The sequence below is a fragment of the Gossypium arboreum genome, chromosome 10 (genome assembly GCF_025698485.1).
Source record: "Gossypium arboreum isolate Shixiya-1 chromosome 10, ASM2569848v2, whole genome shotgun sequence".
NCBI lineage: Eukaryota > Viridiplantae > Streptophyta > Magnoliopsida > Malvales > Malvaceae > Gossypium > Gossypium arboreum.
The window spans coordinates 27,841,165-27,913,253 of NC_069079.1; the positions used below are offsets into that span (position 1 = coordinate 27,841,165).

Consider the following 72,089-nt stretch of genomic DNA (forward strand, 5'->3'; position numbering starts at 1 on the left):
GACACACAATCGTGTGTCTCATGGTGTTTAATTTGAAATCAAGTCAGTATGCTCCACATGGCCTAGCACACAGGCGTGTGACTTAGCCGTGTGGCATAAGTCAGTATACCCTATAGTTTTGGCATGGCCTAGCACATACCTGGCACACGGGCGATAGTGTTCGCATTGAAAATTTGGCGTCATTACTTATTCAGTGAGAAATGTCATATCTATACCGATCATAAAAGTTTGAAATATCTGATGACTCAGAAAGACTTGAATTTGCTGCAGCGGAGATGGTTAGACTTGTTAAAAGACTATGAATTAGTAATTGACTATTATATGGGGAAAGTGAACGTAGTTGTTGATGCTTTGAGCCAAAAGTCCTTGTTTGCTTTACGTGCTTTGAACACATATTTGGCTTTGTCTGATGATGGTTGTTAGTAGTCGAGTTGAAAGCGAGACCGTCGTTTATACAATAGATTAGTGAAGCTCAAAAACTTGATAATGAATTGCAAGCAAAACGAACTCAGTGTGAATCGACTTCTGATTTAGAGTTTTGAATAGGGCCTGATGACTGTTTGATGTTTCGTAATAGAATATGTGTACCAAGAGATTCTAAACTCATTCAGAATATTCTAAATGAAGCACACAGTAGTTGTTTATCAGTACATCCGGGAAGTACAAAAATATATAATGATTTGAAATAATTTTATTGGTGGCATGGCATGAAACGAGATATCTCAAATTTTGTTTCGAAATGTTTGATTTGTCAGCAAGTCAAAGCTGAGCATCAAGTACCATTAGGTTTATTACAGCCTATCATGATTCTTGAGTGGAAATAGGACAGAGTAACTATGGATTTTGTTTCGGGTTTGCCCCTATCTCATAGAAATAAATATTCAATTTGGGTTGTCGTTGACAGATTAACGAAATCCGCTCATTTCATTCCTGTACGTACAGATTTTTCACTTGATAAATTGGCTGAGTTGTATATTTTAGAGATTGTTTGATTACATGGAGTGCCACTATCTATTGTTTCGGATAGTGATCCGAGGTTTACATCGTGATTTTGGAAGAAGCTGCAAGAGGCATTGGGCACAAAGTTACATTTTAGTACCATATTTCACCCGTAGACGGATGGTCAATCTGAGTAAGTTATTCAGATACTTGAGGATATGTTGCATTGTTGTATTCTCAAATTTGGGGGTAGCTGGGAGAAATATTTACATCTAATTGAATTTACTTACAATAATAGCTTTCAATCAAGTATAAAGGTGGCACAATACGAAGCTTTATACGGTCGTAAATGTCGAATGTCGTTGTATTGGAGTGAGCTCAGCGAAAGTAAGATTCATGGGGTTGATTTGATCAGAGAAATTGAAGAAAAAGTGAAGGTAATTCACGATAGTCTGAAAGCATCTTCGGATCGATAGAAATCATATGTAGACTTGAAACGAAAAGATATTAAGTTTCAGATCAAGGATAAAGTATTCTTGAAAGTGTCGCCGTGGAAAAAGATATTACGGTTTTGTTGAAAAGGGAAATTGAGTCCACGATTCATCGGACCGTATGAGATTATTAAGCGAATCAGGCCAGTTTCTTATCGATTATCTTTACTGTCTGAGTTAGAGAAATTACATAAAATATTTCATGTGTCGATGCTTAGACGATATCGATCCGACCCTTCACATGTTATTTCCCCAACCAAAGTTGAAATTCAGCCAGATTTTATCGTACAGTGAAGAACCGATTTGAATTTTATCTCGTGAGATCAAAGAGCTAGGAAATAAGAAAATTGCATTAGTCAAAGTATTAAGGCATCGACATGGGGTTGAAGAAGCTATGTGGGAACCTATGGATGCTATGAGAAATCAATACCTGAACCTATTCACTGGTAAGATTTTCGGGGATGAAAATCCTTAAGGGGGGAGAGTTGTAACAGCCTAGTTTTAGCTAAATCGGAATAGTGGTTTTGAAACCACAAATATGAGGTTTTAAAATTATTTTAAAATTATTTTTGGTGTTTACAGCATGATGTATGAATGTGTAAAAATTTCGTGAGCTAATTTTATCGTTTAATAGCTCAATTAGAGAAAAATGACTTAATCGTGTAAAATGCAAAAGTTGCATTCTACTTGTTAAAGATGCCAATTGGCCTTGGCTTTTAATTATGATGGCCTTAAATGGTAATTATACCATTTTATTTATGAGTGGACAAAGATGGACATTAATATGATGATTTTAATGTTTTAATACTAAGGTTAATATGGTAATTTGGTTATTCAACTAAAATAAATAAAAAAATTATAGTTATCTTTATTTCTTCATCTATAGCCGAATGTTAAGAGAAAAAAAAGCTTCCATGTCCATCTAGGGTTCGGCATATTCTTGGTTTAATTAAGGTATGGTTTTAGCTCGGTTGTTGATGATTTTTACGTTTTTTAAGATCATTGCTTTGTATTCTAGCTAGCCCATGCCTTAATTTGGAATTTTTTAATGAATGCTTGAGATTTTGAATGTTTTATGATGAAAAATGAATATTTGTTGATAGTTATACAAGTTTTGTTAAGTGATTTTGAGTAAAAATGCCTATTAGGGGTTTAATTGTGAAAAATGTAAATTGAGGGGTTGAAATATGAAATAAATGAAAGTATTGGGCTACTAGGGACCTATATAAAATTCGGCTAGGCTTAGGTTTAATGAAATTTCATGAATTTTGTGTATTTGTGAAATAAGGACTAAATTGTAAAAAGGTGGAACTTTAGGGGCTAAAGTGTAAAAATGCCCAAATATGTGTTTTGGACTGAATTGAATGATTTGATGAATAAATGATTTAATTTTGAATGTATATAGATCAAGAACGAAAGATATCAGATTTAGATCGGGGAAAATCAAAGGTTATCGAATAGTCGATCTAGCCCGTTTATCCCGAATACAAGGTAAGTTCATATGCAAATAAATGTCTTTAAATTGAATTACATATGTTTAATTGTCATTGAAATGCTATGAATGTTGAATGATCGAATACAAGTAAGAGTCGACAGGGTTACAATATCTGAAAGTCTCGTACGAACCTTAGGAATAGTATAGGATACGAATGTCATGACATTAGGATTAACGAGATGTGATTATGTGTAAGACCATGTCTGGGACATTGGCATCATTACGTGATTACATGTAAGACCATTTCTGGGACATTGGCATCGTTATTTGATTTCGTGTAAGACCATAGCTGGGCTATCGGTATCGATATGTGATAACATGTACGACCATATTTGGGATATGGCATTGTACAGGCTATATGTGATTTCCGAGTATCCTTATTCCAAAAGGTTTAACGGCCAAAGTCAAGTAGAGGAAAAATGTGTGAATGAGTTAAGTGACTCAGATACGTATGAGATTCATACAAGTATTGAAAAGGGAAATATTTGATGAATTCACTTATGATATTGAATATGTATACATTGAGAAAGGTTTATGAGCTTATATGTGCTTACTCATAGTTTGCCTATGGATGGAAATGATATTGATTCATGTGGTAATTTTATTTTTATATGACTTACTAAGCTTTTAAAGCTTACTTTGTGTGTTCGTTCCCTGTTTTATAGATAATCGAAGCTAGCTCAGACTCGGGATCATCAGGAACACTGTCACACTATCGATCAACTTGTTGGTATTTTTGGTGCTTTGTAAATATGGTATATGGCATGTATAGGCTAGTAATATGATGATGTGTTTTGATATATGATATTAGCCATGAGATTTGGCTCATAAATGATGTAAATGTTGGTGTGTATTTGGCCATTTGGGTTGGCTTATTTTATGAGTTTGGTAAATGAAATATGATGTATATAAATGGCCTTTTGTTTTGGCATGTTTGTCATGGATGTTGTAACGATTAATTAGTATGATTTGAGTAGTTAAATGGATGGATTTTAAATAGCAAGAATTGTATATGAAATAGCATGTTTTGGTTGCCTATAAATGTATTGAAATGATGTGGTTTTGGTTTTCTTGAGGAGGGTAAGAAATGTGGCTTAAACCAAGCCTATTTGCTCCCCACACAGTTGAATACACGGGCGTGTGACTCGACTGTGTATCTACTGAAACTTAATTAAACAAGTCAGTGAGTTACACGGCTTAGACACAAGGGCGTGTCTATTGGCCGTGTGTGACACACGGGCTAGCACATGGGCGTGTAGCTGGCCGTGTGACCCAAGTTAGTATACCCTTCAAATTTCACACGGCCAAGGCACACGGGCGTGTCTCTGGCCGTGTGATGCAAGTCAGTATGTATGTCCTGCTTCCACACGGCTTGTGACACGGGTGTATCTGGTGGCCGTGTGAGGCACACGGCCTGTTCACACGGGCGTGTGATCCTTGTATGCATGAAAATTTTATAAGTTTCCCAAAATTTTCAAATGTTATCGGTTTAATCCCGAACCTCTTCCAGGCATGTTTTAAGGTCTTGTAGAGTCTTATAAGGGACAATGTGACTATGTTTGATTGATGTTTATGTATTAATGGATTCTTGGATGAGAAATGCATGTTGTATGTTGTGATTTGATAGGTAATGCCTCGTAACCCTATTCTGGTGACAGATACGGGTTAGGGGTGTTACATGGGAAACGGCCATGTGATCCTATTTCGAATGTCCACACGGCCTATGACACAGGTGTGTCTTTGGCCGTGTGAGACACGGTTAGGCCACACGGGCGTGTGTCCCCTGTATTTTGAAAAATCTCTTAAGTTTTTTAAAAGTTTTCCAAGTTATCGGTTTAGTCCCAAACCACTTTTAAAGCATGTTTTGGGGCTCGTAGGCTCGTATTAGGGACAATGTGACTGATTTTGAATGATGTTTATTTGGATTTTGAAAATGTATGTGAAATGTATGGTTATTTGCGAAATAAATTCGGTAACGCTTCGTAACCCTATTTTGGTGTTGAATACGAGTGAGGGGTGTTACACCCAACTTCTCTTTTTCTCAAATTTACGAGTACAAAAAGATTAAGAAGCATACTAGTTCATTAAATTCTCACCTTTTAGACTCAAACCTCACGATCACTGCGCTATGCAGAACTTTCCTCAACTTTCTCTTATTTGGAGAAACTTTCTCAAACCTCAAGATAGAGTCCGCCTTTCTAACCTACCATTGACAACATTAAGGTGTGCCTCCAGCTGACAAATCCTACTATCTCGCTCATGAATCCGTGTGACAAAATCTTCCTTCTCTCTCTACCATTATTCCCTCTTGCTTTGTGACATGTCTCCTAAAGGTGTGTGACCTATACTAGCAAGAGTACTAATAACAGATCCCATTGTCTGTGTTGAAGCGTACGATAAAGATTTGGTAGGAGTAGCCTTAAGCAAAGCCTCACTAAAAGTAGTCAAATGCAAGAAGGGATGGTCAAGACTCGTGAAGTCATAGATAGTTATTCCTTCAGACCTTGCAAGAAGTTCCTTCTGGGATGACATGTTTTTCAATAGTTTTCTCTCAAAGTCTCTAGCATCTTCTCTAGGCCTTTTTAAGCCAGCCAAAATGGCATTACCTACACAATACCATCAATAAAAAAAGTTAACCTCAAAAAGCACACAATGACGGTAGAGAGAATTATCTGAAAAGTTGTTACTAGATTCATCACCATAATCATTGGTAAATTCTAGGACACCTAGATGACGATCATCATAAATTTGAGGAATAATTTGATAAGTATCCAAATGTAATGCCCAGTTGTGATTGGGTAGATGGAAAATTTTAATAATATAGCAAATGGGTTCTGAGGCCACCCTCTGCAGGCACTTGGCTACCTCAATTTGATGTGAAAAGGAAATGCATATGATGTTAAGGGTATAGTCCTATCATTCTCGAAGCCATCCACTATGTTTTGAGTTGTGTTCCCGCTAACACCTCTTTCCCCAAGACAAGATTTGAAGACACCCTTAAAAGTAATTTCAAGAAGGACCACTAATATCCCTTTTTGGTTTATCATCTTGAATTGGCAAGAATCTCCAAAAATGTCATGTAAATGTGGGTGGTAATAGAATTTCCTAGTAGAAAGCTGTGTAGTTAAATCTCTTACCAAATTTCAACTTTACAAGATGTATTTCCTATAGTTAACATTCATGGTCATTATCTCATCATAAAATAGGTTCTGTTCGAAGGGCAAACTTAAATAATCTAGGAAGCCTATCTTCATTTTATTCCCATAGAAAATAAATATACAATAACATCTAATCGAAAGGATATATACCTCTCTTGTGAAACATTATGAAAAATCCAACAAGTAGCCATCAAGAAAGGCTTGTCAGCTATCCCGGTGGTACGATGAAGTCATACAATACGTCTTAAATGCAATCTACAAGAGGAAGCATAAAACCCGTTTCTAGAAGAAACAACAGAAGGTAAATGTTGGCCTCCTACTAATAGCGTCTGGTCCAAACACTTTGTGTAACACCCTTTACCCGTGCCCGACACCGGAATAGGATACGAGGCATTACTGGACTTAAACGTGAGCAAACATACAAAATTGGGCCATAAAATTTTACCTAAATTAAAACCATTTATTAACAAGCATTTCGTTCCTTATATGGGCCCACGAGGCCCAAAACGTACGTTGGTGGTGGTTTGGAACTAAACCGAGGACTTTCGGAGCTTTTACAACACTTAGAAAATTTTTCACATTATAAAGGGCCACACACCCGTGTGGTTAGGCTGTGTGGATTTCACACGCCCGTGTGGCTTGGGACACGCCCGTGTAACTCTCCGATTATGACGTCATGCACAAAATGTGGTCACACAGCCAAGGCACACCCCCGTGTCCTTAGACTATGTGGCGAATTAAATTCCAAAATCAGGTGCAGACTTTACATGGCTTGGGCACACGCTCATGTTCTGAAGCCATGTCTCTCATACGGCCAAGACACACAGTCGTGTCTTTGCCCGTGTGTTTACTACTGAGCATTATGTTTTGTATTAATAGGGGTACAAGGGACACATGGTCGGATCACACGCCTATGGGGCACACATGGTTTAGACACACGCCCGTGTGTCTACCTGTATAGGCCACTTTAAGGCTATTTTCCAAGCCAAATGCCACCCTTATTTGTTCAAACACACATATACAAATAAGCAATTTTTTTTTTTAGACTTGCATGCATGCATTTTCACACCATCTTATACACACACATGACATTCATCAACATTCAATCATCAATAACCATAGGTCATATCATAATGGAATTGACACATACATAGATGAATAGGTTTACAACCCAATAATCATTATGAGCCATATCTCATGGCCATACACAAAATGAATCAACTATCATTATAAGCCAACACATTTGGCTAGACCAATATGACATATAATAAAAAGACTAGGTCCCTATACATGCCATACTCAAAATGTTGAGTTAATTATACCCAAATAATCCAATCGATAGTGTGAACGAGCCCCCGACTTTCTTTGATCCCTGAGCTAGCTTGGCGATACTATAAGACAATAGAAAAGAGAGGGGGTAAGCATAAAGCTTAGTAAGCTTGCATGTAATTAATAAGGAATAAGAATATGCATTTCCATACACATACATAACATGACTTGACTCATCTTATTCTCAACAATCATTATAGTCATACCCTACCTCATTCAATTTACATAATATTCAATAGAACTCAATATCATAATTTCTTTATTCTTCTCTTACCGAATTTTTATCATTTCATATTCCCAATACTACGAGCTTGGCGTACATACCTGTACCCTTTCAACATGATCATACATCGTTATTTCTCTGGCACATCATCGGACTGCCCATTGAACCATTTGGAATACTAACGAATACTCGGGAAACCCCGTTCACATAATAAGATGCCAACGCCATATCTCAGATATGGTCTTACATGGGATCACCACTTGATGCCAATGCCATGTCCCAGACATGGTCTTACATGAGATCTCATATGTTGATGCCAATGCCATGTCTCAGACATAGTCTTACATTGGATCCCATATCAACGCCATAACCTAGATATGGTCTTACATGATAACACATACCGATGCCGATGGCATATCCCATATATGGCCTTATACGGGATTTTATCAACCCAAATGTCGTGATATTTGTACCTTAAGTATTCCTAAGGTTCAACAGGCTTTTATCACCTTATTTCTTTATCAGACGATATCAATAATACTCACAAAGATAAATATACAATTCATGCAACATTAAATGGTAAATACATAATAGGATGCTATACCAATTACACATAAACTTACCTCGGTACAAAATATGGACAACTAATTCGATTTAGTCCAAGATCTTACTCTTTCCCCGGTCTAGACCTGGGCTTCGTTTTTCTTGAACTATAATAGAAAATTTCACTTGCTTAATTACCACATTATTCAAAACAGCCCATAAATCATTTTTTGGCAAAATTATAGTTTTACCCTTAAACTTTCACATAATTACAAGTTAGCCCCTAGACTCATAAAATGAAATACGGCCAATTTCTTTGTTACCCAAGCATAGCCGATTCATATTCCCTCTTATAAAATCCCACATTTTTCATCAAATCACATTTTTAACACCTATTTTTACATGTTTTACAAACAAGTCCTTTTAGGTGTTTTCACGAAAATTGCTTAGAAACAGATGTTCATATACCACCAAACTTCCATATTCCTCCATTAATGATTGAAATACATGCATGATACACATGGGTAAATTTTTGAACATAAACCCTATCTCAAAATAATGGTAGAAATAGCTATATTATGCTTCAAGGATCTCAAAAAAATCAAAAACATAAAAAACTATCACCAAAATGACTTACATGTAGAGGGTTTATTGTGCTGAAAATTTCAAGCTTCCATGGGGTTTTTCTCCTTAAAATTTTGGTGGAAAAAGATGGAGAAGAAGATGACCATTTGATTTTTTTATTAGTTTTTACTTTTGTCATCAAATACCAACCCATACCCAACTTTTGACTTTTCATTTATTACACTTCATGTACAGCCATACACATATATAATGGCCTAATTACTCATTAAGGACCTCAAATTTTCAGTTCTATAGCTATGTTACACCTTTAGCTAATGGAACAGAACTTTCGCATTTTACGCGATTTGGTCATTTTTCACAAATTAAGCATTCAAACGGTAGAATTTCTTAACAAAACTTTTACACAATCATATTATCATACCGTAGACCTCAAAAGGATATTAAAATAATTTTTTATGACCTCAGATTTGTGGTCCTGAAACTACTATTCCGACTAGGCCCAAAATCAGGATGTTACATTTTGCTAATGTGATGCGACCCCTTCGGGATACTAAATTCGTACTTATGGTGATTCTCGAGTGAACCGAAACATAATTTTAAGTTCTTCATCTCCTGATGAGTCATAGAACATGGATAACTAAGGCTGACAGTAGGTTCGTCACTTCCTCTCTCGAACCTCCTGGCAGTAGATCAGTCAAACTTTGTCAACATCATATTCTGACTCTCTACTACCTCTCTTAGAGGAGCATGACCAATATGACCACCACCTCTTCCCTAAGTTTTGCTAGATTTTTTTCTTCCCTAACTATTTTGTAGCAATTATTTTGACAAAATGGTGAAAATAACTCTGATAACAACAAAAATAAGAATTGCCAAATGAATCAAAATGAAAGAACTCAAAAAATGCATAAATCATTCAAAAAAAGACTAGTGAAATAACAATTACAGAAATTTCAAAAAGAAAATGAGGCAAAGTAATATCAGAGAAGAAAACCCAAAGAATATATATAGTTATCTCTTAAAATGTATCGTTTCGAAAACAAAATGACATCCAATAGCAATTCACCACCTGCCAAAAGATTGTTGTTCATCATTATCACGACTCCCCAAAAACATAATCCTCAAAATAAATTTATGGTAGAATCTCAAATGTTTTGATATAATGTTTCATCATAGAATAAAGTCACTATCTGGAACAACCTGGAAAAGAGGAATTTACTAGATCAAAGTGTCTCGAGAAAGGCCACTTTATATCCCTCCTCTTGATTTTGAATGGGGATATTGTTATACCCCTATCCACATTAAGATATGGCAAGCGAAGAAGATATCTAAATAGTAAGTCTACCACTAGTGGCAAGTTGGAAGATCACTTACAAGCTCACCCTTTCGGAATAACTATTTGAGCAATGGATGTCCTAATTGTCATTAGGAACATGAAGCCATTGGTCACCAAACATCACATGGGCCCAACTATTTTATCCTAGCAAAATCAGAATAAACGATAAAATTTTTTCTGTTACAGACATCCTCATCCCGTCAAAGACATCCCTCCCACGCATTTCGTAATGAAGGTTAGATGAAAGTCCAACACGTTAGCACCATCTTATACGAGACCCCTACCTTTAAATTGCTAGAGTATGCCCAAAGAGCAATCATAAGATGATTGTAATCATATACTTGTTTTACCTTATTTGTTAATATAAGGCATTGTCATTGTTATTTCAGTTTCTTTTTCTATGTGTATAGATAAACTGATTAATAATAAAGTCTTGAGAATAATATGATTATTCTTAAAAGGTTCTTAGTCAAGTATTATTGTAGGCTTGGACAATGATAATGCATTGAGGCTAATGTGTAGTTGATTGATGACAAAGTATTGTCATTGACAGAGGGATGTCAAAATTGATACATGAGTATGTGTTAGAGAACAACATACTGGAATGACCCGCTATGATTATGTTTCTTGGATTATTATTTAATAGTCACAACATTACTCATAGTGATAACTATATATATAATCCTCAGACTTGAGATTATCATTGTCTCATCATCTTGAGTCGTATATTTTGACACACTCAAATGTCTACCATAACAGGTTATACTATAAAAACTGATGTTGGGTATACCACAATCTATGTAGTGGGATATGCTTGATCAAGATAGGATTTGTTCCTCCTACATAATGGAAGCAATATCTTAAGCCTCTTGATGGAGTGAGATTAGAAATGCATGGTCAGGCTCAAATAAGTTGATATGAGATATCACACTTATTTGTTTATTGTAGCCTACTCAGAATATCAAGAAATATGATTTTGGACTATACAAGTATAACTATTCCATGACTTGTGTCCAATCTAGATATTAAGGATAAAAGGATATAATACATGAAAAATTATCACAGAGAGGTTATGTCGAATTTCGACTTCTTATACTTTGGGTAGCAATAATGCATTGCTAGTGCCACTCATTGTTTGTAATATTAGAAACGTTCTAGTATTACTACTAGCGTTACAAGAGCCTCAATGTCACACCCTATAGTAGAAACGAACAGAATCTAAATACATTTGATATTGTATTTAGTTGTCACATGAATTGAATTAATTATTGAATTGAATTAATTTGATAGTTAAATATTGAACATGTTATATGTACAAACTTATTGTACACAAATAGAGAATATAGATAAAATTAATATATGAATTTGATTCATATAAAATATTAATTATATATAGTTTACCAAATTATTAATATAAAAATTATAATAATTAATTTCATCAAAATATAAAAGACATGAAAATGGATATTCTTTAGGAAAGCATATATATTTTTTCTCAATTTCCATTTATTTCTCTAATAATAAGGAATAATCTTTTTTTCTTGATTTATGATATCAAAGAAAATAAAAGGAATATAATCCCTTAGTATGTTAGGGTTAAAAAAAAAATAAATCAAAAGGTCTAGCAGCCATTATTAAAAATTCTCTTTGAAAAGTTAAGAGAGTTTTTGTTGTTCGTTCTTTGACTGGATGGATTACATAGAGGTCGAGACGTTATTATTACTAGTAGTTGCTTTTTTAGTTTCAAAAGGTATAATTTCGATCATTATTTCAACCCAATTCATTCCTTGTACATGGATCCATGGCTGATGATCGTCGGAATTTTTTTCCATTGCGCCATACCGACAATCCAACATAAATACCTTAAAGTACAACGAAGAAATGATCGACTCTTCAAGAATACTAAGTCTACACCCTGTCAACACTCTTACAACGAAGAAATGATCGACTCTTCAAGAATACTAAGTCTACACCCTGTCAACACTCTTTTAACCATAAACCTTTATGCTATTTTTATTACCACTCTTCATAACCTTTGTCTCTCCGCTCCGATTGAGTGAAACAACCTCCTCAAGAGTCACTCACTCCTTTAAACTCCTCCCTTGTTGTACACAATATCAACAATCATTTATTAATGTATATTTAATTATAAATTTGAACTTTTTGAATTTTGGATAAAATTTATCTTGGGCTCATACTTGAATTGTTATAAAGCTTGCATTATTAAGAGTTCGTGCTAAGATTGGCCTTGAGATGGAATAATTTTGAGCTCGAGTTTAGATTTTTTTTTTCTTTTTTATTTATATTCTAGAATTCAAACATCGGGCTCCAATCGTTGAGCACGGAATAAACGTGCTTTCTAGGTCTAATTTGTCCTGCTCTGTTTTGGCAGCGATAATAGTGGGTCATGGGAGCGCCATATTGTCATCCGGAATATGGCTTTTCTATCTCATAAAATAGTACCTATCTTTCCCCTTCCGATCAAAAGATAAAACGACCAGGGCCACAGAATTCCTTTCTTGGTCGCCTATCCATCGGTGGCAGTCAGCTGCTCATGGCCGCAAATCAAGAAGCAGAACCGTCATGGCAGGAACTGCTTGGTAGCAAAAACTGGGACTCGCTGCTGGATCCTCTTCACTTCTCACTTCGCAAACTCATCCTCCGCTGCGGTGACTTCTGCCAGGCCACATATGACGCCTTCAACAACGACCAAAATTCCAAGTTCTGCGGTTCAAGCCGCTATGGCAAGTCCTCTTTCTTCGACAAAGTAATGCTGGAATCTGCCTCCGATTACAAAGTAGAATCGTTTCTCTATGCCACTGCTCACGTCACTCTCCCTCAAGCCTTTTTGCTCCACTCCAGGTCAAGGGAGTCCTGGGACCGCGAAACAAACTGGATTGGCTACATCGCCACGACGTCCGATGAAACATCGAAAGCTCTGGGTCGCCGCGATATCTACGTAGTGTGGCGAGGAACTACCAGAGACTACGAGTGGGTTAATGTTCTTGACGCAAAGCTTGAGCCCATAGAGCCCCTTTTGCGAGTCGACGGAAGTAGCAACAAGGAAATGGGTGATAGTAGCAGTGACAGTGACAGTGACAGTGATAATGAAAATGAGAAGCCGAAAGTGATGCTTGGTTGGCTGACGATTTACATTTCTGATGATCCCAAATCGCCTTTTACAAAATTAAGTGCAAGGGAGCAACTTTTGGGTAAGATAAAAGAGTTGAAAGAGAGATATAAAAATGAAAATCTAAGCATAGTGTTCACTGGGCATAGTTTGGGGGCTAGTTTAGCGGTTTTAAGTGCTTTTGATGTAGTTGAGAATGGTTTAGTGGACAATATTCCTGTGGCAGCTTTTGCTTTCGGTTGTCCACAAGTGGGGAATAAGGCCTTTAATGACAGGATGAAAAGGTATCCAAATCTTACAGTTCTGCATACAAAGAACATAATTGATGTCATTCCTCACTACCCTAGCGTGTTGTTGGGGTACGTTTATACGGGGACTGAACTGGTAATCGATACCAGGAAGTCTCCAAGCTTGAAGGACTCAAAGAATCCCAGTGATTGGCATAATTTACAGGCAATATTGCACATTGTAGCAGGGTGGAATGGACAGGAAGGAGAGTTTGAGCTGAAAGTGAAGAGAAGTTTGGCTTTGGTGAACAAGTCTTGTGCGTTTCTAAAAGATGAGTGCTTGGTGCCGGGTTCATGGTGGGTGGAGAAGAACAAAGGGCTTGTGAGAAATGAAGATGGGGAGTGGGTAATGGTTCCAGCAACCGATGAAGACTTGCCTACACCTGAAGCTTAAATGCATTTGGATTACCGTCTTTGGCTACGAATACCTTTATTTGGTCTATTTTTCTTCCTTTCGTTATGTTCTATTTTGTTAACTTTGCATGTTACTTGTATGTCTTGGTCTACTCGAAGGAGATTAGGGATGGTGATTGCTGCAAATACATGAGATCAAGTGCTATCATCCAGTATAAAATGTATCTGTCTGATGCTAAATTTAGTAATCTGTCGAATAAGTTGCTGCTTTTTTTTGGGTATAAAATAATAGAATTTATATTTGATACTTAAGTTATCCTATAAATTTATATATTGAAAGTGAATTAGGTAATAAGATTAAATTAATAAAATATTATTATTTGATTAAGTTTTGCCAACAATTTCTTGAACTAGTGATAAGAGTATTATATTATAGGTAAGAGGTTAGGTTTGATTTTATTTTTTTAAATGTGCTAGGTTTAAAAACTCCACAAACAAATTCATCAAAAAAACAAGCAAATAGAGTGATTGGTTGACAAGTGTATTATATGAAATATTAGAAAACAAATATTTAAAAAGAAAAACACATGGCAATAATTTCTTAAAATTACTTATGGCATAAAAAAATAAGTATATTGTTAATATATCAAATATTAATCCTTAAAATTAAAATAATTAAAAAACTTGCAAGAGTAAAACAAGATTAAATAAAAATGATTTAAACATTATAAAAAACATGCTGAGAAAGTCATAAGTAAAACAATTGAAATTTGAAAATGTTGAGATAATTAAATTAAAATTAATAAAAATCATAAGCAGAAAATAAAATAAAAATGGAATCAACAACTAAAAATAATAAAAACTAGAAAAACCTTTACCAAAAAAATTGAAATTTTACAACCACGGTAGTTTTATCAAACTTTGATGTTTGATTAAAAAATAAAAAAAATAAAAAAGTTGAAATAGAAAATGTAAAAGAAAAAACCGACTGCTCTAAATCTAAAAGATTTAAAAATAGTGGTTGCACACCAAAAATGGTTAAAATATTATAAAAGGAGAAAATATCTTTCGCTATTTTATAAAAGAAAAAAAAGTTAATTAATGGAAAAATAGACTGCCTAGAAACTAAGGGCATGTTTGGTTGGGAGGAATAGGAATAGGTTACAGCTCAATTTAATGGGCCCATGACCAAACTAATGTTTGGTTGGCTGTAATCTCTATTACCACCTATATTGACTCTGTTCCTATTCAAGGAACACGCTGCATAACCATTCCCTTCCTTCACTACTGAATAGAGGTATTGAATAGGATTTGTTTTTTTCCTTTTTAATTTTTTCCCTCACCTTTACCCTCCTCCTTCAACGATAGCCCTTCTCACCCAACCATCATCCTTCCTTCTTCTTTTTCTTTTCCTTTTCCTTCTTCCTTCTTTTTCTTCTTTCAAGGATTCACTGCTTTCAGTTGGGATCCAAGTTTGCTGTTGTTGATATCTGATCAATACCATCCTGCTCGGCAACAGTGGAGTTCGCTGCTTCTACTTATCTACGCTTCTTCTCTTGGGTCTAGCTCGTAGATCCACCACCACAATCAAAATCGATTTCCTAGCTTTCGTTTCTCTTCTCGATGGATCCCACTTCTCTCCCTGCTGTCGTCATCGACAATGGCTCTTGGTACTGTTTATCTTCTTGTTTTTGTAACTGAATATTACCCTAAACTACGTGCTCACTACCTGTTTGGTGAAATTGCCTAGTTATTTTAGACCCTTATTTTTTTTGTTATTATTCAATTGGTTCTTTTTTTAAAAAAAATTGTTTGCAGATATTTGTAAGATTGGATTTACGGGTAATGTAGAGCTGAGTTTTATTCAACCAACAGTAGTAGCAGTTAATGAATCTCTTTTAAATCAATCTAAAGCTTCTTCCAAATCTAATTGGTTAGTTTAGTATTCAGCTGGGGTAATGGCCGATCTTGATTTCTTCATTGGAGATGAAGCACTCACGCGATCACGATCAAGCAATAACTATAACATTATCCATCCCATTAAGCATGGCAAAGTGGATAATTGGGATGCTATGGAATGATATCGGCAACAATTTATTTTTAATTATTTACGGTGTGCTCTTGAGGATCATTACTTTTCACTGACTGAAAGTCTACTTACTCTACTCCTAAGAATTGAGAATATATGGGTAAAATCATGTTTGAAACGTTTAATGTTCCAGGGCTTTATATTGTTGTGAATTATGTCCTTGCTTTAGCTGTTGGGTACTCTACATATAAGGTTTGTGACTGGTTAGTGTTCTATTTTCTGGTATTATATATCTTCATGTTAGTTGTTTTCTAGTATGTTAGATGAATCAATTAGGGTCCTTGATTGTACATGATTTTTAGTATCTTTTATATTTATAAACTACACCTTTTAAGGTTGAATCTTGAGTGTGAATGTTGGTTCTAGGATGGTTAGGTATTCATCAAACTACTAGCAATTGATTTAAATCCATTTAGTGATAGAGAAAGAATTGGCATATAGATTATATCACTGTTCCTTAAGAAAGGTTAAACTTTTTGCTTAACCTATTGCGTTAAATTCTCCATTAAAAATAAAGTTGTATGCTTAGAACTATAATTATTATGATTTATAAGAAACTGTGCAAATTTGAGAAAAATTTGCGACCATGATAGCATCTGATACATCTGTAATCGTAGTAAACATGTAGTGATCGCAATAGCTATTAATCTTTGGTGCCTGCCCTTTACTGTTTCAATGCATCTAAATTTGTTTATTTGTTTCTTTGTCTTTAATTATTAAAGAGAACTATGATGGAGGCATATAGCTGTTGCTATTCTTGTGGGTGTAAGTCGTGGGTTATGTTGAATACTTCATGCTTGTAGTGTTTAAAGAAACCGCTCTAGCTTCTATTTAGCTTCAGACCATTTTGGGTGTTGTCTTTCTTGCTAACCATCATCATCCTTATATATTGATCATTTTTATTTAGTTTGACCTACAGTTTTCTATAGTACGGGGGTGGGTAGCGGATGTTGGAGATAAAGCTACGCATATATTACCTGTTGCAAATAGTTATGTTATTGGTAGCAGCATTAAGTCAATACCAATAGCAAAAAAGATGTTACTCTACTTATATAATAACTGATGAGGGTCTTTTTGTTTTTTTTTTTTTCCCATGACTTGTGATCTGAAACCATTGATTGCTATTTTTTCAATTTCAAGTACTTAAAGTTATTATCATGTCTTGATTGGATTTATTGGTGTTCTCAAGTTTTGCACCTAGGCACGCCTATGCCTTGCGCCTTAGCGCTAGGAAACAAAAGCACCTCGACCCTTTCAGATGAGGCGTATTATATCAGGCACACTTTTGGTGCTCTTAACTACGTTATTTTTGTAAGACGATAGGCATAAAAATGCTTGTCTGATTGAATTTGGAGTTTTCTACCTTTGTTTACTAGTGAGGAAGTGGATGATATTAAACTCTCTACTTCTCAATATTGAAGTATTCAACATACGTGAGAGTAGAAGGAAATCATGCATATTCCACAATGAATGTTAAATTTGAATATTTTTCTAATGAAACAACATTTTATGCCATAAATTTGACCTCATATTCTAGTAGTTACAGTGCAAGTGGTTGTAATTTGAAGGCTTAAAGATCATAATAAACCATGCAAATGCACTAACTATATGTTTGTTGTGTGACAACTATAATGAACATAACTTGGGAAGCAATGGATTCAAATAATACTGTATTATTTGAAAATTTAGTAAATAAAATATTTTAAATAATTTAATATAATTTAATATAAAAATAAAAATCTTTTAATATAATTTAATATAAAAATAATTATATTAAGAATTTTATTAAATTATATTTAATAATAATCTGTTAAAATTTAATAACAATAATCATCTAACTAAAAATATTTTGCTAATGGTATTCGGTCATTTTAGTTTTTTTTTCTTATGCTATTACAAATTTTTCATTCAACCAAACACAAGAATACTATTACAGCTCTATTCAATTTTATTAAATCAAACAATTGAATTATTGATTACAACTTTATTACATTACAGCTCTATTCCATTACAGCCCTATTCTATTCCAGTGAACTAAACGTGATGTAAAAGAATTAGAAAAAGTTGGTAGCATGGGAATAAGAGACGATTAAATAAAAGGGTAAACTATATAGATAATCATCTACTTTTCAGAATTTTTTATTTTAGGTACCCAAAATAAAAGGTTTACAATTTAAGTAGCAAGATTATATAGTTTGGTCATTTTGGTCACTCCCGTTAAAATCACAGGACCTGTCAGTTAAAAAATCGGTATAATAACAAATTTAGCTTTCAGATATTACATATTATATCTATTTAGTCATAATTTTTAACATTTAATCCTCAAATTTACAAATGTTGTAACACCCCTATACCCGACCTAACTACCGAGTCAAATATAGGAATGTCACATTTGGTGCCAGAGTAGTCTTGGCTAAATTCTATTAACCGGTTCATTTTTCGATCATATTTACATGTTATTATCATATTTCAAGTGTACTAAAGAAAATCGGGTAAGACTTTCAGTAAAAATTAGTTTTGAAATCATATTTTGTTCATAACAGGGCCCAAGTTTCAATACAGGCAATAAAGTATTGGTACCTTGACTTAGGTATTAATACCCATATGTTGAATCGATACCATTTGAGCTTTGATGTTTGAAAATTTAAGAAAAATACCCTAAGTACAAATACATTGTCCAATGTATCAATACGTCTTTCAAAGTAACAGTACTTTGAGCTTGGTATCGATACAAAAATGACATTCGATATTTTATTTTAAACTAAGGTTAACTTGCCCAATTAGCCTTTCGTGTTTTACCTGGTTTAGCCCTTCAATTAACAATTTAAAATAAATCCAATTCACATATCATCTATATATTTCAAACTCAATTACTCATAATTTAACATGTAATTCATAAACTTGTAAACCATACCATAGTTTTAAACAATAATAAGTTTTACACTTTAGTCCTAAAACTTTTAAATATACCTAGGTACATGTCATTTACTAAAAATAAAACATAAGAGAAACTTTACTTTTTTTCCACAAGACCACTGATGTGTTGATGTGATGTGATGAGATGTTTCCAGTCTTCAAAAGTCCTTACTTCTACTCTTTACCTACATGTATAAAACACGCATTAAACTTTTGCAGGCTTAGTAAGTAAAACTAAAGTATAATTAACCTAATATCTAAAACGGAGATTTAATATGTCTTATAATTATTTTCATAATTTCTTTTAGGCTTGTACATTTAGACAACTTCAAACTTACCACATCATAACCATGTCTTTTTGTTCATTGTTATTGTCTATCAATTTACAATTTAATCTCGTTCCAATATATTTTAATTATCTTATTTCTTCATTTAACATATACAGTATTTCAATCATTTAATAGAGGTAATCTTTTACCTTAAAATTGAGGAAGTCATTTACCTTCTAACAGAGATCCAATAGACTTAATAGAACACAAATGATATACGAAATTGAATGGGACACTGTTGAAACAGGTAAACATAGAGCACAATGATATTCCATTAATGAGATGTCATCTATATCCCACTAGTTCTTATCTCGTCTACTTAGGAAAATATATCAGAATCAGATATATTTCTTATTTCAGAACAAAATTTAAATACTCTAGACTTATTTCAATTTAGTCTACATTATAACAATTCAAAACATAAATTTCAACTTTCTTTAATACATATAACATATCTCACTACTTAATAAAAATTCCATATTAACTAATAAAATTTATCATAGCTTCTCACAAGCCACTTTTGTATATTTCACAATTTAGTCCTTTCTTTCTCATACTTCATCAAATATACTCACAATATTACTATATTATTCCACACATCAACCATTCACATATTTTACTTTATATATTCATTTATTTATGTTTATTACAATTCCATCAACTTTTTCATCTTTTACAATTAAATCCTTTTAGTTACTTTTAATCTTTTTCTTACTTTTCTTTCATTTTCTCTATTACATATTACCTAATAAATAAATAAATAATTCATCATTAACTTATATTTAACAGATGTTGTGATGAGGCACCATCGTTGGGACGCCGTTTATCGTATTGTTGAGATGCGCATCCCCTTCCAGGTGACGCCATGACATGAAAAATCGCATCATCTTGACATGGCCAACTGAGTGATTAGGGAATGTTTTTCTAACTTTGCAATTAAGTCTGGATTTTTAAGTAATGCAATTGAAGGCCTTGAACTTCATGAAATACTTTGAAAAATTACATGATTAAGTTTTATATATTGAATTTCAAAATGTTATCTTCAATTACATAAAAAGGTTTTACTGGATATATTGTAAAATTTATGTTTTAGTCCTTAAACTTAGTTTCATAATTGAGTGAGTTTTAACTGTCGATTTAAATTGAAATTTTCGCATATAGTTTGAAATAAAATGCCCATAACACTTTTCGGGTTGATTTTGGGATTTATGAGTATTTAGCATGCATCGTATAAAATGAAATTTTTACCCCTACCCTTATTTTGTTGAATGATGATAGACTAAGCATGAATTAGGGCTGGTTGATTAGTTTTAAGGCATAATTGTTGAAAATACCTTTAATATTTATGGGGTTTTGGGTTTGAACCCTTAACCTTTTTTTTTGGATTAACACCTTTAACGTTACACTTTTTTCCAGAAATTAGCCCAATTTTAACAGTAAACGTGAGTTGACTGTCAATCATAGGTAAACAAAATAACCTATGTGGCATGCCACATAAGCACGACATCACAAATGATACCATTTATAAAAAAATTGTTTAACAATTTTTTTTTCATTTTTTTTGTTTTCTTTCTTTCTTCCTTTGTAGTTGTTGTCACTGTTGTGTCCAACACCCTATTGCTGCCTTCCTTCTTACTCTTCTCTATCCCAACCCCCACCATTGCTCCCCTCCTTCTTCTTGTATAGCTGACCAAGCCTATATCCAAGCTTCAGTCGATGAATTGCATCGTGGAGTTTCTTCACCAGTGTTACTTTGGGACTCAACAGCTGATCCTCAGTCATGAGATTAAATTGCATTGCACTTGCAAAGAACTGACACTTAAGCCTAAGCTGCTTCATATTCCTTATTTCACCCAATGAGAAAACAACTCATTCATCGCACCCACAAAGGACGAAAAAACCAAATGCCAGATTTGCATATCTACAAAATAGATGAGAACAAAAGGCGTCCACAGCAACATAACAACAACTCTATTCTCCTAGAATAAACAGAACAACCCTAAAATCTCATCAAAATACTAACATCTAACAAATAATTTGAAGTTCACTTTTAATAGTATATTTTGCAATATTTATGGAAAAAAGTTCAAAATGGAGTCTTGATGCTTAAGCTTATAGCCACACATACAAAAAAAAAGGTTTTGTTTGCTTTGTCTTCTAAATAGACACATATAAGAAAAATAAATTAATAAATAAAACCCGGATTTTTTAAACCTCATAACCAAACAAAACCAACAATAACTTGAAATAAATAAAACCCAAATTTTTAAAATAAAAACATTAGTAGAATCAAATATAAGAAAAGAAAAAAATCATGATCAAAGAATTGAAATTTCTGTAGAAAATATCATCAATTATAAAAGAAGAAAAAGGAGGATGCAAAAAAGAACAAAACAGAGAGAGAGAGATGTTGATGATATGATTGAGGATCGTGGGTTATATGGACAAGCAAAAAATGAATAGAGACTGGAGGAATCAAATACAAATTATTTTGACGTTTCTCTTGTTCGTTAACGTTAGTATTACATTCACTTCCACTATGTCAACCAAAAGACCACCATCCAATCCAACCCTTCGATCCAATTCCTACCCTAATGAATAAAAAAAAAACGATATCGACAACATCTCTGAAATAAGATATACAAAGACAGCCTTGAGAAAAGTAACAATCTTTTGGTTTGCTTCCGAAAACCAACCCCTATCAGCATCCTTTGACTCCAAATCCTTTGATAGAAAATTGCAAACACAACAATCCAATTCAAAGCAGCCATACTCTTCAATACCATTCGTATTCTTAGCCACACCCTCTCCTTGGTCGACGATTTAGAGTGAAAGGGAAAGGAGCGATGATGGGGGTTGGGACGGTGAGGAGTGAGAGGGAAGGCGACGATGGTGGGGGTTGGACACAATGGAGACAACAACTAAAGGGGAAGAGAGAAAGAGGAGAAGGGAAAACAAAATGAAAAAAAAAGAATGTTGTTAAACAATTTTTTTATAAATGATGTCTTCTATGACGTTGTGCTTATGTGGCATGCCACATAGTCTACTTCATTGACCTGTCGTTTGGTTAACAGTCAATTTACGTTTACCATTAAAATTAGATTGATTTCTAAAAAATTATAATGTTAAGGGTGTCAATCCAAAAAAAAAAGGGTTAAGGGCTAAAACCCATAAACCCATAAATGTTGAGGGTATATTCAACAATTATGCATAGTGTTAATGGCTAATTGAATAATATGCATGTATTGCATAGTGTTATTGGTGGTTCTTATGGCGTGTTTGGTGGTTAATAAGGAAAGTCACGTAAGTGGCTAATGTGACGTTCTAGATTCAGGTCGAACTGTTCTGGCTGGGTTTGGGCCACCACAGAACATTGAAAGCTCAATGGTGCTAACATAATTTGAATTTGAAACTTAAAACACTAATTAAATAAACATGTTAATAAAAATATCATTAAATAAGTTTAACATTAATCATATCATTAATACGAGAATGGCTTTCTAACATATCATTATCCAACTCCATATCAAACAATAATGATCATATAACCATATATCATTTCGTCAATCCACTCTCAGGGTATTTAAGCAACATTTACCATAACATTTCAGGTATATATCATACCTCATTTTCATCAAACATATATCATAGTACCAATGCACCCTTTGGGTATTTGCATCTCATTTATGTATACCAAATAAACCACAATTTGTTATCCATATTATATCCATATTTCATTTCATTTTATAATGGAAAACGTCATATTTTTTAGCCCATATTAATCAATTTCAAGATCAAGGATGGATATACAAATCCATTCACCAATACACCAGAATATGCATATAAGTGATAATCGAGCATAAATGCACCAATACCACCAACCACAGCAATATATGCTCGTACCCCCAGGGTATTTCAACTAGTGTTATGTTCTTGACCCTAAAGTATTAGAGAACTATTAAATAGCAATATACTATCAATGCTAAAGCTTTCCCTGACATAACGAACCTTATGGCATGACAACTATACCTAAACTCTATTTGACACTATTAACATGGCAGTTTATTACCAATTATCATCGAATCATATTCTAATAATTAACATCATACTACCATCATCACATATACACCAACACATATGCCTTGAACATATACCAAACATTTCAATGTGACTAAGTACAACATAATTTACATGTCTTTATTCATGATCAATAATTTTATAAATGTAGCTGTTTAATAATTTATGTAGTGAAATAGAATTATGAAAAACACAAATCATTTTTCTTTGACTTTTTGGTGTCATCTTTTGCTACGTATGGTAATTCGATTACAAAAATAGTATTAGTTTCACATACTCAAATAACAACATTATCAAAGAAAAACATTAATACTTTTTTCAATTAGGTTCCTTAGAACCCTAATATCTGAAATACCTATATCTCACAACTCTCTCTTTCGAATATAAATATGATTTTATAGTTATACTCTAGGGACCTCAAACTATCAATAAACATAAATTTTTTCTCTAAAGTTTTCAACATTTGTCTCTCTAAATTCATAACAACCATCAATAAATTACTTAGCAACACCTTAGTAATTTCAACTTTTAAGAATTGGGTTATATTCATCTACCATGATAAATTGAAATTTTAACAAAAATTAAACAAGAAAGCTTAATAATTCTTATAACAAGCTCACGAAAATGGTGAACAACACATGCAAGCTTTCTTTCTTTCTTTTTCTTGTTTTGTCGTTGGAGGAGAAGACATAAAGCACTAATTTCATTTATTTATTCTCATTCGAATATAAATATAATTTTATAATTATACTTTAGGGACCTCAAACTATCAATAAACATAAATTTTTTCTCTAAAGTTTTCAACATTTCTCTCTCTAAATTCATAACAACCATCAATAAATTACTTAGCAACACCTTAGTAATTTCAACTTTTAAGAATTGGGTTATATTCATCTACTATGATAAATTGAATTTTAACAAAAATTGAACAAGAAAGCTTAATAATTCTTATAACAAGCTCACGAAAATGGTGAACAACACATGCAAGCTTTCTTTCTTTCTTTTTCTTGTTTTGTCCTTGGAGGAGAAGACACAAAGCACTAATTTCATTTATTTATTCTTTTATCATCCATTTATTTAAGCTTAATTAAACTAAATTAATATTAACCAATGGCCATGACTTTATCCTAAAACACTTAGTGGAATTTAGTGGCTTTGATCATGTTTAGCCACTAACTATATATTATTTATGGCTTATTTACTATTAAGGCATTAGTTTAATATTCTATTAATGACTTGCAAAATCCTTAATCTAGTTTCTCTAATATAATCCCCTTACAATCTAGTCCTTATACTATGCTTAATTATTAATCTAATTAATTACTTAATAATTTGATCCTACAATTTCATGTATGCCTTGTAACATCTCAATTAAAATTTCCAAACTAACTCAATTTAAGGAATCTGATCTCGAAATTGAATTTTTCGACACCGTTGAAAATTAGATTGTTACAGTCCTCTCAATTTTTCTCTCAACTTTTTCTTAAACCTTTGATTTTTTTTCAAGGTTTCAAATTGTTAAGTTGATTTTTCATTAAAATATTTCGTTTAAAAAATTTTAAAAGACCAAATTCAACATTTCATTTATTTTTCTAGTTCATGTGAACTTTGGTGGAAGATGGAAAGTGGTTTACTCTTGATTCTTTGGTTAATATTTGAGTTTTTTTCTAGCAAGGTAATGAGTTCCAAACCATTATTTATGATTTTAAAACCTTGAGAATTTATTTTTGATTTTATCTTTATTTTTCTTTTATTTCTAAATATTTTTCAAGTTAGAGTGAGAAAGCTTTGATTCTTTCATTTCTTGTTGTTTTTAAACTTGAATCTTGTTAGCTAAGTTTAGGATGGAGTGAGATAGTTGAGAATTAAGTTAGCACAAAGCTTGGTTACAGTTCTCTTGAGTTGCCATTATTGAAGAGCTTAAGGTGCTTTAGAGAGAGAGAGGAGTTGATCTAGTGTGGCTAATAATTTTTTATTTTTTAGGAGTTTTTAATGATGATTCTAAAGTTATATTTAAGGTTTGTATATTTTAGATTTTTAACGCCCCAATTTTCGGGAATTCTGTGAATGTTGGCATAGGTTTAATTATGTTAGTGGGCCTCTAGAAGGCCCAAGCTTAAGATAGAACCCGACAATTTTAGTTAATTTTTGTTCTATAAGAAAAAGGGGGTGAAATTATGAAATAGGACCTATGTGAAAATGTTTGAAAATGCTATAGGCTAAATTGAAGTGGCCAAATAAATAGGAGTGCAAAATAGGAGGATTTGCATGACAAACCTCCCATTTTACATGAAGTGGCCAGCCATCATGTTGTTGTAGACAATATGAGCACTTGATATCCATAATTTATGGTACAAATTGATACAAATTGATAATGGGTTAGGTAAATGTTCCATGATAATGGATTAGGTAAATATTCCATGATAATGGGTTAGGTAAATGTTCCATGATAATGGTTTAGGTAAATGTTCCATGATGGGAATTTCATGTCTTTTGTATTAAAGAATTAAATGGATGAAATATGAAATTTTATTAAAATAAAAAGGGGTGAAAAGAACAAAGTTTTGTCCATCTTTGTTCATCATAGCCTAAAGTTAGAAAAGAGAAAGGAGAGGAGAAAGCTCTTGAATGTTCGGTCACTTGGGGAAGAAAATTGAAGGTAAGTTCATGATAGTTTGCTTCTATCTTGATGTTCATGAGTTCTTCTTGATTCTACCTTAACTCTTGAAGCATATTTTGGTTTTAGTTATGTTGTGAGCATTTAGTCATGAATTAAAATGAAGGAAATGGTTGTTGTTTCATGTTCTTTTGATGAAAAATGGAAGATAGGTGAAGTTGAGCCAAACAAATGAGCATGCATGTGCCTTAGATGGTAAGGGGAAAAATCGGCTAACATGTTGTGCTTTAAAATGATGAAATAGAGATTATAATTAAGTAAAATCATAGATATGTGATGATTGATTGGTGATATACATGTTTAAATAACAAGCATGCAAGTTAGGTGTGAAAGAGTGATTTGGTAATAAATCTGCTTGGGACAGCAGCAGTAACGTGACTTTGGAAAATCACCATAAATTGTGGGAGATGAGTTAGAAGCTGAATAAATTATCTAATTAAAGCTTAATGAGTCTAGTTTCAAATGGAATAAACGAGAACATATTTTGAATTCTATACAATGAGAAATTTGATTCGTAATGAAGAGTGGTCAGATTAGTCAAACAGTGAAACATGGGAAACTTTAAGAAAAATCTTGTATTTATTGGCCATACCAAAAATTCTAAAAATTTTATGGATAGAAGATATATGAGTTTATTTTCAGGAAAAATTAACGGCACTTGATTTGGAGTTTCGTAGCTGCAGTTATAAATAATTTAGTGAATGTTGCTCAGGAAGATAGCTTGCAGTGAAATTATGATTATGTGGTAAACATTGACAAAAATTTGTTCATGAGTTGCTTATTGTTTTCTTATAAGCTTACTATGATCTGTAGGTGTGGTTGGCCGAATATTGTAAGGGGTTAATACGTAGTTCGTATTTGAATAGTTAGATTAATGTGTTAGTAATCCAATTGTAGGCGCTTAGTGTGTGGATCTCACAAGATATCGTCACAAACAGGTGTGTAACTAACACCCTCTTTCTTAGTCTAGATCGGCAAAAGTCAAAAATCTGAAATGCCGAAAATCGGTATTTTGTAGATTTACGAGTGTGCGAATGCTCGTGAGGTAAATCGATTAATCTTTTTGGTAAGCTGCAATGTTTGGACTGCAAAGTGCATGATTTCTGTGCCCTCGATATTTTTGGGCTTAATGGGCTAAAATTGGAATGATGGGCCAACGGGCCCAATTCGGTAAGAACTCTCGGTACGTGATTCTGTAGTACGTGAAAGGTAGGAATATGCATGAAAAACCCTAAAATAGATAAATTACTGAAATACCTTTAAAAGTGGAAAATTTATAGTTTTACCCCTAGGAGATAAATTATCGAAATACCCCTAGGGTTAAATTGACTTAAATGCATGTTTGACTGTTGTTATTTACTGCATGCCATGTTGTTATTATCTGATGCATGGGATTGGGATATTGACGGAGGAAGTACTAAAAGTGGCTTGTCTACGTACTGGAGGCTTTGCCTCAATTTACTGTTAACTGAGCAGCAATGCTGCAACTGTGGAGTGTTGGGCTGGGTGGGTTGAGCTATCCCAACATGGAGTGTATGGCTGGTACAGGTTGAGTAGTCTTCCCAAATGGGTTTGCATATGTTATTGATGTTGCATGTATTTTGAAATGGGCCTATGGGCCATATTGTTATCTGAATAAGGGGCTAAGGCCCAGTTTATTGTAATCTGAAAAGGGCTTTTGTCCAGTACCACTGTTACCTGAATGGGCTTAGGCCCAATAGGCTTGAGCTGACTTGGGCTTTGAATGGCTTTTCCTTACACACTGAGTTTCCCCAAACTCACCCTTTTTATTTTCATCCATGCAGGAAATCCCCAACCATAATGGGCTTGGAGCTGTGAGAGAATTCGGAGTGGCCACCCGTTCTGAAAGTTTGGTTTTCTTCTGGTGAACTGGACATCCTTTTATTTACGTTTGAAGTTTTGGGTTTTTTTAAATGTAATAAGGCCGCTTAATTATTTTTTATGGTTTTAATATGTGTTACTAAGATAGGTATTACTTATTTTAACTGTTGAAATTGGATAGCTTTAGGGCGCGTTTTCAAAAACAACAATTGATTTCAAAATAATACGACAACAAGCAAAGCTTCCGCAATGAAAGTATTTTCCAAAATTAATCACTTTTCCTAAAAATGAATTAATCAAAATCGGTTTCCTAGAAATATCCATGACGTTAAGGTGTGGCAATGGCGGTATGCATGTCTAGGATTGGATCCGAAAGGAGCTTGGTACTTAAGCAGTCTGATGGACTCACCACCTCTTTTCCGGTTTCCTACTTGGTGCACAGCTTCCATTCACTTTAACCTATAATGAAATTATCTTTTAAAACACTAAGTAAGTTTTTATTCTGGATCAATAATATAAAATGTTTTGAACGCTTCGATGTGGCATGTCAGATCCGGTCATAACGTCTGGGCCGGGTTTGGGGTGCTACAAGATTAGTGTTCTCTTAAGTTTTGATAGAAGCAGAAAAGTTCTCATTTCATTTAATTGCATCACATACTTAGTTCTAGATGATTTTTTGTTCAATTGTGTTTCTCTAACTATGTTTTATTATTTTGATTAATGATTATAGCAAAGGAGGTGGTTGAGTCCCCAAAGGCCAAAAGAAAGGAAAAAGTCATTGAAGGTTGACAGTTTACGATTTATGCTAATTTAACTTAATTATATGATACGATTTGATAAAGTAATTAAAATGTTTGCTCAATTTGGTCACTTGAATTGTTGTTAAAGAAATTGATTGGATTATGTTAAAAAATGATATTTTGATGATTTGTGTCACAATTAATATATTTTTTTTATCGCAAATTAGTATGCTTTATTGCTTGATCTTGTTATATCATATACTTGGTTATTTTAGGACCATTGAGCTTCCCAATGCTCAATTGTATTTTTTTTTTGTTTCTGTGCATACGTGTTGAAATGCTTTCGAGTTTGATTGGTGATGTCCTCAGGATCCAAAGACTCAGTTTTCATCTTTCTATTGAGTTTTTAATGTTTCCTTAATGTCTTTTATAATAAATGGCTCATACCTAGGCCTCTAGGTGACTTTTACGTCTTCTAATGTTGAACTTTGGTATTTTTGGATTTTTTTTTTGTATTTAGTTTGTGTTGATACCATATTGGACCTTTAATTACCTTTAAGTTGGATTTTGAGAATAATTTTACATGACTCATGTATGGTTTATATGTTGCAAATTACTTGCCTATTGAAATTTTGATTTAATGTGTTACCTGCCATGTAGATGTATATTTTAGAATCGTTTATGGTATGACACTTATGTATGAAATAGTTTGGTTACATAGTGAAACTTGTTTAAGTGCATTTAAGGGATCAATTGCATGACTTGGAATGTTATTTTTTTGCATTTATGTACCAATGTCTCGAGACATCAACAACATGTCTCGAGACCATAAGAATGTTTTTATGTATTTCATGCATTTTTGGGTACATGTCTTGAGACATGATTGGATTGCCTTAAGATATAATGTTTTTATGTATTACATGCATTTTTAGGTACATGTCTCGAGACATGATGATCTTGTCTCAAGACATAAAGCATCAAAACTAAATTAAAAAAAAAATTTTATCTAAGGTTTCGAGAGAGTCATGGCTCAATATCTCAAGACATAGGAATCAATGTCTCAAAACATGGTTCCATTGTCTCAAGACTTCAAACTTCACAACTAAAATTCTAAAACAAGATAGGCATGTCTCGAGATATAACCCCACATTTTGTTAGTTTGACTCACGATTCATAATATGGTTCTGTGTTTGACCATCTTTAACCCTAGATTATTGTATGTGGGCCTAATTGGTTTCATTTAAGTGTATTTAACACTCGCAACATTATTTAATTAAGATTGTCATAGTTTAATTATTTTTAGTTGCATTATTTGTTGAAATATTTATTTGAGTTGCTTCGACAATAAATATGACATTTTGCATCCGAATCATTTATTAACAAGAAGGAATTCAAGGGCTTAGAGGATTCTAAAATAAACTCTTTTGATTAATAAAACATCGGCCCCCAAGTATTATAAAAAGATTGGATTCCTTCTTGTTAATAAAAAGCCCTTGGATTCTTAGGCTTGGAAGAGCATAAAACGAGGGATTTGCTTTTGAAAGGAATTTCTTGGCAATTTGGTAACGGGGAAAATCTTTTTACATTTGATGATGACGTAATTCTTGAAGACTTATTATCTTCTAAGTAAGAGAGAAGGACTTTAATGCTTAGGGGTGTAAATAAGTAATGAATCCTTCTAGATTACACTAGAATACTAGTGACTTAATGAACTTTCTTTCCAAAGATTCATTGAAAAATTTGCTTATGAAAGGTATGCCTCTGCATGAGTTTGATGATAAGCTTATATGGAACATAGCTCTTCAGATAACTATAGAGTGAAATCAGGTTACAATCTGCTATCTCTTGAATAACCTTGATGCATTCCCTCATTCCACAAATTCTTATTAGCCAAGGATTTTTTGGCCTCTCATTTGGTCACTCAAAGTTCCCTTTAAGATCATCATCTTTCTTTGGAAAGTCTGCAATAATGGCTTACCTTGCAAGGTGGAGATAGAAAAGAGGAATTCCATTCAAGACTATTTTTTCCTTTTTTATGTGTTAGCGTTTCAAGGTTACAACTAATTTAAAAAAAAAAATAAGACTAAGTCCTAGGGAGATTTGTTAGCTTGTTAGTAGGAGTAGGAGTTTTTAGCTTGTTAGTAGGAGTAGCAATTTGATTTTTTTTTTTATAGAGGTTGTTACTTGGGACTTGTATATAAGGGTTGTTTTGTTAATCAATTATATCATCCCTTGATTCATATTTTTTTTCTTTGCTTCAATTAGTTCATTGCTAAACTAATAGTGGTATCGGGAGCTATTTTTCTTGAGACACCTGTGAGAAAAGTTCTGTGAGAGTTCTGAGAGAAAATTGAGAGATACATGATAATACTCTAGAATGACATATTTTATGTGCTAATTGCATGATTATTTTCAGTATGATCCTACTAATTTGGATTTTTTTGTAGTCTTTTATCTTTTAGGGACTAAATTGAAGGAAAAAGTAAATTTAAGAGCAAAAAGTGTAAATTTGAAGATATAATGGGCCAACATGCAAAGGAAGAGGGAAGTGGTGCCAAAAATGCAAACATGAAAGACTCAAGGGCTAAAATGCAAAAGAAGAGATTTTATAGCACAAGACTCTATTTTAATTTCAATTATATTAGGATAATTATTAAGGATTTTTATTTAGATTTAATTTTAGGATTTATTTTCATTTATCATTAATTATCTTTATTTATTTGTATTTATCTTTTAGTATTTAATTAGGAATTGACTAGGTTTTCTAGTACTATAAATAGGGGATGGAGTGGCACATATTGATCATCTCTTTTTCCTGTAAACACTCCCTCTCCCAAAAACTCTGTCTTTTATTCTCTCCATATTTTCTTCAATAAAAATCTCATTACTATTATATTTATTTCTTTCCCAAAAATTATGAGCCATTAAACCAATCTAGCCGAAGGTTGTCAAAATTCCCCAAAAAGGTTCATGAGGCTTAGAACCTGCACTTAGCCTTCTCAATAGGGTATTCATCGCTTCTTCGCATTACGGGGCTGACGCTTCCGTCCATGTCCCTTAATAGGTGATCTTTTCAAGTTGTGCAAGGAACGACCCCTTTGTACATTTTGGGAAGGTTGCACAGTCGGTTTTTTGGCTTTCTGCGTTAGAGGTTGGCGAATCCAAGAGACAAAACAGCGTGGTATTCGCCGTTGGGAAGTGATGATCTAGCAGAAGATAGTCCCACAAAAGCGATTATTAGCCAGAGTCAGGCTTCGCCAAATTTTAAGTCTAAATACTTGGAGCTGGTGGTTGTAGGCGTCCTCTTCCACTATAACTGCCTTATCCTGCTCGAGAAGGGTTACTTAAAAGCCAAGGATTGAACCCAAGGCGGATTGAGACAACCGGAGGCTGGAACGTTGCCACATATGAAACTCTCTATTTTCAAACTTTGTTTATTTTTATATTCTCCATTTTAATTTTCGTAATTTCAATTCAACTTTAAATTCTGTTTTTATTTTTTTCCAGATCGAAATTCTTAATTCTACTTTTTTTTCAGGAACGCAGGTTTTCTTGGCCAAGAAATTGTCCAGGATTTCAAGAAACGAGCATTCGTACAATTCGATCCTTGAGGATTCGACCCTACTTCCCATTTACTGTTATTTTTACTATTTTACAGGGAATAGGATATTTTTGGTGCTCTCAACGACGCATCAAATTTTGGCGCTGTTGCCAGGGATCGGTAATGTACTAATATTGTTTTTTTGTTTCTTGTAACCAGATCTGCTCTAGGAACTCTTGCGTTTGATTCAGAGATTGAAAAGACTGCGAGAGCTAATCGCAAGGAAACAAAGCTAAGAAAAAAACAGTCAGCGGTGGTTGGGACTCAAAGTAATCCACCATCAGAAATTAGAATCAACGACGAAGAAGAGTCTAGGGTTAACGAAAACCCTACTCAAACTTTTGATGGCGAAAAACTAGAAGTCGATTCCCCAGAAGAAGTGCTTAACGCTAGGGTTGACGAAAACCCTAATTTAGCACCTCAACCTATGGCTCAGACAATTTGGCAACTGGCCAAAGTGTCGGCAAAACAACCGCTACTATGTATCGCGTATCCTACTATGGATACTGGTTTTGAATTAATGTCAGGCTTGATCCAGCTACTGCCAACTTTTCGGGGGTTACAGAAAGAAAATCCCCACAAGCACTTGAAAATATTACATATGGTTTGCTTTAGTATGAAACCTCAGGGGGTAACTGAGGATCAAATTAAACTGCATGCTTTCTCTTTTTCTTTAGCAGATTCAGGTAAGGAATGGTTATTTTATTTACCTCTTGGATCTATAACGACTTGGGCTGATCTGCCTCGTTTGTTTTTCAACAGGTTTTTTCCAGCGTCGCGTGCAGTCGAGTTAAGAAGAGAAATCGTGGGAATAAGACAAAAAGACACAGAGTCTCTGTATGACTATTGAGAGCGATTTAAAAAGTTGTGTGCAAGTTACCCATAACAGGTAAAATGGAACAGTCTTTGCTACAGTACTTCTATGAAGGCCTGAAACCCATGGAGATGAATATGGTAGACGCCGCTAGTAGAAGAGCGTTGGTCAACATGACTCCACAGCAAGCAAGAGACTTAATCTCCACGATGGCTGCAAATTCTCAGCAATTTTGAGCCAATCTTGAACCCCCTAGAAGGGTTCACCAGCTAAGTAATTCAACCTTAGAGGATAAAGTTGACAGACTTACTAATATGATGAATTCTCTTATTGCAGAAAAAGCAAAAACAGCCCGGTTATGCGAAATATGTGCTACCCCTGAACATACAACTGATGCATGTCCCAGTTGAACGATGATACTATGGCTAATTTAGATGCTATGGGAAATTTTCCTGGGCCACCACAAAGGCGATATGACCCTTACGTTAATACCTACAATCCAGGATGGAGGGATCACCCTAACTTAAGTTATGGGGTCAACCCATGATTTAACCAGTCAAACCAAAATTGGTTTCCACAACAGCCTCGAGATTCAGGTAATTCTCTAGAAACCATGGTCAATAAATTAAATTTTCAACAGCAAACTCTTAATTTCCAAAAAGAGACGAAGGATTTCAACAGAAAATCGAGGCATCCATAAGGGAGTTGACCATATAAATTGAGAGATTGAACTCTCAAGGGAAGCTGCCATCACAAACAGAACTAAACCCAAGGCAAAACACAAATGCAGTGATGCTGTGAAGTGGAAAGGTACTGGAACCAATTCCTGGCAGAAATCTTAGCTAAGAAATCGCCCAAGAAAAACCCGAAAATGACGAACAGGTTCGAGCGAAACCCCCACTATCAAAAATCCAGCCTCTATTCCTAGGATGATTAAATTAGTGTCGAAAAAGTAAGGAAGACAAGGAGATCCTTGAAACATTCAGGAACGTCGAGATCAATTTACCACTGTTGGATGCCATTAGACAGATTCTGCGGTATGCCAAGTTCCTTAAAGAGCTTTGCACTAACAAACAAAAACTAACAGGTAATGAAAAGATAAGTGTTAGTGAGAATGTATCAGCAGTGTTACAGCGAAAAATGCCAGCGAAATGCAAAGATAGGGGTATGTTTGCTATACCATACAAAATAGGCCATCTGGGGATCAAGAAGGCCATGTGTGATTTAGGGGCCTCCATAAATGTTATGTCTTATTCTATTTATGAATCACTTAACGCGGGTTTTTTGACGAAAACAGGTGTTATAATTCAGTTGGCAGACAAGTCTGTTGTGCACCCCGAAGTAGTCCTCGAGGACGTATTGGTGAAAGTTAACGAGCTTATTTTCCCTACAGATTTTTATGTGATAAAGATGGAGGAGGATAACATTACTGGATCTTTGGACCTCCTACTGGGTCCACCGTTCCTTAGTACCGCTAGTACTGAGATCGACATTAGAAGCGAAACTCTTACGATGGAATTTGATGGAAAAATCATGAAGTTTAATGTTTACAACGCCATTACTCATCCAAGCAAAATTTTGAAAGTAAATCATGTCGACATAATCGACTCATTAGTCGACGAGGCTTTTGAGTCGATCTATGAAGATAAATCTGAATTTATATCTAGTGACTATGAATCTTTTAATGAGTTATTATCTCAATCAAATACTAAACTTTTACTTTCTGTTGTGTTGGCTCCAGAATTGGAATTGAAACCACTTCCCGAACATCTTAAGTATGCATTTTTGGGGAAAGGTAATACCCTACCAATCATAGTTTCCAACAAACTCTCTAAGTTCAAAAAAGAAAGTTTGATCCAGGTACTAAAAAGTCATAAGGACACGATTGGCTGGACCATCACCGATTTAAAAGGAATAAGCCCTTTGACATGCACACACAGAATTTACTTGGAGGGAAATGCAAAATCGAGGGGAGAGGCCCAAAGGCGATTAAACCCAAATATGATAGAGGTAGTAAAAAAGGAGATAATCAAGCTACTGGATGCTGACATAATCTACCCCATTTCTGACAGCAGATAGGTAAGTTTGGTTCAAGTCGTGCCCAAGAAAACGGGCGTGATAGTAAAGGAAAATGCTGAAGGTGATTTGGAACCAGCTAGAGTGCAAAACGGGTGGCGTGTATGTATTGATTACAGGAAGTCGAATTCTTACACTAGAAAAGATCATTTCCCTCTTCCTTTTATAGATCAAATGCTTTAACGTTTTTCAGGTAAAACTCACTTTTGTTGTCTTGATGGATACTCAGATTTCTTCCAAATTCCAGTTGCACCAGAGGATCAGGAAAAGACCACTTTTACATGCCCATTCGGCACTTTTGCGTACAAAAGGATGTCATTTGGACTTTGTAACGCACTAACCACATTCCAGAGATGCATGATGAGTATATTTTCTGAATATGTGGAAAAAATTATCGAAGTTTTTATGGATGATTTTACTCTGTATGGAAATTGTTTTGATGAATGCCTTAAAAACCTCACGATAATTTTGAATAGGTGCATAGAATTTAATCTTGCCTTGAACTATGAAGAGTGTCATTTTATGGTAGACAAGGGTTTGATTCTAGGTCATATAGTCTCTGCCAAGGAAATTGAGGTCGATAAGGCCAAAATTGACATTATTAATTCTTTGCCATATCCCTCTACTGTAAGGGAAATTCGTTATTTCCTTGGCCATGCAGGGTTTTACAGGCGTTTTATAAAGAACTTCTCGAAAATAGTTAAACCACTGTGCGCGTTATTACAGAAGGATAAGAAATTTGAGTTTGGCCTAAAATATAAGGAGGCTTTTGACACGCAAAAGCAGAAATTGGTTTCCGCCCCTATAGTGCAAGTGCCAGATTGAAAATACCCTTTTAAAATTATGTGCGACGCAAGCGAACGCAGTGTGGGGGTCGTGTTAGGGTAAAAGATAGACAAAGAGCCTCATGTCATTTACTATGCCTCAAAAACCTTAGATGCTGCACAAAGCAACTACACCACTACGGAAAAAGAACTCTTAGCAGTTGTATTCGCTTTAGATAAATTTCGATCTTATTTATTGGGATCTAAAGTGATTATTTTTTCTGACCATGCAGCTCTTAGGTATTTGATTGCAAAGAAGAAGGTGAATCCAAGGCTCATTAGATGGATTCTGCTGCTTCAAGAATTTGAGATCGAAATTCGTGACAAAAAGGGATGTGAAAACTTGGTGGCTGACCACTTGAGTAGGATAAAAACTCAATTTGATGATATTCCTATAAAGGATGAGTTCCCTGATGAAAGCTTATTTTTGACCGAGGCTCACTATCCATGGTATGCAGATATAGTTAATCTCTTAACCACAGGATCATTACCCATTGAGTTAACACGTTCCGTGAAGAACAAGCTTAGAAGGGAAGCTCGATATTACATTTGGGATGACCCATACCTGTGGAAACACTGTTCAGATCAAATAATAAGATGATGTGTTCCAGAAATTGAGGTAACCTCTATCCTTACTTTTTATCATACAGAAGCTTGTAGAGGTCACTTTGGCCCTAAATGGACAGCTCACAAGGTATTGGAGTGTGGGCTATATTGGCCCACAATTTTTCACGATGCATATAACTTCTGTAAGTCTTGCGATAAATGCCAACATACAGGTAACATCACTAAACGAAATCAAATGCCCCTATCCCTGATTCATGTATGTGAGATTGTTGATGTATGGGGCATCGATTTCATGGGCCCATTTATTTCTTCATTTGGAAACGTATATATACTTCTTGTAGTAGACTATGTTTCTAAGTGGATAGAAGCAAAGCCTACTCATAATGATAATGCTAAAACTATTGTGGAGTTTCTAAAACGAACTATTTTTTCTAGGTTTGGCACACCTCGAGCTTTGATCGGTGATCGTGGTACCCACTTTTGCAACAAGGTTATGGAGGCACTATTATCAAAATATGGAGTTCATCATCATATAGCAACAGCCTACCATCCCCAAACAAACGACTTAGCAAAGATTTCGAATAGGAAGATCAAGTCCATTTTGGAAAAAACAGTTCGGCCCAACTGAAAGGATTGGAGTCTTCGGCTTAATGACGCGCTTTGGGCCTATCGGACGGGGTATAAAGGTCCAATTGGCATGACCCCATATCGACCTATTTTTGGAAAAGCGTGTCATCTACCAGTAGAACTAGAGCTTAAGGCTTATTGGGTTATTCGACAATGTAACATGGAGTTAGAGCCCGCAGGGAAGATAAGGAAATTAGACATTCAAGAATTGGAAGAAATTCGTAATGATACCTAGGAGAATGCTCACATTTATAAAGATAAAACAAAACTATTTCATGATAGGAAAATAGCTCAGAAGCATTTCTCGGTCGGGCAAAAAGTTTTGCTTTATAACTCTGTATTAAAGTTATTCCCAGGTAAGCTTCAATCTCGGTGGCAAAGATCTTTTATTGTGACCCAAGTATTCACACATGGTGTAGTTGAAATAGAGAGTGAAGAAACAGGGAAGCAGTTCGTAGTCAATGGCCAACGGTTGAAGCCATTTTACGAAAATTTTTAGGCCTACACGGTCGAAAAAATCCAGTTAGAGCCATCATAGAACCATTCACGGCGTCGAGCTAATAACATTAAACAAGCGCTTGTTGGGAGGGAACCCAATTTTTATTTTTATTTTTATTTTATTTATTTTATCTTATTATTTTATTTATTATTTTCAGATATTAATAAAATTCTCTTCTTCTAGGTGAACCAAGATGAAAACAGAGAGCAAAAGGAGAAAAGACAAAAAAACCTACAGCCAATCAGCCCATAACCTTACAGCAAACAACCCACTCAAGGCTAACATTCGATGACCGTTGAACAACACCTTGAGCGTATCTCGGCTCAACTCGACACTTTTGGCCAGCAACTAGCGGATCTCATTGCCATTATACGCGAACGATAGTAATTACACGGGGAGTTCCTCTACACATTTTTCTCCTATTTTATTTATTCCACATCGAGGACTATGTGTTTTAAGTAGGGGGAGGCATTCCTCATTATTTCTGTCATTTTAGATGCTGAATTTTTTTTTGTTGCTGCTGATTTGGTTGTTGCTGCCCATCTAATTTTTTTTAAAGAATATTTTGTCTCTTTTCATGCCCAAGTATTTGACCACGACTTGCCCACTATTTGACCCACATGCATGGTTCTTATCTACTGAGTTAATTATGATTTTGCTTGATAGATTTCATCTCCACTGTTTTATTTCTTTTAGTTTAAATAATTATGATTAATGGAGTTAACCCTATCTTGATTTTGGTAAATTTGATTAAGTCTAAATACAAGAGGACACTTAATACAATTGCATGCCCAAAATATGTTCATGACTATTAAGGTGATTACTAAAACTTATTTTTGACACTTAATTGTTTTTCCTTAGTCCTCCAAAATTAAATTTTCGTTTAATAATAATGTTTCCGTGGTTATGAGTGCAGTTTAAGACGTGACTAGTTGAGAAATCGAGGTAGGGTGCGTGGGTTGTCATCCTATTTCGCGTCAAAAGGTTATGTGACGTGTTAGGTAAAACTCTGCTAACCGGAATTAATTTCTAAGAATGTGTTGGGCTGAGTAACCGGGGTGAGGTGCTTGGCTGTCATCTCTCTTCGCGTCAAAAGGTTCGATATGTTCTAGGAATAATAAAATTAGGAATGTGCTGGGCTGAGTAACCGGGGTGGGGTGCTTGGTTTGTCATCTCTCTTCGCGTCAAAAGGTTCAGTATACTCCTAAGTGAAAGTAAATAAATAAAATTGAAATATTAAAAAAAATGCATTAATAAAATTTGGAGACTAAAGGGAGAAATAAATAAGGTGTCTTGATAGGTTTGGTAAATTACCTAATTTTCATGAAATAATCCAAGTCAATCCTAACAGTTGTGTGTGTTAATTGAAACCCTTTTTCATTTTTACTTAAATCAAGCTAAGGGTTCTCTTTATTTTTTCGTATGCATTTTTTTTAATTTTTATAAAACTTTGGAGTAGTATTTCTTTTATGACAGAATTTAATTTTCACAGTGGATACGAACCATACTTAAGGGCAAGCATGGGCTAAGTGGGTGGAATTTGATAATACTCTAGAACGACATATTTTATGTGCTAATTGCATGATTATTTTGAGTATGATCCTACTAATTTGGATTATTTTCTGATCTTTTTTCTTTTAGGGACTAAATTTAAGACAAAGTACATTTAAGGGCGAAAAGTGTAAATTTGAAGATATAATGGGCCAACATGCAAAGGAAGAGGGAAGTGGTGCCAAAAATGCAAACATGGAAGACCCAAAGACTAAAATGCAAAAGAAGAGATTTTGTAGCACAAGACTCTATTTTAATTTCAATTATATTAGGATAATTATTAAGGATTTTTATTTAGATTTAATTTTAGGATTTATTTTCATTTATCATTAATTATCTTTATTTATTTGTATTTATCTTTTAGTATTTAATTAGGAATTGGCTAGGTTTTCTAGTACTATAAATAGGGAATGGAGTGGCACATATTGATCATCTCTTTTTCCTGTAAACACTCCCTCTCCCAAAAACTCTGTCTTTTATTCTCTCTATATTTTCTTCAATAAAAATCTCATTTCTATTATATTTATTTCTTTCCCAAAAATCATGAGCCATTAAACCAATCTAGCCGAAGGTTGTCAAAATTCCCCAAAAAGGTTCATGAGGCTTAGAACTTGCACTTAGCCTTCACAACAGGGTATTCATCGCTTCTCCGCATTACGGGGCTGACGCTTCTGTCCATGTCCTTTAATAGGTGATCTTTTTAACTTGTGCAAGAAATGACCGCTTTGTACGTTTTGGGAAGGTTGCACAGTCGGTTCGTTGGCTTTCTGCGTCAGAGGTTGGCGAATTTAAGAGACAAAACGGCGTGGTATTCGCCGTTGGGAAGTGATGATCTAGCAGAAGATAGTCCTACAAAAGCGATTATTAGATAGAGTCAGGCTCCACCAAATTTTAAGTCTAAATCCTTGGAGCTGGTGGTTGTAGGCGTCCTCTTCCACTATAATTGCTTATCTTGCTTGAGAAGGGTTACTTGAAAGCCAAGGATTGAACTCAAGGCGGATCGAGACAACCGGAGGCTGGAATCTTGCCACATAAGAAACTCTCTATTTTCAAACTTTGTTTATTTTTATATTCTCCATTTTAATTTTCACAATTTATTTAATTTCGCAATTTCAATTCAACTTTAAATTTTGTTTTTATTTTTTTCAGATCGAAATTCTTAATTCTGTTTTTATTTTTATTTTTTAGGAACGTAGGTTTTCTTGGCCAAGAAATTGTCCAGGATTTCAAGAAATGAGTATTCGTACAATCTGGTCCCTGAGGATTCGACCCTACTTCCTATTTATTATTATTTTTATTATTTTACAAGGAATAGGATATTTTTGGTGCTCTCAATGACGCATCAATACACTTGTGAGGTTTTGAGGAAAATGAAATTAGGATCAAGTAACCTATCTACCTTAGCCTCACCTGTGTTTGATTGAGAGAATTATCAAGCATGGGCCCTGAGAATGCAAGCATATATAGAGAGTTGTGATTATTGGGAAACTATCGAGGAAGTCCATGAGGTGACTCCACTTCCTAAAAATCCAACTATGAACCAAATCAAAATGCACAAGGAGAGAACCACCAAGAAGGCAAAGGCAAAGGCTTGTCTTTATGCTGTTGTTTCACCAGCCATATTTAATAGAATTATGGCTTTTAGATCAGTGAAGGAGATATGGGACTACCTCAAGGCTGAGTATCAATGAGATGAGAGGATCAAGAGCATGAAGGTATTGAACTTGATAAGAAAATTCGAGAGGCTACAAATGAAGGATTCTAAGTCAATCAAAGAATACTTAAACAAGCTGATAGGTATTTCCAATAAGGTAAGAGTTGTTGGGACTGATCTCTGTGATTCTAGACTGGTGCAAAAAATACTTGTCTCTGTGCTTGAGAAATATGAAGTAACAATTGCGTCTTTGGAGAACACAAAAAATTTGACTCAGTTGAGAGTAATGGAGTTTATCAGTGCTTTACAAGTTCAAAAGCAGAGGAGATTAATGAGGCAGGAGGGAAGCATAGAAGGAGCTTTGAAGGCTAAGATGTAGCAGAGTGAGAAGAAATGACCAAAAGTGGAATAGGAAGCAGAGTGGTGGTAGTAGTGGTTTAGAAACTATTGCAAAAGGTAATGGTATTGGAAATTCTCACAAGTATTCTTCATGTAATTTTCGTGGAAAACAAAATTATCCTCATTTTAGGCATTGAAGAAGGCTAGATGTAAAGTGCATAAGGTGTAACTTGATGGGGGCACACTGAGAGGTTCTATAAAGAATAAAAAAATTAGCAGCAAAGTGGAGCACATGCTGCAGTTAAAGAAGAAGAGGAACAACTATTTTTTGTCTCTTGCTTCTCGTCAAGTACTCCATGTGAAAATTGGTTAATTGATAGTGGTTGCATCAATCATATGACTTGTGATGAGAAGTTGTTAAAGATCTTGACAGGTTATTAAAGTCGAAAGTAAGGATAAGAAATGGATAATACCTAGAAGTGAAAAGAAAATGCATAGTAACAATAGAGAGTTGTACTAGAACTAAGTTGATTTTAGATGTTTTGTTTGTATATGAGATTGATCAAAACTTGTTAAGTGTGGGGCAATTGATAGAAAAGGGATTCAAGGTAATATTTGAAGAAGGAATGTGTCTAATCCTTGACTCTTGCGGCAATGTATTGTTTAGGATCAAGATACAAAAAAAGAGTTTCTCATTGAATCCACTCGGGGAGGAGCAAGTGGTATTTAAGTGTCAAGTCAGTGACTCTGAATTGTGGCACACTTTCATCACAAAGGTTTGCAGTTCATACAGAAAAATGATATGGAAATTGGGCTACCAATTTTGGAGGAGTCAAGTTCGAGATGCAAAGCTTGCTTGACTGGAAAATAAACAAGGTTGCCTTTCAAAAACTCAACTTAGAGAGCCAAAAAGAAGTTACAGTTGATTCACACTAATCTATGCGGTCCACAAGCAACTCATTCATTAAATGGTAGCAGGTATTTCATTATTTTTATTGATGATTTTACTAGAATGTACTGGATTTATTTTATGAAGCAAAAATTTGATGTTACTAATGTGTTTTTTAAGTATAAAAGATGGGTTGAGAATCAAAGTGATTGTAAGATTCAGGTTGTCAGATTTGATAATGGGACAGAATATACCTCACAAAGCTTCAATACTTTTTATGAGGTTGGAATAGAGCATCAACTCACTGCTCCTTACTCTATACAACAGAACAGAGTTAGTGAAAGGAAAAACAAGACCATTAGGGAAATAACTAGGTACATGCTGCATGAGAAGTCTCTACCTAAGGAGTTTTGGGCGAAGGCAGCTAACATAGTAGTATTTTTGCTAAATATATTGCCTACAAAGGTATTGGAGAAAAAAACACCCTATGAAGCTTGGTTTGAAATGAAGCCAACTTTGAAGAATTTGAAGGTATTTGATTGTTTATGTTTCTATCATGTTTTATAGGTTAAGAAGGACAACTTGGGAGAAAAATCTGAGCATGGAATATATGTTGGTTATAGTTTTGTGTCAAAAGCCTATAGAATCTATCAACCTCAAACAGGGAAAATGATTACGAGTCGAGATGTTTAGTTCCTAAAAGATGAGCAGTGGGATTGGACAAGTGATGCAGAAGAAAGAAAACAAGAGTTCTCTCTTAATCCTAATGAACTGGTGGATGATATACCAATTAGAAGTATAAGATCATTGAGTGAAGTTTATCAAAGGTGTAGTGTAGCTATTCTTGAACCTATAGGGTATGAGAAAGCCAAAGATGATAAGGAGTGGATGGAGGTAATGAAGGAAAAGTTAGGTATGATAGAGAAAAACCAAACATGGGGACTAGTTGAAAGGCCTGCAAACAAAAAAGTAATTGGAGTAAAGTGGGTTTTGAGGACCAAACTTAATCCTGATGGCTCAGTGAACAAGTACAAGCCTAGGTTGGCGATGAAGGGATATGCACAGATTTGATAAGTTGATTTTTTTAAAACTTTTGCTCTTGTGGCAAGAATGGACACAATTTTGATGCTTTTGGCTATGTCAACTCAACAAGGTTGGATGGTGTTTTAGTTGGATGTGAAGTCAGCATTCCTGAATGGGGTATTGGAGAAAGAAATATATGTTAAGCAACCAGAGGACTTCATCACACTAGGTCAAGAAGGGAAGGTTGTCTGTTAAGAAATGCTCTCTATGGATTGAAACAAGCTCCCAGAGCATGGTACAACAATATAGATGAACATTTACTAAACTTAGGCTTTGTAAAGGCCTGGTTGAATCCACTCTCTATGTAAAGAATTCAAGTAAAAATCTAATCATTATATCTTTCTATGTAGATGACATGTTGGTGACAGGAAATGATGCAACTCAAATTGAAGTATTCAAGAAGGATATGATAGAGGCATTTGAGATGACTGATCTTTGTGAGATGCATTACTTTTCGGGAATGGAGATCAAGCAAAGTCAAAATGAGGTGTTCCAAAATAAGTACATGAAGGAGATTCTGAAGAGGTTCCATATGGAAGAGTGAAATAGTGTGATCACTCCAATGTGTAACGACCCGATTTTGGGCCCAATCAAAACAATATTTTTGAAACCACTAATTCGAGGTCAGATAAATTATTTTTAATATTATTTTATGTGTTGTGGCATGATTATATGACAGTATGAAAATTTTGGTAAATTAATTTTAGCGATTTCATGCTTAATTGTGAAAAAGGACTAAATCACATAAAGTGTAAAAGTCCTATTTTGATAGCTAAGGGTGTCAAATAGCTAAAAAAACCAAAATTGGGGGTCTTTAAAGTGAAAATAGACCTATTAGAAGTTGACGGCCAGTCATAGGGGACAAGAAATTCAAATGGTCAAATAGGTAGGTGACTTAATGTATAATAAAATATTACCCTAGTGTCTAGCCATGATCTTTTTCATTTCTTCCTTCTCTTAAACCAAAATTTTCAGCAAAAATGGGGTTTTTGGGAGCTTGAAATTTCAGCAACTTGTAAGCCTCACAAGTAAGTGATCTTGATGGTTTTTCTTGATGATTTTTGTACTTTTAGAACCCTTGTAGCATGAGCTTTCAAATAAGAGGACTATTTTGAAAAATGGTTGAAAGTCTAGGGTTTTACCATGAGAGTGTTCATGTTGTTTTCTGAAATTTTAGGGAAGAAAATGAATCATGGTTGTGAAATAAACAACTTTTGTGAAGTAGTTTTCATGGAAACCCTAATTAATGACCATTTTGCATAAGTTGTAGTTGATAAATGTGTGAAATAATGAGAATTATGGGCTGCTCCTAGTATAAAAAGTATTTGGCTAGGCTTGATTAATGAGAAAATGTGACAAAAATCAATTTTCACGTCTAGGGGTAAAATGGTTATTTTGTGAAAGTCTAAGGGTAAAATGGTCATTTTGTGAAAGTCTAAGGGAAAAATGGTCATTTTTCCCAATTATGAATTTTTGAGTACCTAGATTAATAAAATGATTAAATTTGTGAATTATTATTATTATAGATCAAGAATTACAAAATCCAGGCCTAGACCGAGGAAAAGCAAAACAAGTGGACTAAGTCGAACTAGTCGTCTACATTTTGTAATCTGAGGTAAGTTGTGTGTTAATAATATGTCTTTATGATGTGTAATTGAGTTGATATGGCATAAATTGTCTTGATTTTGAATATGAGAATACACGTTGAGAAATTTATGTAGTAAAGACTTTCGTTGAACAGTTGGAATAGACTTGGATATTTTTACCGTGATAATTGGTGATATGTATGCTAGTGTAAGACCTATCTGGGACATGCATCAGCTACAGCATGAAAGCTAGTGTAAGACACGTCTGGGACATGCATCGGCCTAGAGATATTTAAGCCAGTGTGAGACATATCTGGGACATGCATCAGCCTCGCGATATACAAGCTGGTGTAAGACCTGTCTGGGACATGGCGTCAGCTTGTTGTGTGTCTGTGTAAGACCTATCTGGGACATGGCATCAGCCTTGCTATATGAAAGCCAGTGTAAGACCATGTCTGGGATATGCCGTCGGCATTTTAACCCATGTTAGGGCTATTGAATATTCGATAGTATTCTAAATGGTTCAACAAAAGGTTTATGATTTATATTGAAAAGAGAAAAGTTATGATAAGGTGATGAGTGGTACAGGTACCTAATTGAAATGTATGAGATTTGGGCTCAATGTATGCAATATGAGTTGTATTGGATGGTGATGAGTAAGTTGTACATATGTTTATTTATGGTATTCATGAATAAGCTATGAAAAGTTATATGCATATCGTTCTATGATTAGTTGATGATTATTTTCATGCAACTTATTAAGCTTTATGCTTACCCTATTTCCTTTCCATTTTCTTATAGTGCCGCCAAAGTAGCTCAAGGATCATTGCCTACATCGGAGAAGCAAGTTACACTATCATCCGAAGCACTTGGTATAGTTAGATCTTTTATTTTGATTATGGCATGTATAGGACCCTAACTTTTGAGTTTTGTGTCATTGTTAATTGGCCAAATGTGTTGGCTTACTTTAGCATTTGGTTCATTTTTGTATAAGGCCATGGAAAATGGCTAATATTGAAAGTTTATATATGAATACATGATAGTCTTTCATGAATGTGAAATTGTTGGCATGGAAGAAATGTATATAGGCCTTAGCTATGGTTGTTTGGCTGAGAAATCATATTAAGTTAGACTTTGATATGTTGGTTGGCATTAGATGGTGTTTCAGGGTGGCAAAAGGCTTGGTAGATAGCCTTATATTGTCCACACGGGTAGATACACGGGAATATGTCTAGGCTATGTGTGACACACATTTAGCCCCATGGGTGTGTTGTTTGGCCGTGTGTCCCCTGCAGTAAAATTTGCAAGTCAGTATGCATGGTAGTAAACACACGGGCAGAGACACGGCCGTGTGTCTCAGCCGTGTGAGGACACGGCCTCTGGCCACGGGCGTGTGCCTTGGCCGTGTGCCCCTTATTAGATGCTGATGTCAGAAACAGAATGTCAACGGTTTTAGACACGAGTTAGGACACGAGTGTGTCATGACCGTGTGAGGGACACGGGCCATAGACACGGGCGTCTGTCAGGCCGTGTGAAAACCCCTGTAGGTTTGAATTTAGAATTTAATTCACACGGGCATGGGACACGGGCATATCCCTAGATGCTTAGGCCGTGTGTGTCACACGGGCCATCAGTACGGCCATGTTATAATGACCACACGGACGTGTTGCCCTTCCATACGGGCATGCGCCCTGTTTCAAGAGTTATTTTTCTAAAGTTAGTTAAATGACCCGGGTTGGTCCAGAATGGTTTCCAATGGATGTTTGGGGCCTCATAGGCCCATATTAAGTAGTTTAGACAAAGTTCGAAAAAGTTTTCAATTTGACCGAGTCTTAATGATATCAAAATGATTGTATGCATGTGATTAAGTGTGGTAACGCCTCGTATCCCGTCCCGACGTAGGGCTCGGGTGTGGGGTGTTACACAATGAATCAGAAAAAAAAAAATCTGTAGATGAGAAGGTGTATATGAGTCTTGTTAGGTGTCTTTTGTGCCTCACATCCACTAGGCTAGACATCATGTACACTGTAAATGTTTTGTCTAGATTTCTCCATTGTACAAGTGAAATTCATATGATTGCTATAAAGAGGGTGTTAAGATATTTGAATGGGACACTTGCATATGAAATAAATTTTAGCAAAGTTGAAAAGTTCAAGCTACAGGGTTATTTTGATAGTGATTGGGCTGGATCACTAGATGATATGAGAAGCACTTCAGGCTATTGCTTTGCGTTTGGCTCAGGTTATTTCTCTTGGTGTTCAAGAATGTAAGAGAGGGTGGCTCAATCACCTACAAAAGCTGAATTCATTGCAGCTACAACTATTGTGAACCAAGCCTTGTGACTAAAGAAGCTAATGGATGATCTACATTTGAAGCAAGAGGGGATTATAAAAGTGTTTGTGGATAATTAAGTTACTCTAGCTATTTCACTTAATCCTGTATTTCATGGAAGACTAGAACATTTTAAAGTCAAGTATTATATGTTTAAGGAAGTACAGAAGACAGGTCAGGTAAAGCTGGTTTATTGCAGATCAGAGGACTAGGTGACAGATATTTTTACTAAGTCTTTCCATGTTAGTCGATTTGAGTTTCTTAGAAACAGACTTGGTGTCTGCAGCACTTGAGTTAGGAGGAGAATGTTAGTGTTTCAAGGCTGCAACTATTTTTTTAAAAAAAAATAAGACTACGCCCTAGGAAGATTTTGTTAGCTTGTTAGTAGGAGTAGAAATTTGAATTGTTTAGATTGTTACTTGAGACTTGTATATAAGGGCTTTGCTAATCAATTATATCATCCCTTCATTCATATTTTTTTTCTATGCTTCAATTAGTTCTTTACTAAACCAATATTTTGAAATAACAGATGATGATCTTGATATCCTATTTTTACATTATCCTTTCTCACGATGCTGTTTGGTTTGGCAGCTCTATTGGTCCTTAAGACCACTGATCCTCATCAATTTTCCTTATCAGAATTCATTTTTCATTGTTGGAATCTTACTACTGAGATTAAATGGAAGTGACGTGAGTTTTCCTGAGGAAAAAGCGTACATTGGCATGGGAGATATACACCTTGGTTACAGTTGTCAAAGTTACCAATGAAGTTGCATGGGATTAGATGGTAAGGGAAACTAGTAACTGGCCAACTGCATCTGCAAATTGGTATGTAAATTTCCTTTTTGTCTGCTACTACCTGATCTTTTTTTTTCTTCCTTCTATATGTTTTTATATTCTAAGAAAATACAATAATTTTACTTTGATCAACAGTATTTACATATGAAGTAAACTCACTGTTACTGTCCCACAATCTCTGATATTGGACAACGTGCAATCTATTGAAGGTGCGGGGGCGGCTAAAAATTAATTAATTAATGCACATGTAAAATCTCAAAACTAATCTTGCCAAAAAAAGTCTTCAGAAAATTAAAATAAGTGGGGTCATCATTATAAATTTTATTATATCTATTTTTTAATATAATATTTAAAAATTTTCATAATATATTTTAATCCTTAAATAAAAGATAATATATTTTAATGAACTCAAATTTATAGTTTTTATATTGATAATAATATTAATATTAATTGAGTTAAGATTTAATTAACAAAATAAATAAATTTAATTAAATTGTGATTATTGTTATTTGTTAACATTGCACAAAACGAGTAATATCCGCTCGAATTTTCCTTTAAAGGAAAAAAGAAAAGAAAAAGTAGAGGAATGCATTAGTTTCATATTAAATAAAATATCTTTTAATTTTGAAACGACTATATTACACATTACAGGAAAAACGATTCCTTTCTTGGACTTCGTGAATATGCTTCATTGATTATGTTAATTGAATTTGAGCAAAAGCCACACACAAGAAAAAAAAAATGAAAAACACTAAAATATTGAGTAAGCTGATTTATTAGTCGTTTGCTTTTACTATTATTAGTCCTTTAGTGTTAAACATGAATATGATATCTCATTTCACCATTCACGGGGGCAAAAATCTGCAGAATCTTAAAAGGCTGATTCATGAAAAGTTAGTCATTAAGTAACTCAAATATTTTATAAGGTATAGTAAAATTGTAAAAATAAATATTGATTTTTCAAAGTTATTTATAAAATAAATAATAATGCTAGTGTATAACAGTTATTTAAACAATGTAATTCTTATTTTAAAATTTTATAATTTAAGATTTTTACTTCAATAATATAAAATAAATACTAAAATAGGATAACAATATTAATATTCACGAATTTATATAATTTTATAGTAAATAATTAGTGTCGCTTAACCAATCGGTGGCACTCCTTTCCTCTTAAAAATTATCTTTTTGCGTAGCGACTAATCAGTGATACTCGTATTTCAAACTCAAAATACCTGCTTTTTATATATGTATAAACATAAAAATAAAATAAAAATTTATTGGTGCTGCCAACGTATCAAGCGGCACCCTATTATTTTTAATAAAATATAATTTTTTTAAGTTAAAAAGAAACTAATCGAATAATTTTCAAATATTAGAACTTGAACCCGTGACCAACAAGTCACATTCGCAACAGGCCGTCAAGCCGGTGCTACTAGACACAGACTCAAGTTCCAATACCCGAAAAATTATTATAACAATTTTTTCAGCTTGAAAAAATTAATATAAATAAATATAATTTTTTATTATTATAAAAAGGATTGATTTGGTCCCCCCCCCCCCCCCACACACAAATTTTTTCTCCTGTTGAAGGTCCCCTTCCCCACCACCGAAGGTAAGTTCTAAATTTCCCTTCCTTTGTTTTTTTTTTTTTTTAGTGTAATTAATTATTTTAATAGTAGTTTAGTATTTTTAAAGTATGTTATTTCATTAAGAAGTTAGTACTTATTATTCTTGAAAATCAAAATTTAGTAAATTAGTTATATTAGTAGATGTTTGTATTAATTAATTTGTATCTTTGATTTTTTTTATATATTACAAACACTTGAATGGTTCCTCCTTTCCTCTCCACGATTGAAGATCTCCCAAAACAAACTAGGTATTTATTTATTTATTGCTATTATTATAATTATTATTAATAGATTAGAATTGTGTTAAAAGTTTGACTTTTTCAGGTATTCAAGGCTTTGTTTTCAGCTTTATAAGTATACTGGCCTTTGGACTATATCCATTGAACCATATCTAGTTATACTATATTTCACATTTTTATTGGTTGATATTATTTTTATGATAAATTGAGATAAAATTAATAGTTTAAGTATCAGTACTAAGCGTGCTTTTTATATTATTTATTTGTTAAGTTGAATATTAAAATTTTAATTGTTTTTGCAAATATCGATATAAGTTCTTTAATTACCGCAAAGATCACACAGTTAGGACGGTCCATTTACCGATAAGAGAATGTTCTAATGTTGTATGCATTTTTTGGCATAGTTGCACATAATTTTTTATTTAATTGTGAGATATTAACCAATTTTTTAATATGATTAGGGTCCATACCGCATGACCATGGTCCGAGCTACCAGTTGGACGAATGAATTATGCCCTACTTAGATGTCATGACATTTGGATCAGTAGCATTAGTGTGCTCGAGCTGAGGGGCGACTTAATATTGACACTAGTTGAGCGGTGGTGGCTAGAGACGCACAACTTTTATTTACTGTGTGGGGAATGCACCATCACACTAAAGGATGTCGCAATGCAATTAGGGCTCCTCGTGGACGGTGATGCGGTAATCGGTTCAAGCGGCATAGCAAATCTTGCGGCACTCTACTATGACTTGCTTGGACGCTCTCCCAGTGATGGTATCGACAAATTTACGGGTTTAAAATTTTCGTGACTGAAGGCAAATTTTAAAACATTATCGGATTATGCGATCGAGATGGAGAAGATACAGGCTGCTTGGGCCTATATACTACAACTTATAAGGGTACTTATGTCGGATTCCAATAATAATAAAGTCCACTTGATGTATCTGCCTTTACTTAGTGATTTGCAAGGTGCCCATTCCTACAGCTGAGGTTCGGCAGTACTAGCGATGCTATATCGTGAGCTTTTTCGGGGGAAAAAACACAAAACTGTCGATATAGGTGGCTTCCTGATACTACTACAATCTAGGGTGCTATACATGATGCCATTTCTAGCATCAGTGGGTCACCAAAGTACATGTGTTTCCCACTTGTGAATAGGTAAAAAAAATTTTAAATTTGGATCAAGAATTTTTTCATGAAAATATTTTCTAACGAGTTTGGTTTATATTTTTAGATGGTATACTTGTCCGAACATCGAAAAGTCAGAAACATTCATTATATACCGACAGATGTCGAGGCACACACTGAGGATAGGGTAATTTATTTTAAAATAATTAAATTATATTAATGCTATATAATTAGTTTATATATTAAATTACACTATAATTATTATTTTAATCATGTGTTTAATTGTGCAGTTCGTGTGGATGTTGTATATTGCGCCGGATGTTGCTTCCTTCATTCCTCCGTCGACTAGAGCACATGCAATCATGTGGTGTGTTAATGCACCCATTATCAATTTTCAAATGGCAGAGTGGTATGCTAGGGATTGGGTGCTTTGTCCATTCGGGTGTCGTCAACATGCTCCTGATGTTCCTATACAATTGGGAAAAGATGTCCACGGAATTGACAAGAAAGGGAAACATGCAAAGAATTGGGCATTAGAGCATCAACCATATATTGTGTTGTGGAAGCCCAATTGGAGAGAAGGCCTTATTTGGAATCATGTTTTCCTAATTTCACTCCATCGAGGGACTACCAGCAGTGGTATGTGCGGAATGGGTTGCCCTAGTTATATGGTGGTCGATTGATGTTAGTCCCTCAACATATGGAATGGCGAGGTCCCCTACAAAGCCGTCCTGACGGCCTACCACGGATGTGACCTGTCGGTCACGGGCCCGAGTTTCAATACCTAAAAATTATTAGATTTATTTTTTCAGCTTAAAAGAAATTACATTTTATTAAGAAATAATAGGGTGTCGCTTGACAGATCGGCGACACTAATAAAAAATATATTTTTTTCCTTTTTATGCTTATACATGTAAAAAAATATGTATTTTGAGTTTGAAATAAAAGTGCCGCCGATTGGTCAAGTTGCACCTAAAAAAAAAAAATCTTTTAAAGAGGAAAGACGTGCCGCTGATTGGTCAGGCGACACTAATTATTTACTACAGAGTTTGCCTATATTTGTGAATATTAGTGTCGTTATCCCATTCTAGTATTTATTTATTTATATTATATTATTGAAGTAAAAACTTTATTTAAAATGTAACTCGATGGATTCTTAACTAAATTAACATATTATTATTATTATAATAATGAAAAGGAGGTGGATTAAAAAATATATATTTATTAAAAAGAAATATGAATTAAAATAAGGGGGAAAATGTTAATAGGGGCGGTTCATGGTTGATTAATATGATATTTAAATGAAGTATGATTGATAAAAAAGATTTAAAATGAGTCTTTGTAAATGCCGATGAGTTGAATCCTGTTGTAATATATCACGTCACTACTATTATGATTGTTGAAATTAGGTATAAATTTGGATTGGGGAATATGGGTTGTTTATAATATTTAGGATTAATTAATATTGCATTTGGTATACCACCAAATAGGTAACAAGTTATTTGATTTGTCTCTTGTAAGTCGGTGGGCTTCAGGATGTTTTCTTGCAAAGTAATGAAACGTAATTTAATTGTTAGAAAGCAGTTCATTCACTCCAGAAACAACACGCAGTGATTCATCTAATGAAATTAAAAAATATAGCAGTTAAAATAAATAAATAAAACAATAGCAGTGCTGGATCTAACATTAATTCAAAGTGAAACTAGTGCTTAAAGGAAATAGAGAAGCAAAAATAAAAATACCATGTATATATTGAAACACTACCAGGAAATGGCCGAGCAGTGAGTGAGGGATAAGACTCTAAACCCTAAATTCGAAAAGAAAGAAAAAGAATCAAGACAAGAAAAGGGTGGAGCTGGATTCATCGCTTGGTTTGTCTTGACTGGGCTTTTTCTTTTGCTTCTTGTAAGGGATCCCCCTTGCCTTGGCTTGACTTTCCCTCACCTCTCTTAGATAAACTCGAATAGCACCGGTGGCAAAAGGGTTGGACTCAGGTGACCCTCCATTTTCTTCATAGGCAGCTCGAAGCCTCCCAATAAGAGCATCAAGGCTGCCCCAAGCTTGCCTAAGGGGGCAAGTGCAAGGAGCAGGTGGTTCAGGCTGTCCGTAGAACATGCAACTTTGGAGGTGAACCTTGGTCTTCCCGAACTGATCCAGATATCGCAGGAAGTCTAAGACATGGTTGGAATTGCACTGTGAAAGAGGAACCGGAGGCTGCTGGTTCTTCAAGTACTGACCGAAAGTATTCCAGTCCCTTCTCTTCTGGGACTCATATCGGCTAGGTGTTGGGGGTTGGTGGTGATCGGCAATCAAGGATGATCCTTCGGTTATATCCTTCCCTCTCTCACTGGACATATCGTTGAGATGGATGTGTATGTTTGTTGTTAAGGAAGGCAGGCAAGTAGAAATAGGGGGGCCGGGAAGCAAGGTAAGGGAGAGGAGGAACATGAAGTTCACATCATGGGGCAACCAAGACACGCCATTGGGCCATAAGACGCTGCTTTCTCTCCCTCTTTTTTATCATCTTTCATTTCTGTACATTCTCCTCTATAATTATACTATAAAATTAGCTATGTATTTTCCCTATTAATCCAATGCAATAATTGATGTTATTTGTCTATACATTAAGCTCTTATCATGTTACTTTTGAACTACCTTTTAACCCCTATTGCCCTCTGTGATTTCTTTCTTCTTTTTTTTTTGTATACCAATGAAAAAGTAATAAATCAATATATCTTAAAATGATAACCTCGTCGACAGCATGTACGTGATAACTTTTCTAAATCAAACGCCACAAATCAAGACTAGAAACATGTAACTCCTCTTAGGGGTGGGGGGGCCAAAATTACGTATCAAAACAATATTTTTAAAGCCAAAATTGTAATATGGATTTACTTTAAATATATTTGTAAAATTATAATATTTGTTATATTCGAAGAACATAAAATAAAATAAAATAATAATTTTTGAGATATAATGTATGTTATAGAGTTTTTTTTATATTTAAATGTTACATATTTAAAAGCACAAATTTAATAAAAAATTATAAGTAATAAGCTAAAACAAATATATATAATTGTAAGTAAATTCAAAATTTTCGATATTTATGGCAAATCGATAAAGTTACGTTTAAATCTAGAAAACAAATTTCTTGGCTGATTACTTAAGTATTAGGAATTAGTATCATTTACATTGATTAACTTTTAGATAGTACAATTTTTTTTAGAATTAAACCATTAAAAGGTTATAAACTATATATAGAGAGAACTAAGTATAAGCTCTAAAATCTGTAAATTTGCAGTTACGCCGCCGCCATTGATTTGTCATCAGATCATTTGAGTAAAAAGAATTTCACAAAATTTTTTTATGGCTTCTGCATCGTTGACTTCATTGGAGGACAAAGTTACCAAGAAAGTTCGTATACATAATAATGGTTGACTTCATTGGAGGACAAAGTTACCAAGAAAGTTCGTATACGTAATATTGGTCTGGGGAGGATGATCATTTTATGGTTGTGGATGAGGATGGAAATCCCAATGGGTTTGATAAGCTATCTAACTCACGGTTATCTTTCAAAGACATGTTGCTTGGGGTTTCAAGGGATGCGAAATAAAGTTTGCACGATCAAGATAATGATGATCTACAGTTACTCGATGGAGATGTGACTATTGGAATAGAAAACGAACTACTTTCGGTTCGTTTTTCTGAAATGGTTCATCAGATTTTATATCTGAGTATGTCTCATACGATTGTGGTTAAGCTTTTGGGAAGGTAACTAGGTTTCGAGGCTCCTTCTAATAAGATTATCACCTTTGGAAACTTTCCACTCCATTTAAAACTATGGATTTGGAAAATGATTATTTCATGGTAAAATTCCAAGTGGAAATGAATTATATTCAGGCTCTCACAAAAGGATCATGGATTGTTTTTGGGAATATTTAACGGTTCAACCCTAGTCGGAATTCTTCTCAATTAGTCAACCTTATCCGTCGAATGTGGTAGCTTGGATTTGCCTTCTGGTCATCCCTTTTTTTTTTTATATCGGAAGAGTATCTTAACGAGTATTGAGGGAGACGATTGGTCATGCCATTAAACTTGATGATAATACTGGCAGTGCACATCAGAGTCGATTAGTTCATATGGCGATCCTTGTAACACCCCAATCTCGTATCCGTCGCCGGAATAGGTAAAGGGGCATTCCGGACTTGAAACTCATATCAGAACAGTAAAATTTTTAAACTTTTCTTGAAATAAAGATCATTCATCTAAATAAGTACTAAAGGCGATCGGTGATACAATTTAAACTTCTATAAGTACACATTCAAAAGATGCCATTTTAGCATGGCTTATATACATTAACCAAATATTCTTGACCTTTGGTCTATTCTATACATGCCATAAGATAATTCAAAACATAACAGAAACAAGCGGTGGATAGTGATAGTGTGACTAGTTCTTTGACGATCCCAGAGCACTGTAGCTTGAAATGAGATCTATAAAGCAGAGAAAACAAAGTAAGCAGAGTAAGCATTACAATGCTTAGTAAGTTTTAAGCAAAACAAAGTGTTCTCATTCACTATCATTGGTCATTCATTTCAACCGTTCGATGAAGTTAATCTAGAGCTTCATCTCGAACTATAATATCAATAAACGTATCACTTGGTCATCACATATATACTTTCGAATAATAATGACCTAGATGGTCAAATATTTCAAGCACATTCTTCATCAATTTTCAACTTTCAATAATCCTTTCCACTTGTTCATAATCACATCCATATTTTTAAGTATTTCAACATGACAAGTATTAAATTACCGTAGGCACATAAAGAACCAAACATATTCCTTATCACATATCGTAAGCTTACAAAACATAATCCTTACCTCGTCTTGGCACATCTAGTGAATCCAACCCATACTCAAATCATAAGGCTTTTGGGCGAATATGCACTAATACATAAGAATATTTCATCACATACTTCATTATACAAGCATACCATTACCAATTAGATCATTCTCATATTTGGAGTTATAATATTAATCACATTTACCTACCTCTTTGATCTCGATAATCCACCTCAAATCACTCCACCGATGAGTTAGTAATCGTACTGAACATCTTAAATACATAACACTTATTTGATGGTAACTTATTTCAGATACTCAATATCAAAGTCTTACTTGAATCCTAGCATTTAGCCGTCGGGTCTTTAAAGCTTGGATATAGTACGAACAACAAAGCCTACGGACATTAATCAAGATAATATTCTCGCATAAAGCTGCGGGGTTTTAACCGGATATAATCTTGACACAAATGCCCTTCGGGACTTATCACATTTATACACTTTCACATCCATCACATTGGCCATTTGGCCTTATCACATATATACACCTTCACATCCATCACATCGCCATTCGGCCTTATCACATATATACACATTCACATTCATCACATTGGCCATTCTACCTTATCACATATATACACTTTCACATTCATCAATTTCATCATAACAAAATTGACTAGGTATACTAGTCATTTACGACTTATAGCTTCACTTTAATCTGGTTTGGTACTTTGATTCCCAATATTTAATCGATAGCTTATAAGCAACTCAAATAGTTTTATTAAGGTTTACAACATAATCACAAATTCAGTACAAGCTGTTTTTTCGAGCAACAGTCATTAAATTATTCGTAAATGGAGCTACGAAACTCCAAATGAAGTTTCGTTAATTTTCCTGAATATAGACTCATATATCTATATGAGAGAATTTTTGTAGAATTTTGGTTGGGCCAATCAGTACAGTTTATTTGTTAAAGTCTCCCCTGTTTCAAGGTTCGACTACTCGACCTCTGTGCATTACAACTTAAATATCTCCTGTACAGGGATTCAATGTCTATGACGTTTATCTCTAATGAAACTAGACTCGATGAAAAATCTGTACATATAAAGCACGACCTTTAATTATCTCGATAAAATTTATGGTGAATTTTCTAAGTCAGAACAGGGATCCAGATATCGGTCTGGCCTGTTTCACAAGAATTTAAACACCTCATAACAATAGCTCATATGGTCGTTTCGTTTCTTCCATATGAAAATAAACTCATCAAGCTTCGATTACACAATTTATTCATTATTTAATTCCATTTCTACTATTTTTAGTGATTTTTCAATTTCACATCACTCTTGCTGTCATCGCATACATTACTAGAGTAACTATGCCTATTTCATGATTCATGCACTCATCAAACCAAACAAATCACATATCAATCTTTATATCTATTATCATAAGCGGCATTGATAATGGTCTTTATGAACAAGAATACTTTACACATTTATTTAAGTCACAAAACCATGTGCCAATTCACATGCCAAAATTACCATATTTGAAAGACAAACACATAACCAAAACACCAATCAAGCTTTAAGCACAAGTCATATCCATTATTATCCATTTACTATGAACAAAAACAACCAACAATTTAACCAATAATTTATATCCATCGACTATTATTCCAACCACCTTTTTCGATCACAATTGATAGATTCATAATATACCGGATTACCAGACATTTTATTTCACATACACTATATACAAGATATATATATACACTTATCCCTATATATTACACATAAAATGACTTTAAAACTATACCAATTGTACATCTTCTCTTATTACATATTTTATGTGCATAGGACCATATTATAAATGAACCCTTTTAAGCACATTTAACAATGATAAATATACCCAATTCATATGTTACTTTTCATGCTCAAAATGCATACACAAAACCACTCATCTTTCAATATATATATTCAACCGTCCTTAATAACTTCCTTACATAACATTTAAAGTATAACATTCTTTACCCTACTAAACCGAATCAAATATCAAACCATTCATCATATTTCATGAATATAAATGCGAATCACAACTAGCTACTCATGCCGAATCAAAATAGCTCATAACCATCACTTATATTTTATCACGTAACTGAATACATAAGTACATAAACAATCAATAATCCAAAACAGATTCATCAACCACAAATATATATGTCAAGCTTTTATTTTAAAAGAACTAATCATAAGCCATATACAATTATCTCATGCCGAACATATTTATACCAAGCATATCACAAATACCATTCATGCATGGCATGTAGCGTTTTAACCAAAATAAGCTTAAACCATGATCAAACATACCCGAATTCAAGCATAGAAGTCAAGCCATTTAATTATTTTCTTCCTCACGGAACAGCCACCCTTGTTGAAGGAAAATCTTAAGTATGCAATCAATAAACAAGTGCTCAAGGAACTCACCGAATTTTCTTCTCCCAAGGCCGAAACTAGCTCCCAACCTTTGCCTTCCCATTCTTGCCCATGTCCTCCTCACTTCCTTTAGCTTCCTCATGCAACCGGCCACCTCCGCCATTCTCATTATAGCCATCACCAAGCTGAAAATTTAAGCAAAGGAATTTCCTTCTCCTCACTTCAAGCTACGGCAATGGAGGAGTAAAAGAAAATGGATTTCCTCCATGCACCGGTGTCATGGTCTCCTCTCCATTCCAATCAACAGCCAAAAAAAACAAAGAAGAAGATCAAGCTCTCTTTCCTCTCCTCTCGTAAATTCCTTCAACCAAATTCAGCTCTAAGGCATGAAAACAAAGTGGCTGAATGTTCTTCTCCCCATAAAAAAAACATTTTTCTCCTAATATGCTTATTTCTATATTATATAATTCCCACCAATTAAAATAAAATAATAGAACCCATGATTACATGCATGTTGGCGGCCATTTGCATTCAAAATTGGTCTATTTGACATGCAAGTCCCCATAATACTAAAACATAAAATGTTTGGCTACTACACATTTGCCTATCCCATTTTCAAGGTTTCTCGACTAAGTCCTTTCAAGTAAAATTCCCATTCATAAGACTAAATTAAAACATCAAATTTTTCACATATGCACTATCACACATAGAAGTTATGCAAATAAATTTTAAATACATTTTGACTCGGTTTTGTGGTCCCGAAACCACATTCCGACTAGGGTCAAATTAGGGTCATCACAACTTTCCCTCTTAGGGATTTTCGTCCCCGAAAATCTTAGTAACGACTAGGTTAGGATAACGTCCTCTTATTGAATTATAACCATATAAATATTAGCTCATCAATAACTATTGTAATTCATTACTGCTTTCACATCGATCTACAAAATCACTTTCTTATCTTAAAACAAATACATAAACATTTCTACAAGTATGCACATACATCTCAGTTTCTTGATTTCATAAGTAATAATCACTTAATTGAATTTATACTTGCATTTCAAACACATATAAATCACATATTAACATGTATAATACATAATATCAACTCACATATTCATACCCCACATTTTCATTCATGTAAAAGCTGTAACCTGGCCAAAAGTATACACCTACTCACACATCCCAATGAATATCCTTTATAGCTCCATCATATCTCACTATTCAAATTAACTTATTTCCATCAGAAAATCAACTTCCACGTACCTGAGCATTGAATTCATTTAGCACATTCAATCACCGTTAACGATACCCGTATACAATCGATTAGGTATAAAGCCTCATATAGTACATCGGCATGGGATTTATTTTAGCACATAACCCATGTATCCAACATTATCAGCATTTATCAAAAATTCTTACAGACTTTTAAATGTCGAACTTACTCGAATTAATTTCTTGAACATGATTAACAAAAATAGGGGTCATTAGCAATAGTACATATGACTTCATATACCAAGCATCCCATAAACCAAATCTGTAATAAATTTATAACATGAATTCATTTCTTAACAACATATCTACCATCTAAAATCAATGCCTTCATTTCATACGATGTCTTACATAAATCTTATTTCACGCACTTAGTGCCCACTGACCGATCTCGCACACATAGTGCTCAGTTGAAGAACTACGCACACACAAGCCTCAATTCTTGATTTACGCACACATAGTGCCCATATTCATTCGTTATTACACATTGAAATGACTTAACCAAGTCTATAAAACATCATATATGTACACTTTAAATGTATTCTTTCATTTAACTTTGAATTCATATAGTAATGAACACTTAAACCTTGCTCGAATCACTGGCATTAAGCCTGCTAGGCACGAAAACCCGAATACATATTATCGGCACAAAGCCTGCTAGGCACGAAGGCCTGAATACATATCATCGGCATAAAGCCTGCTAGGCACGAAGGCCCGAATACATATCATCGGCACAAAGCCTGCTGCAAGGCACGAAGGCCCGAATACATATCACCGGCACAAAGCACGCTAAACACGAAGGCGAATACATATCATCGGCACAAAGCCTGCTAGGCACGAAGGCCCGAATACATATCACCGGCACAAAGCCTGCTAGGCATGAAGGCCCGAATACATATCACCGGCACGAATGCTCTTCGGGACTTAGCCCGAATATCTATATCACCAGCACAAATGCTCTTCGGGACTTAGCCCAGATCATCATCGAGATCTTTAGCTCAAATGAAATCTCCACACGAAGCCAGCGGATCTTGATCCAGACATAATCTCCGCACATATAGTCATCGAGTCCTTAAGCCCGGATTCACATCACTGACTCATACATATTCATTCACATGTTACCACGGTTCACATAGCAAAATCATATTTGAAATTCAAGTCCACTCATTCGCATATAGGCATATAATATGCTCATTGACTTTGTGTTCTAAACATCATTCAAATCTGATACATGTATACCCCTTTTACCAAACTTTCAACTCAATGAGCAAACACACATAAGAATATATATATATCCCCTATTTTATTCCTTGTTAAATTCTCTAATAGCCATTCGGCTACATCACAAGCATGTTTATGATTTCTTTCTCAATAACCTTATTATGGTAAGGACAATAGGATATCATTCATCAATCATACATGTATATCATGGCATTTTAAATTAAATACCAAATTCAATTTCTCAAAACTTACTTATATTATACCTTTCTCAATATTGACACATCATAAGCATGTCTCAAGACTCTCAATACCATCATTCTACTTCGATTGGGATCGAATCCATTACAATATGAGAAACACTTTTTAAGCGTAAAATCATCACACTATCTTATTATCACTCTATGGCATGTATAACTAGACTCACATGTGCTACGTTAGTCCTAGAATCGACTAAACCGTAGCTCTGATACCACTAAATGTAACACCCCAATCTCGTATCCGTCGCCGGAATAGGTAAAGGGGCATTCCGGACTTGAAACTCATATCAGAACAGTAAAATTTTTGAACTTTTTCTTGAAATAAAGATCATTCATCTAAATAAGTACTAAAGACAGTCAGTGATACAATTTAAACTTCTATAAGTACACATTCAAAAGATGCCATTTTCGCATGGCTTATATACATTAACCGAAATATTCTTCGGCCACTGGTCTATTCTATACATGCCATAAGATAATTCAAAACATAACAGTAACAAGCAGTGGATAGTGATAGTGTGACTAGTTGTTGACGATCCCAGAGCACACTGTAGCTTGAAATGAGATCTATAAAGCAGAGAAAACAAAGTAAGCAGAGTAAGCATTACAATGCTTAGTAAGTTTTAAGCAAAACAAAGTGTTCTCATTCACTATCATTGGTCATTCATTTCAACCGTTCGATGAAGTTAATCTAGAGCTTCATCTCGAACTATAATATCAATAAACGTATCACTTGGTCATCACATATATACTTTGAATAATAATGACCTAGATGGTCAAATATTTCCGAAGCACATTCTTCATCAATTTTCAACTTTCAATAATCCTTTCCACTTGTTCATAATCACATCCATATTTTTAAGTATTTCAACATGACAAGTACTAAATTACCGTAGGCACATAAAGAACCAAACATATTCCTTATCACATATATGTAAGCTTACAAAACATAATCCTTACCTCGTACTGGCACATCTAGCTGAATCCAACCCATACTCAAATCATAAGGCTTTTGGGCAGAATATGCACTAATACATAAGAATATTTCATCACATACTTCATTATACAAGCATACCATTACCAATTAGATCATTCTCATATTTGGAGTTATAATATTAATCACATTTACCTACCTCTTTGATACTGATAATCCACCTCGAAATCACTCCACCGATGAGTTAGTAATACGTACCTGAACATCTTAAATACATAACACTTATTTGATGGTAACTTATTTCAGATACTCAATATCAAAGTCTTACTTGAATCCTAGCATTTAGCCGTCGGGTCTTTAAAGCTCGGATATAGTACGAAACACGAAGCCTACGGACATTAATCAAGATAATATTCTCGCATAAAGCCTGCGGGGTTTTAACCCGGATATAGTACTGACACAAATGCCCTTCGGGACTTATCACATTTATACACTTTCACATCCATCACATTGGCATTTGGCCTTATCACATATATACACCTTCACATCCATCACATCGGCCATTCGGCCTTATCACATATATACATTCACATTCATCACATTGGCCATTCGACCTTATCACATATATACACTTTCACATTCATCAATTTCATCATAACAAAATTGACTAGGTATACTAGTCATTTACGGCTTATAGCTTCACTTTAATACGGATTTGGTACTTTGATTCCCAATATTTAATCGATAGCTTATAAGCAACTCAAATAGTTTTATTAAGGTTTACAACATAATCACAAATTCAGTACAAGCTGTTTTTTCTGAGCAACAGTCATTAAATTATTCGTAAATGGAGCTACAAAACTCCAAATGAAGTTTCGTTAATTTTCCCTGAATATAGACTCATATATCTATATGAGAGAATTTTTGTAGAATTTTTGGTTGGGCCAATCAGTACAGTTTATTTGTTAAAGTCTCCCCTGTTTCAAGGTTCGACTACTCTGACCTCTGTGCATTACAACTTAAATATCTCCCTGTACAGGGATTCAATGTCTATGACGTTTATCTCTAATGAAACTAGACTCGATGAAAAATCTGTACATATAAAGCACGACCTTTAATTATCTCGATAAAATTTATGGTGAATTTTCTAAGTCAGAACAGGGGATCCAGATATCGGTCTGGCCCTGTTTCACAAGAATTTAAACACCTCATAACATATAGCTCATATGGTCGTTTCGTTTCTTCCATATGAAAATAAGCTCATCAAGCTTCGATTACACAATTTATTCATTATTTAATTCCATTTCTACTATTTTTAGTGATTTTTCAATTTCACATCACTGCTGCTGTCTGCATCTGTTACTAGAGTAACTATACCTATTTCATGATTCATGCACTCATCAAACCAAACAAATCACACATCAATCTTTATATCTATTATCATAAGCGGCATTGATAATGGTCTTTATGAACAAGAATACTTTACACATTTATTTAAGTCACAAAACCATGTGCCAATTCACATGCCAAAAATTACCATATTTGAAAGACAAACACATAACCAAAACACCAATCAAGCTTTAAGCACAAGTCATATCCATTATTATCCATTTACTATGAACAAAAACAACCAACAATTTAACCAATAATTTATATCCATCTGACTATTATTCCAACCACCTTTTTCGATCACAATTGATAGATTCATAATATACGGATTACGACATTTTATTTCACATACACGATATACAAGATATATATATACACTTATCCTATATATTACACATAAAATGACTTTAAAACTATACCAATTGTACATCTTCTCTTATTACATATTTTATGTGCATAGGACCATATTATAAATGAACCCTTTTAAGCACATTTAACAATGATAAATATACCCAATTCATATGTTACTTTTCATGCTCAATAATGCATACACAAAACCACTCATCTTTCAATATATATATTCAACCGTCCTTAATAACTTCCTTACATAACATTTAAAGTATAACATTCTTTACCCTACTAAACCGAATCAAATATCAAACCATTCATCATATTTCATGAATATAAATGCGAATCACAACTAGCTACTCATGCGAAACAAAAATAGCTTATAACCATCACTTATATTTTATCACGTAACTGAATACATAAGTACATAAACAATCAATAATCCAAAACAGATTCATCAACCACAAATATATATGTCAAGCTTTTATTTTTAAAAGAACTAATCATAAGCCATATACAATTATCTCATGCCAGAACATATTTATACCAAGCATATCACAAATACCATTCATGCATGGCATGTAGCGTTTTAACCAAAATAAGCTTAAACCATGATCAAACATACCCGAATTCAAGCATAGAAGTCAAGCCATTTAATTACTTTCTTCCTCACGGAACAGCCACCCTTGTTGAAGGAAAATCTTAAGTATGCAATCAATAAACAAGTGTTCAAGGAACTCACCGAATTTTCTTCTCCCAAGGCCGAAACTAGCTCCCAACCTTTGCCTTCCCCTTCTTGCCCATGTCCTCCTCACTTCCTTTAGCTTCTTCATGCAACCGGCCACCTCCGCCATTCTCATTATAGCCATCACCTAAGCTGAAAATTTAAGCAAAGGAATTTCCTTCTCCCTCACTTCAAGCTACGGCAATGGAGGAGTAAAAGAAAATGGATTTCCCTCCATGCAGCCGGTGTCATGGTCTCCCTCTCCATTCCAATCAACAGCCAAAAAAAAACAAAGAAGACGATCAAGCTCTCTTTCCTCTCCTCTCGTAAATTCCTTCAACCAAATTCAGCTCTAAGGCATGAAAACAAAGTGGTAGAATGTTCTTCTCCCCATAAAAAAACATTTTCTCCTAATATGCTTATTTCTATATTATATAATTCCCACCAATTAAAATAAAAATAATAGAACCCATGATTACATGCATGTTGGCGGCCATTTGCATTCAAAATTGGTCTATTTGACATGCAAGTCCCCCATAATACTAAAACATAAAATGTTTGGCTACTACACATTTGCCTATCCCATTTTCAAGGTTTCTCGACTAAGTCCTTTCAAGTAAAATTCCCATTCATAAGACTAAATTAAAACATCAAATTTTTCACATATGCACTATCAGACATAGAAGTTATGCAAATAAATTTTAAATACATTTTTGACTCGGTTTTGTGGTCCCGAAACCACATTCCGACTAGGGTCAAATTAGGGCTGTCACAATCCTTCTCGATCTTAACAAGCCTTTGGTTTCAAACATTAAGGTGGATGGTCAACTTCAGCGTGTAGAATATAAGTTTATCTTGAATATGTGTTTTTCATGTTGGCGTTTTGGACACTTGAGAGAATCTTGTTCTTTTGTCCCTGGCCATGATGGACAAAATATAAAGAGGATTGTACAAATGGCAAACCAAAGGAACCAAGAAGCTCTGGTTATGGCCAAAAATAAGAAAGAGTTGGACATGTTTGGGCCTTAGATGGTAGTTGATCGCTAAAATAGTAGACCTAGACGAAAACTAGTGGCACTACAGCAAAATTGATTTTTAGCGGCGTTTTTTTAGGCCTTTAGCGGCGCTTTTTAGTGTCGCTAAAACTATTTGCGACGTTTTTACAAGCGCCACAAAATACGTCGCTATTGTTAACGCCGCTAAAGTTTGCAGCGTTTATTTGAAAAAATGCCGCTAAAAATCATGACTTTTAGCGGCGCTTTTCCCCCAAATGCCGCTAAAGGTCATGACATTTAGCGGCGCTTTTCCCACAAACGCCGCTAAAGGTCATGACTTTTAGCGGCGCTTTTCCCAAAAATGCCGCGAAAGGTCATGACTTTTAGCGGCATTTTTTCCCACAAATGCCGCTAAATGTCATAAATTCAAAAAAAATTATAAAATATTATAAAGGTCATGAAAAATATAAAAATAATATCCATTATATAAATATAAAAATTTTCTATTAAAATTCATTATCAAATTAAATTTTCTATTAAAATTTTAACTTTAAAACTAAATACAAAATAATTGTACAAAATCTTATAACTACAAGCCCGCATCCAAACAATCAAATGAAGTTGCAAATTGAACATTCAATTCAATCCACCAACATCCACGATAATATATCTCGTAAACAAATAGTGATATAGTTACATTCAAGAGAACCAATAATATCCTCGATCAATTCGTCTCCAAATATTTTCTCAAAAATTTGAGCACTATTGAGCAAAAGCGTAAGATAACCAATAACATAAATCATGGGTCCATGAATCACCATAAATACAAGCACGTTTTAATAAAGAAAAAGAGCATTTAAGCGAAAAAGTGTACTAACTTATCCCTTGACTATTTTAAATATCATGTGAAGACCATCTATATTTTCCAAGTCTTCACAAATTCGAATAGCTCCACCACTTACGGAAGAAATCTTGTTTGCATTGAGATCAAACTCAATTTAGCACGTCGAACATTTAGAATTAACACAATAGAAAGTCAAGATGATACTAAACCATAAGTTTGAAACAAAAACAAAGAAAACCAGAAACCAAATAATAGAAAGCATAGGGAAAAATTAAAATAACCAAGAAATAAAGCTCATAGTTACATGTAGAAGAAATATGCAACATGTTTGATATTTCTCCCATATGACATGGAAGATCACTGAGAACACAAAAGCTCGAGAGTTGAGAAGCGGAGGAAACCAAATTATTACCTTGATAGCACGACCACAATCGATAACTTAATGTAGTGAATACCAACATTATCAATGGTTAAGTGATGGCGATTAACCACCGAATACTAAAGCGCACAAGATCTACATACGAAGATATTAACATGCATAAGCAAGGTTTTCAAAGAAGCATACATCATTCAATATTAGTCTTGTCGTAGCATCGATCAGCAATGCCACTCTCGATCCACGATCGCAAAAAATGAAAAAATATTTAAGCAGTATACCGAAGCGACTAATTTGAAGAAGCTTTCCAAAAATATAAGCGGATCATACGAGAAAATATAGAAACTAGTAAAAGAAAACAAAATAGACAACCTACTCCAGATTACAAGTAATTATAACATAAGTGAAATAATTATAATCAAGACTATCATAAAATAAATAACAACTTCAAATAATAAATAAGGAAGAAAATCATTGAGTGAAAACTTTCAATATGTTTGAAAAGGAAAGAACTCCAGAATCACACCAAGCAACAAAAATAAACTTAAGCAGAATGTAATCCGAAAACGACTTGTTCATTAGAACCTTGAGGATTATTGCGAGTAGAAAGCTCCACAGGTGGCAACTCCCTCAACTCACTATTTATTGAGTGAAATGTTTCACCTACGGTAATAATATATGAGACAATTATTATTCATCGAGGTATTTCAAAATTGCTCAATGACAAGTTCGATCATCGTGCCTAATATAAATACATTGCATACTCTAAGAAAACAATCATTACATGCATCATGGTGAAGATATGGCCACTAAACAAAAGAAGCCCGTTTAATAAAGGTGCGCCTACATCTAAGGCGAAGACAAATACATTATTTGATTAACAAAACTAATTCTCTTTACAAATTTTCCGGTTTCTAGAACTTAAGTCTTTGTTTGGACAAGATTGGTGAGGAGTTAACCATTTACAGAGATCTAATGTTTAATCAACTTCGGTGGAGAGTTAACTTCAAGGGTTTCCAAAAAACAAACTTCTTGTTGAGAGAACTGAAATGTATATTTCGTTGCACATTCTGATCCGGTCCTGTGATAGAGAAAATGATTAGTAGAGGGGTGATGAAAGGAAATAAAGGTTGATGTCATAAACTTCTAGCACGATGAATATAAAAAAATGATATAAAATTTGACCATCCAATTGCATTCAATGCGGATGAAACAACTTATAAACATTACTTACCATATGTAAGAGCATCCTGTGTTCTCTTGAAAACTAAGGGCTAATTCTGTAGAATACTCGGAGTCTCTCCATGATATGATTGTATCTAATGATAAACACACATATCATGAAATCAAACTGATATTTTAACAAGCAACAAAACTTGCTATTAATGAAAGCAGAAGAATACCTTCTTGTTTTCTATAAATGTCATCAGGGCAGATACGGTGCACAAGCAATGTCTTGTTGTCCTCTTGATCAAAAACATACAAAGCCGCTCTTGATCTTTGAAAAATAATATAGGCATTCATTTAAGAAGAAGGCATTTTCATCTAAATAATTTATTTTGAAACCAAATCCAAGATATCCAGATTCAAAAGCAGAAAAATCGAACCGGATAAGAGAATTGAACAGACACGCAAATAATCAACGAGACATGCCCGGTTCCTTGATCATCCCATTTACCATCCTCATTCAAACGATAGACCTTAACTCTCGAATTTATCGTAAATAATTTAACCAAAAAAAAGAAGAAGAGTTAAATAGCATTCAAAGACTCATACAAAATTCAAGAAACAAACATCGAGACCGAAAATGGTGTTGATGCGGTGTATCGAGGATATCATTAAAACACTTTGCATCCCACAACATGAAGTTAGACCTTAAGTCGCTATCTCGAGCCATTCTACTCATAAGAATATATGATTTTCTTATGATTTGACCCAAAAATGTAGAAAATATTTAAATAGAATTCCCAAACTCATTGGTAAAAGTCTACCACACTAAACAATGATATCATTGCATAGTCCCAATAACATAAAGTTAGACCTTAAATGTTATTCAAGCCATCCCACTGACAATGAGGAAAACTTTTTATCGTTTTCCCGTCTGCCACAACAACCCCCAAAATGATAATTCAATCATCTAGGAGTATGAACTATGGCACAAAAAATAACGAATACTAAAATCGATAGAAAATTAGCATATCCATACAGGAAAAAAATTTCCCTAAAAAGCGAAGCATATAACGATTAATCGATATTGCAAAACAGGATAAAATCCCAATTAACTAGAAACCTAACCAAAATAAGCATGATGACAGGTGCAATGAATTAATACTCATTTCGAATAGTTGGTACGATTGCATACATCCTTTGACATAAACTACGATAGTCATACTCCAAAAGAATCATAACTTATTCCAAGTTTCTTGGCGTAAAATTGATTAAAGGCTACAACACGACCGAATGCATTTCAGACCCATATTAAGCACCCGAATCGGGGGGGGGGAGGGATTTCATGGAAAAGCACAAAAACATAAACTTCAAACCGATTTCTCTAACAGCTCAAGAAAAAAGGCAATCTGGCACCCCACTTGAAGCTAATTCACTTCTCCAAACACTTCAAACCAAAACCTAATGACTAATACTATGGAATTGATAAAAAGAGTCACACCTTTACCTATAAAGCAAAAAATAATTCAAAACTAATTGAAAGATTAGAACTTCACTTTGTAAATTCACATATCATTTCTCAATAAAAAAGAAGAAGCTATAATTAACACCTAACTCATCCTAGTAGTGAAGTAGCAAAAGTAAAACAAAATTCTAGGGCCCAAACGAGGACAGAGAGATATGAACCGACTGCAGTGAATTGGAGTTGCCTTGGGATTTCTCTTGGCGCCCATCGAAGCTTCTGGGTCTCCGGTTACGAAAACTTTTGAATCCCAAATAATCCCGTGGAATCGTCAAGATTGAAAATTGAAGTTAAAATTGAGAGATTAGAGGAAGACCTCGAATTAGGGCTTTTGGGAACCGAGAAGAGAGAGAAAAAGCGGCACTTGAAATAATAGGCGGGAGAGAATAAGAATTTCTTTTGGGAAGCGGATCAATAGAAAACCCTAACGCCATTAACGTAAGTGAAGAAACCTTAATTTTTCCTCTTTTTACTCTTTTTTCTCTCTTTCTTTCCTTCTTTCTATTTTACGTGCTAAGAGCTTGTCGTTCCCGACCTTCGATGAGTGAAAGGAAAAGAAAAGGAAAAAGAAAATAATAAATAATTAACAATTGAAAATTGAAAATTTGTTGTTTTAAACATATAAACAATTGAAAATAATTGGGCTTATTTTTGTGTTTAATTACGTATTTGCTTTACGGTAATTTAAAATTATTTTCTCTTACCTATATTTTTAACCCAAGTCCAATGTTTCAATTATTACTCACAAAAAGCCAGTTACGGATTTAACGGTTGTCATTTGTGTCAAAATTAAAATTTTAAAATTCAAAAAGTATAGGGACCAAGAATGATCTAATTGGATAACATGAACTCAAACTACAACTTTACGCACAATACCAAGACTAATAGCAGAATTTAACCTAACATATATAATTGCTATCATTTGAGTGATCATGACTAAAATTTTAAATTTTGAAAAGTACAAAAGATAAAATTGATCGATTTGAAAAATACAGGACTAAAACTAATCAAATTAAAATATAAGGACTAAATTTTAAGTTTAAATTTCACTTAAATAAATTAAGTGTAGAGGAATTAATTTGAATTGAATTATTTTAATATATCAAAATATTTTTAGATTAAATCTTAAACCATTTAATATATATATAAAGTTTATCTATTATCTCTTAAATAATTTAAACTATAATCATATGTTTAATATATTCAAATTAATATTATCTCTTTTACAATTATATAAGAAATCGTTTAATATATAAATTAAAAATACTAATTAATTTAAACCTTAAACCTCTTAACCCGTATCCCATAAACACTAAACCCTAAACCTTTAACCCTTAACCCCAAACCCTTACACCTTAAACTCCAACCCTAACCCTTAAACCCTAAATCATAATCCCTAAACTCATAATTCATCATAAATCTTAAACCATAGTTAACTCATAAACCTTAAACCTTAAACTATATATCTTAAACCATAGTTAACTCATAAACCTTAAACCCTAAACCATATATCTTAAACCATAAACCTTAAACTATAATGACAATTAATTCAATAATTTAAATTCAATACTAACTCTTTTACGATTATATAAGAAAATATTTAATATATTGTATAACCATAAATTTTAATAATTATTGTTTTAGGGGTTATAGATTAGTGTTTATGATTTTTTTGGGGTTTAGGGTTATATGACTTTAGCGGCGTTTTACCAAAAGCGCCGCTAATGTTTTGTTTTTAGCGTCTTACCAAAAGCGCCGCTAATGCTCTGTTTTTAGCGGCGTTTTACGAAGCGCCGCTAATGCTCTGTTTTTAGCGGCGTTTTACCGAAGCGCCGCTAATTCTCTGTTTTAGTGGCGTTTTACCAAAAGCGCCGCTAATGCTCTATTTTTAGCGGCGTTTTTTACTAAAACGCCACTATTCCTCTTTTTTTAGCAGCGTTTTACCCAAAACGCCACTATTGCTCTGTGTTTTATAATTTTTGCGGCATTTTTTGATAAAACGCCGCTAAAGCCCTATTTTCCTGTAGTGTGGCTAGCCGGGAAGGAAGGAAAACGTCAGATTCGTAGGGATCTCGCTTTAAGGCTTTCCATGATTTACGGGATGAAAGTCAAATTAATGTTAGGGATTCTGATCCCATTGATCTAGCTAGACTGAAGGGAAAAGGGGTTGCCATATATAACAACCCTTTAGGTGAAGAAGGGTCAACACATACGGAGAATAACGCACAAACTTTCTGTCTTTATGTTTCAAGCCTAAATGTTAAGGCGATTGCTATAGGTTAGGGCCCAGAGAAGAAACAGGTTGCTAAGGACTAGGGCTTGGCTGGACCGCCTAAGAGGGGCTCTAGGTCTGTTAAGTTAAATAGGCATCCCATGGCTGCTAGCTTCAACAATTCCGAACCAAATTCCATCTTCCCTTTAGCTAATGTGAGTGTTATTAATTCTAGGGACATTTTAAATCAACTTTCGAATGAGAACTCAAGCAGGGAAATTGTTCCATTGATGCAAGGGCAAACCCCTGAACTTGTGGAAAAGACAGTTACGACGATTTTAAACCTGGATTATTATTCAATCATTAATTTTGTTAAAAATCGGAATTTTAATATTCTCATGGGAGATATGATTTTTGTTGATCCTTTACCAACGCATGATGAACATTTTAATATTTTGGCTTCGTTGAAAATTGAGGATCCTAAACGTTTGTGGAGAGGTTCCCACACCCTACGTGGTAAAGGAAGCAAATTTAAGGTGAATGCCTCTGCTCGTGAGTTTGTAGCTGAAGAGATGACCACAGTTGTAGACAGAATCGGGTTTGATAGCCTAGTTACGGATTTAAATTGTTTACAGGGGACTCCGTTGGGTTCCAGAAAAGCGACCAACTTGGATGTTTAAGGTGGGTTTGTTGAATGTTTCTTTTATCTTCATTTTTTTATCTAATGCTACCAAGCCTTTTTGTTTGGAATTGTCAAGGATGTGTGTCTCCTAAGTTTGT

The 72,089-nt window shown here is 34.3% G+C and overlaps 2 protein-coding genes and 2 long non-coding RNA genes across 5 annotated transcripts; 3 read left to right on the plus strand and 1 right to left on the minus strand.

Annotated features, from left to right (window-relative positions):
* The first annotated feature begins 12,342 nt into the window (after positions 1 to 12,342).
* Positions 12,343 to 14,177, plus strand: LOC108474828 (phospholipase A1-IIdelta). The gene has a single exon (XM_017776852.2). The coding sequence runs from the start codon at positions 12,654 to 12,656 to the stop codon at positions 13,908 to 13,910; it is 1,257 nt and encodes a 418-aa protein (XP_017632341.1). The 5' UTR covers positions 12,343 to 12,653; the 3' UTR covers positions 13,911 to 14,177.
* Positions 14,178 to 15,034: 857 nt separating this feature from the next.
* On the plus strand, positions 15,035 to 16,084 carry LOC108474846 (uncharacterized). Its single transcript, XR_001869953.2, has 2 exons — positions 15,035 to 15,540; positions 15,689 to 16,084. It is a non-coding gene; the product is annotated as an uncharacterized LOC108474846 (long non-coding RNA).
* Positions 16,085 to 25,811: 9,727 nt separating this feature from the next.
* On the plus strand, positions 25,812 to 28,055 carry LOC128281502 (uncharacterized). Of its 2 annotated transcripts, none has more exons than XR_008271723.1 (2): positions 25,812 to 25,940; positions 27,764 to 28,055. It is a non-coding gene; the product is annotated as an uncharacterized LOC128281502 (long non-coding RNA). The 2 variants fall into 2 exon arrangements; XR_008271722.1 differs by lacking the exon at positions 25,812 to 25,940 and adding an exon at positions 26,996 to 27,128.
* A 24,337-nt stretch (positions 28,056 to 52,392) lies between these two features.
* LOC108475754 (protein LIGHT-DEPENDENT SHORT HYPOCOTYLS 10) lies at positions 52,393 to 53,353 on the minus strand. Its single transcript, XM_017777744.2, has one exon. It carries the CDS (start codon positions 53,224 to 53,226, stop codon positions 52,612 to 52,614), a length of 615 nt encoding a protein of 204 aa, XP_017633233.2. The 5' UTR covers positions 53,227 to 53,353; the 3' UTR covers positions 52,393 to 52,611.
* Positions 53,354 to 72,089: the final 18,736 nt, after the last annotated feature.

What these genes read in the sequence shown, in the direction of transcription:
- LOC108475754 (XM_017777744.2), bottom strand. Translation starts at nt 53,226, where the DNA reads ATGTTCCTCCTCTCCCTTACCTTGCTTCCCGGCCCCCCTATTTCTACT.
- LOC108474828 (XM_017776852.2), top strand. Translation starts at nt 12,654, where the DNA reads ATGGCCGCAAATCAAGAAGCAGAACCGTCATGGCAGGAACTGCTTGGT.